The 59,879-nt window shown below is 38.2% G+C and overlaps 1 protein-coding gene and 1 pseudogene across 2 annotated transcripts; one reads left to right on the forward strand and one right to left on the reverse strand.

The window, feature by feature from the left end:
• The first annotated feature begins 22,808 nt into the window (after positions 1-22,808).
• LOC122842644 (VPS10 domain-containing receptor SorCS3-like) lies at positions 22,809-35,927 on the forward strand. Of its 2 annotated transcripts, none has more exons than XM_044136707.1 (6): positions 22,809-22,921; positions 23,605-23,739; positions 27,526-27,625; positions 29,886-29,994; positions 31,024-31,178; positions 34,064-35,927. In XM_044136707.1, the coding sequence occupies exons 1-6, from the start codon at positions 22,856-22,858 to the stop codon at positions 34,120-34,122; spliced, it is 624 nt and encodes a 207-aa protein (XP_043992642.1). In that variant the 5' UTR covers positions 22,809-22,855; the 3' UTR covers positions 34,123-35,927. The 2 variants fall into 2 exon arrangements, with proteins under 2 accessions (XP_043992642.1, XP_043992641.1); XM_044136706.1 differs by having other exon boundaries at positions 35,372-35,927.
• A 151-nt stretch (positions 35,928-36,078) lies between these two features.
• On the reverse strand, positions 36,079-58,449 carry LOC122842734 (annotated as a pseudogene).
• Positions 58,450-59,879: the final 1,430 nt, after the last annotated feature.

The following is a 59,879-nucleotide window of genomic DNA, read 5'->3' on the forward strand; positions in this document are numbered from 1 at the left end:
AAAAGTATTGTAAAACTGTTTCTGCTCGGGAACCGTAGAATACATATTCGAAACCGCTTGAAGCATATGAGAGGCTATTTGTCGCCTCACATAGTCCCGCCATTCATATCTCTACCTCACTCACAGTATTAACAGCGATGAGATAAAAAGTGTGTGCCAAGGTCTGAAATTTTTCAGAAATACATGGAAGTGAATCAGTGAGATCTGTCTGCTACCCTGGCGCATGACTTTGCTCTGAAGCACCTGGAGAGAAAACTGTAAGCTTAGATAATTTTTGAAAACATTTGACCGGAGCAGGCACGCGATCAATGTCATGACCAAGTTTGATACCAATCATGCAATATTTGTGAGCGTGAGGGCGAGTTAAAAATGATTTGGGGTCAAAATGTCACTCTGACTCTCACTCTAGCGGAGCTGCCTTCACACTCTGATTTTTCCAAAAATCAAAAACTTTGGGTCGCTTAGAAAGAAGTTGTGGACAAACCATAATACATATTGACGTGTCTTCACTTTAAAAGAGATCACGGACGATCTACAAAATGAAGTTTGAATGGCGTTCTACATGAAGTTATGACGACACAGAAAATCCTCAAAATAGGGTATTTTCAGGATTTCCCTTGATTGCATTTAGAGATTTCACCTGGTGAGCTCGTTAGTGATTTTGGGGTCGTTTTTGCTTTTTACGCCGCCATGGTAACTCCAAATCCCACCAAAAGTAATAGCACACCTCCCGGATCGAGCCAGACGCTTTGATACCACTTTTGTGGGTGGGCTCAAGAGCGCACGAGCCGCATTCCGGTGACGGAAGAATAATAAATAACTAGAAAATTCCTGAAGAAATTTAACTGGGGCCTGCCAAAGTGTGCCCGCCGGTTTGGACCCAGCGTCTGATGCTGACAATTTGCATCAATGCTAAGCTTAAAAACTTCCAAAGAACCATGTGGAGAATCACAAGAATGTTGACTAACATGGACATGCACGATTAAGCATGATAATCAGCTCACTAGCATGTTGTCTATACTTGACTTACACCATTAAGTATACTAAACATGGCTAATAAGTCAGAAAAATAGCTAATAGCTTATTTAAGCTAAAAGGCTAATGAAAGGCAGTTCCCTAACCTGAGAGAAGAATATAAAGCATTCTAATATTGTATCGCCTTACGGCGATGCATTAACCTGAGGGTCATATTGAGGCTTTTATTTTGAAATTTGCAGAAAGCTTCTTTATAAATGCCCACACTAATCCAGTGTGTAAGAGTGCTTTGGATAAACCAGTCACATAAAGCCAAAAAGAGCAAATACATGATGTAAAAATGGCCAAGGCTTTTATTTTGAAATTAGTGTAAGCATCATAAGGAAATGGTCAAACTAATCCCATGTGTAACAGTGAATGTGTTAAATCGTTTCTATAATGCTCAAAACACAAGTAGTTCTAAAGGCCAGCTCAGTCCTCCTCTGTAGTAACTGACAGTTCCACCATGTTGTAGTTCTAACCTTCAGTCTTTGTAGTTTTAAAGAGCAGCTCAACTGTCATGAGAGTGAAACACACAGGGAGAGATGGAATCCTAATAGTTTTAAGCAGTTACTTTTTCTGATCAAAGCAGGCCAAACATATCTTTACCTAAGTGTTGCCAATAGCATGTGGGGTATCATTAGAATGTTTTCTGTAATTGATTTACTCCATTCAGTATATTTAAAATGACTAATAAGTAAGTAAAATAGCTAATAGTTTATTTAAGGTAAAAATCTTATATCTTAATGATTCTGCCTTGCTGCAAGGCAGATCCCTAACCTGAGAGAAGAATATAAAGCATTCTAATTATTATTGTATCGCTTTACGGGCGATGCATTAACCTGAGGGCAATATGAAGGCTTTTATTTTGAAAAATAAACATAAGCTTCATATTAAATGCTCACACTAATCCAATGCCTAACAGTGTTTGGGTTAAATTCCTTATTTACTGGCCTAAACAGCCAGTAGTTCTAAATGGAAGCTCTGTTTTAACTGAGTGTTAGTTAGAACTACAGATATGGTGTTCTGATAGTCCTATTTATTATCATTAGGTCAAAGGTTAATGCCATTGCACTGGCTTGCTGCGCAAGCCAGTGCCATAACCTGAGAGGAAAAGATAATATAGGCAGAGATTTTTTCAGCGCCTTACGGCGCTGCACTCACCTGACAGAGATATTGGGGTTTTTATTGGGAAATTTCCATTAAGCTTTATTTAAAAATTACACATTAATCCTGTGTGTAACAATGGTTTGTTAAAATCAGTTATAAAATGCCCAAAACACAAGTAGTTCTAAAGGCCAGCTCATTCCAGAGTGTCCTCCCATGAATCAGCTGCTCTGGCCTCATGTGTTCCGTTGCTATGGTAATGGATCAGCTGCTAACTGTCAGTGTGTTTGAGACAGAAAGGGGGGGAAAAAATTCTATCTTTGTGAGACACCCAGCCAATTAATATGGAAAAAGCACTCCGAACAAACCTTTGCCATTCAGGAACCGTAATACATATTCAAAAACCGTTTGAAGCGTATAAGAGGGCTATTTGTCTTCTCCGATAGTACCGCAATTCATATTTTTACCTCATTCACAGTAATTGCAGTGATGAGACAAAAAATTGTGCAGAAACTTTTCAGAAATACATGGAAGTGAATCAGGGAGAGCGTCAGTTACCCTGTCCCATAATTTCACTCTGAAGCACCTTGACAGAAAACCGTAAATGCTAGAGAAATATCGAACACATTTTACCGGAGCAGGCACGCGTATCAATGTCATGACCGAGTTTGATACCAATCGGGCGATATTTGTGGGCGTGGCGATTTCAAAATCGCTTTGGGGTCAGAAATCTGCTTAAATTCTCACTCTAAAAAGCGTCAGTTGGTGTCAGTTATGCTCATGCGTTCGCAGTTGGAAATTTTGCTCGTTTTTCGCTTTTACTCGCCATCGTAAGTCCGATTCCTTATAAAAATAATAGCACACCTGCCGGGATCGCAAGACGCTTTTGATACCACTTTTGTGGTGGGCTGGGAGCGGTACGAGCCGCATTCCGGTTGGCGGAAGAATAATAAATAATATACTAGAAAATTCCTGAAGAAATTTAACTGGGGCCTGCCAAAGTGTGCCCGTCGGTTTGGACCCAGCGTTCTGATGCTAAGAATTTGCATCAATGCTAAGCTTAAAAACTTCCAAAGAACCATGTGGAGAATCACAAGAATGTTGACTAACATGGACATGCACAATTCAGCATGATAATCAGCTCACTTGCATGTTGTCTATACTTGACTTACACCATTAAGTATACTAAACATGGCTAATAAGTCAGAAAAATAGCTAATAGATTATTTAAGCTAAAAGGCTAATGCAAGGCAGTTCCCTAACCTGAGAGAAGAATATAAAGCATTCTAATATTATTGCATCGCCGGCGATGCATTAACCTGAGGGTCATATTGAGGCTTTTATTTTGAAATTTGCAGAAAGCTTCTTTATAAATGCCCACACTAATCCAGTGTGTAAGAGTGCTTTGGATAAACCAATCTCGTCAAGCAAAAATGAGCAAATATATGATGTAAAAATTGCCAAGGCTTTTATTTTGAAATTTTCAGTAAGCATCATAAGAAATGGTCAAACTAATCCCATGTGTAACAGTGAATGTGTTAAATCGTTTCTATAATGCTCAAAACACAAGTAGTTCTAAAGGCCAGCTCAGTCCTCCTCTGTAGTAACTGACAGTTCCACCATGTTGTAGTTCTAACCTTCAGTCTTTGTAGTTCTAAAGAGCAGCTCAACTGTCATGAGAATGAAACACAGGGAGAGATGGAATCCTAATAGTTTGAAGCAGTTAGTTTTTCTGATCAAAGCAGGCCAAACATATCTTTACCTAAGTGTTGCCAATAGCATGTGGGGTATCATTAGAATGTTTTCTGTAATTGACTTACTCAATTCAGTATATTTAAAATGACTAATAAATCAGTAAAATAGCTAATAGTTTATTTAAGGTAAAATTCTTATCTTAATGAACAGCCTTGCTGCGCAAGGCTGTTCCCTAACCTAAGAGAAGAATATAAAGCATTCTAATATTATTGCATCGCCTTACGGCGATGCATTAACCTGAGGGCAATATGAAGGCTTTTATTTTGAAAAATAAACATAAGCTTCATATTAAATGCTCACACTAATCCAATGCCTAACAGTGTTTGGGTTAAATTCCTTATTTACTGGCCTAAACAGCCAGTAGTTCTAAATGGAAGCTCTGTTTTAACTGAGTGTTAGTTAGAACTACAGATATGGTGTTCTGATAGTCCTATTTATTATCATTAGGTCAAAGGTTAATGCCATTGCACTGGCTTGCTGCGCAAGCCAGTGCCATAACCTGAGAGGAAAAGATAATATAGGCAGAGATTTTTGACCTGACAGAGATATTGGGGCTTTTATTGGGAAATTTCCATTAAGCTTTATTTAAAAATTACACATAATCCTGTGTGTAACAATGGTTTGTTAAAATCAGTTATAAAATGCCCAAAACACAAGTAGTTCTAAAGGCCAGCTCATTCCAGAGAGTCCTCCCATAAATCAGCTGCTCTGGCCTCATGTGTTCCGTTGCTATGGTAATGGATCAGCTGCTTACTGTCATCTGTGTGTGAGACAGAAAGAGGGAAAAAATTCTATCTTTGTGAGACACCCAGCCAATTAATATGGAAAAAGCACTAACAAACCTTTGCTGCTCAGGAACCGTAATACATATTCAAAAACCGTTTGAAGCGTATAAGAGGGCTATTTGTCTTCTCCGATAGTACCGCAATTCATATTTTTACCTCATTCACAGTAATTGCAGTGATGAGACAAAAAATTGTGCAGAAACTTTTCAGAAATACATGGAAGTGAATCAGGGAGAGCGTCAGTTACCCTGTCCCATGATTTCACTCTGAAGCACCTTGACAGAAAACCGTAAATGCTAGAGAAAAATCGAACACATTTTACCGAAGCAGGCACGCGTATCAATGTCATGACCGAGTTTGATACCAATCGGGCGATATTTGATGGACAGCGATTTCAAAATCGCTTTGGGGTCAAAAATCTGCTTAAATTCTCACTCTAAAAAAGCGGCAGTTGGTTTCAGTTATGCTCTGCGTTTCGGCAGTTGGAAATTTTGCTCGTTTTTCGCTTTTTACGTCGCCATCGTAAGTCCGATTCCTTATAAAAATAATAGCACACCTGCCGGGATCGGGCCGCACGTTTTGATACCACTTTTGTGGGTGGGCTCGCAGCGGTGCGAGCCGCATTCCGGTTGACGGAAGAATAATAAATAACTAGAAAATTCCTGAAGAAATTTAACTGGGGCCTGCCAAAGTGTGCCCGTCGGTTTGGACCCAGCGTTCTGATGCTAAGAATTTGCATCAATGCTAAAGAAAGCTGCAATGTAATCAATAGAATCACAAGAATGTTAAGTAAACTGGACATGCACCATTCAGTATGATAAAGTAAGTGTATTAGCTAAAATGAGCAAAAATGCTAATGTTAGCGTGAATGCTCTCAGTAGCATGTGGGACATTATTAGAATGTTCTCTGTAATTTACTTAATTCCTTCAGAATACTAAACATGGCAGATAAGTAAGAAAAATAGGTAATAGCTTATTTAAGCTAAAAGGCTATTGCACTATTCAGAGGGGCATATTGAGGCTTTTATTTTGAAATTTGCAGTAAGCTTCATATTAAATGCCCACACTAATCCAGTGTCTAAGAGTGCTTTGGATTAACCAATCACGTCAAGCAAAAATGAGCAAATATATGATGTAAAAATTGCCAAGGCTTTTATTTTGAAATTTTCAGTAAGCGTCATGAGAAATGGTCAAACTCATCCCATGTGTAACAGTGAATGTGTTAAATCGTTCTATAATGCTCAAAACACAAGTAGTTCTAAAGGCCAGCGCAGACCTCCTCTGTAGTAACTGACAGTTCCACCATGTTGTAGTTCTAACCTTCAGTCTTTGTAGTTCTAAAGAGCAGCTCAACTGTCATGAGAATGAAACACACAGGGAGAGATGGAATCCTAATAGTTTTAAGCAGTTAGTTTTTCTGATTAATAAGTAAGAAAAATAGCTAATAGTTTATTTAAGATAAGACTAATAAAGCATTCTAATATTATTGCATCGCCTGACGGCAATGCATTATTGTTCTGATAGTCCTATTTAATATCATTAGGTCAAAGGTTAATGCCATTGCACTGGCTTGCGCAAAGCCAGTGCCATAACCTGAGAGAAGAATATAAAGCATTCTAATATTATTGTATCGCCTTACGGCGATGCATTAACGAACAATATGAAGGCTTTTATTTTGAAAGAAAAATAAACATAAGCTTCATATTAAATGCCCACACTAATCCAACAGTGTTTGGGTTAAATCTCTTATTTACTGGCCTAAACAGCCAGTAGTTCTAAATGGAAGCTCTGTTTTAACTGAGTGTTAGTTAGAACTACAGATATGGTGTTCTGATAGTCCTATTTATTATCATTAGGTCAAAGGTTAATGCCATTGCACTGGCTTGCATAAGCCAGTGCCATCTTCGAGAGGAAAAGATAATATAGGCAGAGATATTGGGGCTTTTATTGGGAAATTTCCATTAAGCTTTATTTAAAATTGACACATTAATCCTTTTTGTAACAATGGTTTGTTAAAACCAGTTATAAAATGCCCAAAACACAAGTAGTTCTAAAGGCCAGCTCATTCCAGAGTGTCCTCCCATAAATCAGCTGCTCTGGCCTCATGTGTTCCGTTGCTATGGTAATGGATCAGCTGCTAACTGTCAGTGTGTTTGAGACAGAAAGGGGGGAAAAAAATTCTATCTTTGTGAGACACCCAGCCAATTAATATGGAAAAAGCACTCCGAACAAACCTTTGCCGTTCAGGAACCGTAATACATATTTGAAAACCGTTTGAAGCGTATAAGAGGGCTATTTGTCTTCTCCGATAGTACCGCAATTCATATTTTTACCTCATTCACAGTAATTGCAGTGATGAGACAAAAAATTGTGCAGAAACTTTTCAGAAATACATGGAAGTGAATCAGGGAGAGCGTCAGTTACCCTGTCCCATAATTTCACTCTGAAGCACCTTGACAGAAAACCGTAAATGCTAGAGAAATATCGAACACATTTTACCGGAGCAGGCATGCGTATCAATGTCATGACCGAGTTTGATACCAATCGGGCGATATTTGTGGGCGTGACGGCGATTTCAAAATCGCTTTGGGGTCAAAAATCTGCTTAAATTCTCACTCTAAAAAAGCGGCAGTTGGTGTCAGTTATGCTCTGCGTTTCGGCAGTTGGAAATTTTGCTCGTTTTTCGCTTTTTACGTCGCCATCGTAAGTCCGATTCCTTATAAAAATAATAGCACCCCTCCCGGGACCGAGCCGCACGTTTTGATACCACTTTTGTGGCTGGGCTCGCAGCGGTGCGAGCCGCATTAACGGTGACGGAAGAATAATAAATAATACGTAATAATAATAAAGAGGCGTTCTATTGGGTGTAGAACAATAGGTTCCTGCCCATGCAATGCATGGAGGCAGTGACTGACTTGCTTCGCAAGTCAGTCACTGCTCTCCTTATGCATTGCTATGGGGCAGGCCCCAATAATATATAAAGAGGCGTTCTATTGGGTGTAGAACAATAGGTGCCTGCCATGCAATGCATGGAGGCAGTGACTGACTTGCTTCGCAAGTCAGTCACTGCTCTCCTTATGCATTGCTATGGGGCAGGCCCCAACTAGAAAATTCCTGAAGAAATTTAACTGGGGCCTGCCAAAGTGTGCCCGTCGGTTTGGACCCAGCGTTCTGATGCTAAGAATTTGCATCAATGCTAAAGAAAGCTGCAATGTAATCAATAGAATCACAAGAATGTTAAGTAAACTGGACATGCACCATTCAGTATGATAAAGTAAGTGTATTAGCTAAAATGAGCAAAAATGCTAATGTTAGCGTGAATGCTCTCAGTAGCATGTGGGATATTATTAGAATGTTCTCTGTAATTTACTTAATTCCTTCAGAATACTAAACATGGCAGATAAGTAAGAAAAATAGGTAATAGCTTATTTAAGCTAAATGGCTAATGCTAATGAACTGCCTTGCTGCGCAAGGCAGCTCCCTAACCTGAGAGAACCAGATAATGCAGAATTATATCATTGCACCGCCTTTGGCGGTGCACTGTCCAAAGGGGCATTTTGAGGCTTTTATTTTGAAATTTGCAGTAAGCTTCATATTAAATGCCCACACTAATCCAATGTGTAACAGTGAATGTGTTAAATCGTTTCTATAATGCTCAAAACACAAGTAGTTCTAAAGGCCAGCTCAGTCCTCCTCTGTAGTAACTGACAGTTCCACCATGTTGTAGTTCTAACCTTCAGTCTTTGTAGTTCTAAAGAGCAGCTCAACTGTCATGAGAATGAAACACACAGGGAGAGATGGAATCCTAATAGTTTTAAGCAGTTAGTTTTTCTGATCAAAGCAGGCCAAACATATCTTTACCTAAGTGTTGCCAATAGCATGTGGGGTATCATTAGAATGTTTTCTGTAATTGACTTACTCAATTCAGTATATTTAAAATGACTAATAAGTAAGTAAAATAGCTAATAGTTTATTTAAGGTAAAAGTCTTATCTTAATGATCTGCCTTGCTGCGCAAGGCAGATCCCTAACCTGAGAGAAGAATATAAAGCATTCTAATATTATTGCATCGCCTTACGGCGATGCATTAACCTGAGGGCAATATGAAGGCTTTTATTTTGAAAAATAAACATAAGCTTCATATTAAATGCTCACACTAATCCAATGCCTAACAGTGTTTGGGTTAAATTCCTTATTTACTGGCCTAAACAGCCAGTAGTTCTAAATGGAAGCTCTGTTTTAACTGAGTGTTAGTTAGAACTACAGATATGGTGTTCTGATAGTCCTATTTATTATCATTAGGTCAAAGGTTAATGCCATTGCACTGGCTTGCTGCGCAAGCCAGTGCCATAACCTGAGAGGAAAAGATAATATAGGCAGAGCTGCACTCACCTGACAGAGATATTGGGGCTTTTATTGGGAAATTTCCATTAAGCTTTATTTAAAATTGACACATTAATCCTGTGTGTAACAATGGTTTGTAAAAATCTGTTATAAAATGCCCAAAACACAAGTAGTTCTAAAGGCCAGCTCATTCCAGAGTGTCCTCCCATAAATCAGCTGCTCTGGCCTCATGTGTTCCGTTGCTATGGTAATGGATCAGCTGCTTACTGTCATCTGTGTGTGAGACAGAAAGGGGGGAAAAAAATTCTATCTTTGTGAGACACCCAGCCAATTAATATGGAAAAAGCACTCCGAACAAACCTTTGCCGTTCAGGAACCGTAATACATATTCAAAAACCGTTTGAAGCGTATAAGAGGGCTATTTGTCTTCTCCGATAGTACCGCAATTCATATTTTTACCTCATTCACAGTAATTGCAGTGATGAGACAAAAAATTGTGCAGAAACTTTTCAGAAATACATGGAAGTGAATCAGGGAGAGCGTCAGTTACCCTGTCCCATAATTTCACTCTGAAGCACCTTGACAGAAAACCGTAAATGCTAGAGAAATATCGAACACATTTTACCGGAGCAGGCACGCGTATCAATGTCATGACCGAGTTTGATACCAATCGGGCGATATTTGTGGGCGTGACGGCGATTTAAAAATTGCTTTGGGGTCAGAAATCTGCTTAAATTCTCACTCTAAAAAAGCGTCAGTTGGTGTCAGTTATGCTCTGCGTTTCGGCAGTTGGAAATTTTGCTCGTTTTTCGCTTTTTACTTCGCCATCGTAAGTCCGATTCCTTATAAAAATAATAGCACACCTGCCGGGATCGGGCCGCACGTTTTGATACCACTTTTGTGGGTGGGCTCGCAGCGGTACGAGCCGCATTCCGGTTGGCGGAAGAATAATAAATAATATATAAAGAGGCGTTCTATTGGGTGTAGAACAATAGGTGCCTGCCATGCAATGCATGGAGGCAGTGACTGACTTGCTTCGCAAGTCAGTCACTGCTCTCCTTATGCATTGCTATGGGCAGGCCCCAACTAGAAAATTCCTGAAGAAATTTAACTGGGGCCTGCCAAAGTGTGCCCGTCGGTTTGGACCCAGCGTTCTGATGCTAAGAATTTGCATCAATGCTAAAGAAAGCTGCAATGTAATCAATAGAATCAATAGAATCACAAGAATGTTAAGTAAACTGGACATGCACCATTCAGTATGATAAAGTAAGTGTATTAGCTAAAATGAGCAAAAATGCTAATGTTAGCGTGAATGCTCTCAGTAGCATGTGGGATATTATTAGAATGTTCTCTGTAATTTACTTAATTCCTTCAGAATACTAAACATGGCAGATAAGTAAGAAAAATAGGTAATAGCTTATTTAAGCTAAATGGCTAATGCTAATGAACTGCCTTGCTATGCAAGGCAGCTCCCTAACCTGAGAGAACCAGATAATGCAGAATGATATCATTGTCCAGAGGGGCATATTGAGGCGTTTATTTTGAAATTTGCAGTAAGCTTCGTATTAAATGCCCACACTAATCCAGTGTCTAAGAGTTCTTTGGATAAACCAATCACGTCAAGCAAAAATGAGCAAATATATGATGTAAAAATTGCCAAGGCTTTTATTTTGAAATTTTCAGTAAGCGTCATAAGAAATGGTCAAACTCATCCCATGTGTAACAGTGATTGTGTTCAATCGGTTCTATAATGCTCAAAACACAAGTAGTTCTAAAGGCCAGCGCAGACCTCCTCTGTAGTAACTGACAGTTCCACCATGTTGTAGTTCTAACCTTCAGTCTTTGTAGTTCTAAAGAGCAGCTCAACTGTCATGAGAATGAAAAACACAGGGAGAGATGGAATCCTAATAGTTTTAAGCAGTTAGTTTTTCTGATTAATAAGTAAGAAAAATAGCTAATAGTTTATTTAAGATAAGACTAATAAAGCATTCTAATATTATTGCATCGCCTGACGGCGATGCATTATTGTTCTGATAGTCCTATTTAATATCATTAGGTCAAAGGTTAATGCCATTGCACTGGCTTGCTGCGCAAGCCAGTGCCATAACCTGAGAGAAGAATATAAAGCATTCTAATATTATTGCATCGCCTTACGGCGATGCATTAACCTGAGGGCAATATGAAGACTTTTATTTTGAAAAATAAACATAAGCTTCATATTAAATGCACACACTATGGCGTTTTGGTTGTCCTATTTAATATCATTAGGTCAAAGGTTAATGCCATTGCACTGTGCACAATGGTTTGTTAAAATCAGTTATAAAATGCCCAAAACACAAGTAGTTCTAAAGGCCAGCTCATTCCAGAGTGTTCTCCCATGAATCAGCTGCTCTGGCCTCATGTGTTCCGTTGCTATGGTAATGGATCAGCTGCTTACTGTCATATGTGTGTGAGACAGAAAGGGGGGAAAAAAATTCTATCTTTGTGAGACACCCAGCCAATTAATATGGAAAAAGCACTCCGAACAAACCTTTGCTGTTCAGGAACCGTAATACATATTTGAAAACCGTTTGAAGCGTATGAGAGGGCTATTTGTCTTCTCCGATAGTACCGCAATTCATATTTTTACCTCATTCACAGTAATTGCAGTGATGAGACAAAAAGTTGTGCAGAAACTTTTCAGAAATACATGGAAGTGAATCAGGGAGAGCGTCAGTTACCCTGTCCCATGATTTCGCTCTGAAGCACCTTGACAGAAAACCGTAAATGCTAGAGAAATATCGAACACATTTTACCGGAGCAGGCATGCGTATCAATGACATGACCAAGTTTGATACCAATCGGGCGATATTTGTGGGTGTGACAGCGATTTCAAAATCGCTTTGGGGTCAAAAATCTGCTTAAATTCTCACTCTACTGGAGCGTCAGTTGGTTTCAGTTATGCTCTGCGTTTCGGCAGTTGGAAATTTTGCTCGTTTTTCGCTTTTTACGTCGCCATCGTAAGTCCGATTCCTTATAAAAATAATAGCACCCCTCCCGGGACCGAGCCGCACGTTTTGATACCACTTTTGTGGCTGGGCTCGCAGCGGTGCGAGCCGCATTAACGGTAACGGAAGAAGAAATATATAACTAGAAAATTCCTGAAGAAATTTAACTGGGGCCTGCCAAAGTGTGCCCGTCGGTTTGGACCCAGCGTTCTGATGCTAAGAATTAGCATCAATGCTAAAGAAAGCTGCAATGTAATCAATACAATCACAAGAATGTTAAGTAAACTGGACATGCACCATTCAGTATGATAAAGTAAGTGTATTAGCTAAAATGAGCAAAAATGCTAATGTTAGCGTGAATGCTCTCAGTAGCATGTGGGATATTATTAGAATGTTCTCTGTAATTTACTTAATTCCTTCAGAATACTAAACATGGCAGATAAGTAAGAAAAATAGGTAATAGCTTATTTAAGCTAAAAGGCTATTGCACTATTCAGAGGGGCATATTGAGGCTTTTATTTTGAAATTTGCAGTAAGCTTCATATTAAATGCCCACACTAATCCAGTGTCTAAGAGTGCTTTGGATAAACCAATCACGTCAAGCAAAAATGAGCAAATATATGATGTAAAAATTGCCAAGGCTTTTATTTTGAAATTTTCAGTAAGCGTCATAAGAAATGGTCAAACTCATCCCATGTGTAACAGTGATTGTGTTGAATCGGTTCTATAATGCTCAAAACACAAGTAGTTCTAAAGGCCAGCGCAGACCTCCTCTGTAGTAACTGACAGTTCCACCATGTTGTAGTTCTAACCTTCAGTCTTTGTAGTTCTAAAGAGCAGCTCAACTGTCATGAGAATGAAAAACACAGGGAGAGATGGAATCCTAATAGTTTTAAGCAGTTAGTTTTTCTGATTAATAAGTAAGAAAAATAGCTAATAGTTTATTTAAGATAAGACTAATAAAGCATTCTAATATTATTGCATCGCCTGACGGCGATGCATTATTGTTCTGATAGTCCTATTTAATATCATTAGGTCAAAGGTTAATGCCATTGCACTGGCTTGCTGCGCAAGCCAGTGCCATAACCTGAGAGAAGAATATAAAGCATTCTAATATTATTGCATCGCCTTACGGCGATGCATTAACCTGAGGGCAATATGAAGGCTTTTATTTTGAAAAATAAACATAAGCTTCATATTAAATGCCCACACTAATCCAACAGTGTTTGGGTTAAATCTCTTATTTACTGGCCTAAACAGCCAGTAGTTCTAAATGGAAGCTCTGTTTTAACTGAGTGTTAGTTAGAACTACAGATATGGTGTTCTGATAGTCCTATTTAATATCATTAGGTCAAAGGTTAATGCCATTGCACTGGCTTGCACAGCAAGCCAGTGCCATAACCTGAGAGGAAAAGATAATATAGGCAGAGATTTTTGCAGCGCCTTACGGCGCTGCACTCACCTGACAGAGATATTGGGGCTTTTATTGGGAAATTTCCATTAAGCTTTATTTAAAAATTACACATAATCCTGTGTGTAACAATGGTTTGTTAAAATCTGTTATAAAATGCCCAAAACACAAGTAGTTATAAAGGCCAGCTCATTCCAGAGTGTCCTCCCATAAATCAGCTGCTCTGGCCTCATGTGTTCCGTTGCTATGGTAATGGATCAGCTGCTAACTGTCAGTGTGTTTGAGACAGAAAGAGGGGAAAAAAATTCTATCTTTGTGAGACACCCAGCCAATTAATATGGAAAAAGCACTCCGAACAAACCTTTGCCGTTCAGGAACCGTAATACATATTCAAAAACCGTTTGAAGCGTATAAGAGGGCTATTTGTCTTCTCCGATAGTACCGCAATTCATATTTTTACCTCATTCACAGTAATTGCAGTGATGAGACAAAAAATTGTGCAGAAACTTTTCAGAAATACATGGAAGTGAATCAGGGAGAGCGTCAGTTACCCTGTCCCATAATTTCACTCTGAAGCACCTTGACAGAAAACCGTAAATGCTAGAGAAATATCGAACACATTTTACCGGAGCAGGCATGCGTATCAATGTCATGACCGAGTTTGATACCAATCGGGCGATATTTGTGGGCGTGACAGCGATTTCAAAATCACTTTGGGGTCAAAAATCTGCTTAAATTCTCACTCTAAAAAAGCGGCAGTTGGTTTCAGTTATGCTCTGCGTTTCGGCAGTTGGAAATTTTGCTCGTTTTTCGCTTTTTACGTCGCCATCGTAAGTCCGATTCCTTATAAAAATAATAGCACACCTGCCGGGACCGGGCCGCACGTTTTGATACCACTTTTGTGGGTGGGCTCGCAGCGGTGCGAGCCGCATTCCGGTTGACGGAAGAAGAAGTTAAGAATAATAAAGAGACATTCTATTGGGTGTAGAACAATAGGTGCCTGCCATGCAATGCATGGAGGCAGTGACTGACTTGCTTCGCAAGTCAGTCACTGCTCTCCTTATGCATTGCTATGGGGCAGGCCCCAATAAAGAGGCGTTCTATTGGGTGTAGAACAATAGGTGCCTGCCATGCAATGCATGGAGGCAGTGACTGACTTGCTTCGCAAGTCAGTCACTGCTCTCCTTATGCATTGCTATGGGCAGGCCCCAACTAGAAAATTCCTGAAGAAATTTAACTGGGGCCTGCCAAAGTGTGCCCGTCGGTTTGGACCCAGCGTTCTGATGCTAAGAATTTGCATCAATGCTAAGCTTAAAAACTTCCAAAGAACCATGTGGAGAATCACAAGAATGTTGACTAACATGGACATGCACGATTAAGCATGATAATCAGCTCACTAGCATGTTGTTTATACTTGACTTACACCATTAAGTATACTAAACATGGGTAATAAGTCCAAAAAATAGCTAATAGCTTATTTAGGCTAAAAGGCTAATGCTAATGAACTGCCTTGCTGTGCAAGGCAGTTCCCTAACCTGAGAGAAACAGATAATGCAGAATCATATTTTTGCACCGCCTGCGGCGGTGCCCTGACCCTAAATCATATTAAGGCTTTTATTTTGAAATTTGCAGAAAAATTCATTATAAATGCCCACACTAATACAATGTGTAAGAGTGCTTTGGATAAACCAGTCACATAAAGCCAAAAAGAGCAAATACATGATGTAAAAATTGCCAAGGCTTTTATTTTGAAATTTGTGTTAAGCTTCATTGGAATGGTCAAACTAATCCCTTGTGTAACAGTGATTGTGTTGAATCGGTTCTATAATGCTCAAAACACAAGTAGTTCTAAAGGCCAGCTCAGTCCTCCTCTGTAACAGACAGTTCCACCATGTTGTAGTTCTAACCTTCAGTCTTTGTAGTTCTAAAGAACAGCTCAACTGTCATGACAATGAAACACACAGGGAGAGATGGAATCCTGATAGTTTGAAGCAGTTAGTTTTTCTGATCAAAGCAGGCCAAACATATCTTTACCTAAGTGTTGCCAATAGCATTTGGGGTATCATTAGGATGTTTTCTGTAATTGACTTACTCCATTCAGTATATTTAAAATGACTAATAATTAAGTAAAATAGCTAATAGTTTATTTAAGGTAAAAGTCTTATCTTAATGATCTGCCTTGCTGCGCAAGGCAGATCCCTAACCTGAGAGAAGAATATAAAGCATTCTAATATTATTGCATCGCCTTACGGCGATGCATTAACCTGAGGGCAATATGAAGGCTTTTATTTTGAAAAATAAACATAAGCTTCATATTAAATGCTCACACTAATCCAATGGCTAACAGTGTTTGGGTTAAATTCCTTATTTACTGGCCTAAACAGCCAGTAGTTCTAAATGGAAGCTCTGTTTTAACTGAGTGTTAGTTAGAACTACAGATATGGTGTTCTGATAGTCCTATTTATTATCATTAGGTCAAAGGTTAATGCCATTGCACTGGCTTGCTGCGCAAGCCAGTGCCATAACCTGAGAGGAAAAGATAATATAGGCAGAGATATTACGGCGCTGCACTCACCTGACAGAGATATTGGGGCTTTTATTGGGAAATTTCCATTAAGCTTTATTTAAAAATTACACATAATCCTGTGTGTAACAATGGTTTGTTAAAATCTGTTATAAAATGCCCAAAACACAAGTAGTTCTAAAGGCCAGCTCATTCCAGAGTGTCCTCCCATGAATCAGCTGCTCTGGCCCCATGTGTTCCGTTGCTATGGTAATGGATCAGCTGCCAACTGTCATGTCTGTGTGAGACAGAAAGGGGGGAAAAAAATTCTATCTTTGTGAGACACCCAGCCAATTAATATGGAAAAAGCACTCCGAACAAACCTTTGCCGTTCAGGAACCGTAATACATATTCGAAAACCGTTTGAAGCGTATAAGAGGGCTATTTGTCGTCTCCGATAGTACCGCAATTCATATTTTTACCTCATTCACAGTAATTGCAGTGATGAGACAAAAAATTGTGCAGAAACTTTTCAGAAATACATGGAAGTGAATCAGGGAGAGCGTCAGTTACCCTGTCCCATAATTTCACTCTGAAGCACCTTGACAGAAAACCGTAAACGCTAGAGAAATATCGAACACATTTTACCGGAGCAGGCACGCGTATCAATGTCATGACCGAGTTTGATACCAATCGGGCGATATTTGTGGGCGTGACGGCGATTTCAAAATCGCTTTGGGTTAAAAAATCTGCTTAAATTCTCACTCTACTGGAGCGGCAGTTGGTGTCAGTTATGCTCTGCGTTTCGGCAGTTGGAAATTTTGCTCGTTTTTCACTTTTTACGTCGCCATCGTAAGTCCGATTCCTTATAAAAATAATAGCTCCCTTCTCGGCATCGAGCCGCACGTTTTGATACCACTTTTGTGGGGGTGCTCGCAGCGGTACGAGCCGCATTAAAGGTGATGGAAGAAAAATAAATAAAGATATAAATAAAGAAATAAAGAGGCATTCTATTGGGTGTAGAACAATAGGTTCCTGCCCATGCAATGCATGGAGGCAGTGACTGACTTGCTTCGCAAGTCAGTCACTGCTCTCCTTATGCATTGCTATGGGGCAGGCCCCAATAAAGAGGCGTTCTATTGGGTGTAGAACAATAGGTGCCTGCCATGCAATGCATGGAGGCAGTGACTGACTTGCGAAGCAAGTCAGTCACTGCTCTCCTTATGCATTGCTATGGGCAGGCCCCAACTAGAAAATTCCTGAAGAAATTTAACTGGGGCCTGCCAAAGTGTGCCCGTCGGTTTGGACCCAGCGTTCTGATGCTAACAATTAGCATCAATGCTAAGCTTAAAAACTTCCAAAGAACCATGTGGAGAATCACAAGAATGTTGACTAACATGGACATGCACGATTCAGCATGATAATCAGCTCACTAGCATGTTGTCTATACTTGACTTACACCATTAAGTATACTAAACATGGCTAATAAGTCAAAAAAATAGCTAATAGCTTATTTAGGCTAAAAGGCTAATGCAAGGCAGTTCCCTAACCTGAGAGAAGAATATAAAGCATTCTAATATTATTGCATCGCCTTACGGCGATGCATTAACCTGAGGGTCATATTGAGGCTTTTATTTTGAAATTTGCAGAAAGCTTCTTTATAAATGCCCACACTAATCCAGTGTGTAAGAGTGCTTTGGATAAACCAGTCACATAAAGCCAAAAAGAGCAAATACATGATGTAAAAATGGCCAAGGCTTTTATTTTGAAATTAGTGTTAATCTTCATTTGGAAGTGCCAAACTCATCCCATGTGTAACAGTGAATGTGTTAAATCGTTTCTATAATGCTCAAAACACAAGTAGTTCTAAAGGCCAGCTCAGTCCTCCTCTGTAGTAACTGACAGTTCCACCATGTTGTAGTTCTAACCTTCAGTCTTTGTAGTTCTAAAGAGCAGCTCAACTGTCATGAGAATGAAACACAGGGAGAGATGGAATCCTAATAGTTTGAAGCAGTTAGTTTTTCTGATCAAAGCAGGCCAAACATATCTTTACCTAAGTGTTGCCAATAGCATGTGGGGTATCATTAGAATGTTTTCTGTAATTGATTTACTCAATTCAGTATATTTAAAATGACTAAGTAAGAAAAATAGCTAATAGCTTATTTAAGGTAAAATTCTTATCTTAATGAACAGCCTTGCTGCGCAAGGCTGTTCCCTAACCTGAGAGAAGTATATAAAGCATTCTAATATTATTGCATCGCCTTACGGCGATGCATTAACCTGAGGGAAATATGAAGGCTTTTATTTTGAAAAATAAACATAAGCTTCATATTAAATGCACACACTAATCCAATGCCTAACAGTGTTTGGGTTAAATCTCTTATTTACTGGCCTAAACAGCCAGTAGTTCTAAATGGAAGCTCTGTTTTAACTGAGTGTCAGTTAGAACTACAGATATGGTGTTCTGATAGTCCTATTTAATATCATTAGGTCAAAGGTTAATGCCATTGCACTGGCTTGCTGCGCAAGCCAGTGCCATAACCTGAGAGGAAAAGATAATATAGGCAGAGATTTTGCAGCGCCTTACGGCGCTGCACTCACCTGACAGAGATATTGGGGCTTTTATTGGGAAATTTCCATTAAGCTTTATTTAAAAATTACACATTAATCCTGTGTGTAACAATGGTTTGTTAAAATCAGTTATAACATGCCCAAAACACAAGTAGTTCTAAAGGCCAGCTCATTCCAGAGTGTCCTCCCATAAATCAGCTGCTCTGGCCTCATGTGTTCCGTTGCTATGGTAATGGATCAGCTGCTTACTGTCATATGTGTGTGAGACAGAAAGGGGGGAAAAAAATTCTATCTTTGTGAGACACCCAGCCAATTAATATGGAAAAAGCACTCCGAACAAACCTTTGCCGTTCAGGAACCGTAATACATATTCAAAAACCGTTTGAAGCGTATAAAAGGGAAATTTGTCTTCTCCGATAGTACCGCAATTCATATTTTTACCTCATTCACAGTAATTGCAGTGATGAGACAAAAAATTGTGCAGAAACTTTTCAGAAATACATTGAAGTGAATCTGGGAGAGCGTCAGTTACCCTGTCCCATGATTTCACTCTGAAGCACCTTGACAGAAAACCGTAAATGCTAGAGAAATATCGAACACATTTTACCGGAGCAGGCATGCGTATCAATGTCATGACCGAGTTTGATACCAATCGGGCGATATTTGTGGGCGTGACAGCGATTTCAAAATCGCTTTGGGTTCAGAAATCTGCTTAAATTCTCACTCTAAAAAAGTGGCAGTTGGTTTCAGTTATGCTCTGCGTTTCGGCAGTTGGAAATTTTGCTCGTTTTTCGCTTTTTACTTCGCCATCGTAAGTCCGATTCCTTATAAAAATAATAGCACACCTGCCGGGACCGGGCCGCACGTTTTGATACCACTTTTGTGGGTGGGCTCGCAGCGGTGCGAGCCGCATTCCGGTTGGCGGAAGAATAATAAATAATATACTAGAAAATTCCTGAAGAAATTTAACTGGGGCCTGCCAAAGTGTGCCCGTCGGTTTGGACCCAGCGTTGTGATGCTAAGAATTAGCATCAATGCTAAAGAAAGCTGCAATGTAATCAATAGAATCAATAGAATCACAATAATGTTAAGTAAACTGGACATGCACCATTCAGTATGATAAAGTAAGTGTATTAGCTAAAATGAGCAAATATGCTAATGTTAGCGTGAATGCTCTCTGTAGCATGGGGGATATTATTAGAATGTTCTCTGTAATTTACTTAATTCCTTCAGAATACTAAACATGGCAGATAAGTAAGAAAAATAGGTAATAGCTTATTTAAGCTAAAAGGCTAATGCTAATGAACTGCCTTGCTACGCAAGGCAGCTCCCTAACCTGAGAGAACCAGATAATGCAGAATGATATCATTGCATCGCCTATGGCGGTGCACTATTCAGAGGGGCATATTGAGGCTTTTATTTTGAAATTTGCAGTAAGCTTCATATTAAATGCCCACACTAATCCAGTGTCTAAGAGTGCTTTGGATAAACCAATCACGTCAAGCAAAAATGAGCAAATATATGATGTAAAATTTGCCAAGGCTTTTATTTTGAAATTTTCAGTAAGCATCATAAGAAATGGTCAAACTAATCCCATGTGTAACAGTGAATGTGTTAAATCGGTTCTATAATGCTCAAAACACAAGTAGTTCTAAAGGCCAGCTCAGTCCTCCTCTGTAGTAACTGACAGTTCCACCATGTTGTAGTTCTAACCTTCAGTCTTTGTAGTTCTAAAGAGCAGCTCAACTGTCATGAGAATGAAACACAGGGAGAGATGGAATCCTAATAGTTTGAAGCAGTTAGTTTTTCTGATCAAAGCAGGCCAAACACATCTTTACCTAAGTGTTGCCAATAGCATTTGGGGTATCATTAGAATGTTTTCTGTAATTGACTTACTCCATTCAGTATATTTAAAATGACTAATAAGTAAGTAAAATAGCTAATAGTTTATTTAAGGTAAAAATCTTATCTTAATGATCTGCCTTGCGCAGATCATTAAGATAAGATAAGATAAGATCATATTCTTCTAACCTGAGAGAAGAATATAAAGCATTCTAATATTATTGCATCGCCTTGCGGCGATGCATTAACCTGAGGGAAATAAGAAGGCTTTTATTTTGAAATATAAACATAAGCTTCATATTAAATGCCCACACTAATCCAATGGCTAACAGTGTTTGAGTTAAATCTCTTATTTACTGGCCTAAACAGCCAGTAGTTCTAAATGGAAGCTCTGTTTTAACTGAGTGTTAGTTAGAACTACAGATATGGTGTTCTCATAGTCCTATTTATTATCATTAGGTCAAAGGTTAATGCCATTGCACTGGCTTGCACAGCAAGCCAGTGCCATAACCTGAGAGGAAAAGATAATATAGGCAGAGATTTTTTCAGCGCCTTACGGCGCTGAACTCACCTGACAGAGATATTGGCGCTTTTATTGGGAAATTTCCATTAAGCTTTATTTAAAAATTACACACTAATCCTATGTGTAAGAATGGTTTGTTAAAATCAGTTATAAAATGCCCAAAACACAAGTAGTTCTAAAGGCCAGCTCATTCCAGAGTGTCCTCCCATAAATCAGCTGCTCTGGCCTCATGTGTTCCGTTGCTATGGTAATGGATCAGCTGCTAACTGTCATGTCTGTGTGAGACAGAAAGAGGGGAAAAAAATTCTATCTTTGTGAGACACCCAGCCAATTAATATGGAAAAAGCACTCCGAACAAACCTTTGCCGTTCAGGAACCGTAATACATATTCAAAAACCGTTTGAAGCGTATAAGAGGGCTATTTGTCTTCTCCGATAGTACATAATTCATATTTTTACCTCATTTACAGTAATTGCAGTGATGAGACAAAAAATTGTGCAGAAACTTTTCAGAAATACATGGAAGTGAATCAGGGAGAGCGTCAGTTACCCTGTCCCATGATTTCACTCTGAAGCACCTTGACAGAAAACCGTAAATGCTAGAGAAATATCGAACACATTTTACCGGAGCAGGCACGCGTATCAATGTCATGACCGAGTTTGATACCAATCGGGCGATATTTGTGGGCGTGACGGCGATTTCAAAATCGCTTTGGGTTCAGAAATCTGCTTAAATTCTCACTCTAAAAAAGTGGCAGTTGGTTTCAGTTATGCTCTGCGTTTCGGCAGTTGGAAATTTTGCTCGTTTTTCGCTTTTTACGTCGCCATCGTAAGTCCGATTCCTTATAAAAATAATAGCACACCTGCCGGGACCGGGCCGCACGTTTTGATACCACTTTTGTGGGTGGGCTCGCAGCGGTGCGAGCCGCATTCCGGTTGACGGAAGAAGAAGTTAAGAATAATAAAGAGGCGTTCTATTGGGTGTAGAACAATAGGTGCCTGCCATGCAATGCATGGAGGCAGTGACTGACTTGCTTCGCAAGTCAGTCACTGCTCTCCTTATGCATTGCTATGGGGCAGGCCCCAATAAAGAGGCGTTCTATTGGGTGTAGAACAATAGGTGCCTGCCATGCAATGCATGGAGGCAGTGACTGACTTGCTTCGCAAGTCAGTCACTGCTCTCCTTATGCATTGCTATGGGGCAGGCCCCAATAATACTTAAAGAGACATTCTATTGGGTGTAGAACAATAGGTGCCTGCCATGCAATGCATGGAGGCAGTGACTGACTTGCTTCGCAAGTCAGTCACTGCTCTCCTTATGCATTGCTATGGGCAGGCCCCAATAATAAAGAGACGTTCTATTGGGTGTAGAACAATAGGTGCCTGCCATGCAATGCATGGAGGCAGTGACTGACTTGCTTCGCAAGTCAGTCACTGCTCTCCTTATGCATTGCTATGGGCAGGCCCCAATAATAACAAGTATAACAATAAATAATCTAATATATAGAGAGATTTCATGAAAAGTTAAATCTATCCCATTTTGAAAACTTTTTTTTTTTTTTGGTATTTTATGGTATATTTACTTTAATTCAGAATCATTACAGATTCAAATGATATATTTTCCTCCAGGTTTAATTAGTTTTGAACTGTTTCCCAAGATAAAAACTCTTTCTTTGTTGAAGCTTATTGTGTTTTCAGTACAGTAAGTCTCTACAGAGCAACAGTTAATTTCCTTCCAGTCAATAGTGTGACTTCAGCATCCTTAATCATTGTAACACCTCGTTGTATTCGCTACCCATACCTAATAAAATAGAGTTTACATATTGATGTAAACTCTAAAAATCTCAAGAGTAGATTTTTAAAATAGAGGCAGGTCACTGAACCAAAAGAATCTTTCGGACGGAAAAATGTCCCTTTTTTCTTTTCATTGCTGACTCAGAGAGTTAAAGTTTTTTTCTTATATTTTAGATTATTTCAGGTCACATCCTTTGGTTTTTTCCTCTAATCTGGATGAGATGAACCCAGGGGTATCGGAGTGGAGAGAAGACATTGGCAGAGTTGTGAAGACCTGCATAGTTCAGGTAGGTCACAAAGACAATATTGTACTGCTCTCAGATGTTTCTACCTCAGAAGAGGGTCCATTCTCATTCTTGCATTGAAAGAATGTTAGTATTTGTCTAGTAACATGGCAAAAATACTTTAAATCTCAAATCTCAGTAGTAGCAATGCAATTGTTATGTTTACAACTGTAAAAGTTTTTAATTAAAACTCGTTTGTTGCAGTAGAAATAAAAAAAATAAAAAAACAAGTAAAATGAATCTAAGTGCAGTTAAGTTGTGACTGGTTTTCTCTTTAAGACATAGCAGAGCAGGTTATGTAAAAGACCTGGATACTCTGTTCTATATATATATCCAACAGTAGCCCTCAGTATGGAACATTCACTTTGACCTTCTGTCCTGTCAGATTTTACCACGCTCTACACCAGGAAGCTGACAGTAGACCTCTGGTTATGGCATAAATGCACTAACAGCCCCGGCCTTTACCAAAAACTGTCAGAATGAACATCTATGTTCCCACTTGATCCAGGGCTTAGATCCTGACAGTACTAAGGCAAATGATACATAAAGGAGAATGCAGAAAACCTTTTTCTCTGTAATACAGAGGACTCTCATAACTCCGGTAATGTCTTTGTGTCCGAAGCACAGACCTCCACTTCATTTGGAAGTTAGAGCTTACTGGCAATGTTTTGTTGATATTTTTAAAGGTCACAGGGATTAATGAGGACCAACTCCTGGTCAAGCTGTTTCCAGGTTTACCAACTACAGCCGAGGTCTTCATTGTACCAGAAAGGAGGTCAAGAGACAGAGGCATGAATGAAAAGTGGGCACACCTGGATCAGGTACTGTCTCAATAAATTATTCAGAAGCTTCTGGTAAATATCAGTATGATCCTCCAGGTACTCAAAAACAGACAGATAGCATTCCATTACCTTGCTAAGTATCTCAGGTAGGCTTGAACTCAATGTCACAAACTGATGGTGAGATATTATTAGTAACAACAAGTCCTTCAGTTCTTGTAACAAGAACTCAACCTCAGATCATCACATTATCTGTGATCACGTTTAACACTTGATATGAAGTTATTTTTCTCTAAAGAAAAACAAAAAAAAACAAAGTGCTGCAGTGTTTTACACTAGTTGTACCAGGAGACCTTCCAAAAAGTTTTTTTTTTGTTTCATTAGACTACATAATAATATCCAAAAAGTCATGGTGATCATTCAGAAGTCTTTTGGGAATTTTTCTTCAGCTGTCTTTTTTGCCTCAGAACTCTCTCATTCATGCTATATTTGCCCAGCTTCTCTTGTATTGTTGCATCATGATAACATACATTAAGAGAGGCAATTGAGGCCTGAGGTCCAGGTGTTACTCAAACTCACCCACCTTGTGGGTGAGTTTGAGTAATTTTAGTAGACTGGCCTCTCCTGGGAAAGTTCACCACTCGATTTGTGGAGAATGGCTCTCATTGTAGTTTGATGGAGTCCTAGTGCCTTAGAAATGTCCGTAATCTTTTTTGGACTAATTCATATCTATTTCGTTTCTACTCTTGAATTTCTTTAGAATATGATGTATTATTTCTAAGATCTTTTCAACTGCCTTATGTTTGTCAAGTTCTATTTAAGTACTTCTTTGGCTTCAGCCATCATGCCGCATAATTTCATAAGGCTGGCTGCTACTTTTTTGCACGTCAGGCAAAATTCATTTGAATAGCTTTTTTTCCCTTCAAATGAAAACAGCATTTGGAAACTGATTTTTGTATTTACTTGGGTTATATTTATCTGGATAAATTCCAGTTGTCCCTTAAATATTTAGATGCCTACATAGGGATACATAACCTGTTATAATGCATGTGCCACAGACATTTTAGTATCAGACGATATATTATGACATAAAATATATTTTTGAACTTTTTTATTATTATTATTATTATTATTGTGGATGAGTTAGAATTTGGAAGGCTCTATGCTACAAAATTAACATCAGCAAGTCATCAAAACTACAGTAGTTTGTTTTTGCATTTGCATTACCATTTTGCTGTCACTCAATTTTCACTAAAACATTCACCAAGAACTGTCAACATTCTCCACCTCGTCTCACACTGGGACATTCTTCTGGTTCTGTGAAACAGGACTTCTGGATCGGATTTGTTCTGCAGTATATAGACGACACTTGATCAGATGTGAGTTGAAAAGCAGGCCAGCACCCTTGGCGCATTGTTATGTTCTTTGTGACATTCTTGGAGCAGGCTTTTCAGTGTGGTGCCATGCTCTGTCCTGCGGTGGAAGAAGATTTTTGTCAGGGATTCCTGCCACAATAGCTTTTTCCTTTTACAACAGCGGGTCTTATGTGTCATAATAATATTAGCACAAAGCCAACTACAAATGTTTGCCAGAACAATGACAAGATGTTCATTTCATTTACATTTAGTTAGTTTTATTGCTGTGGCTAATGGCAGGTATGCAAGTAGCACTTCTCTCTGACCTTATCAGGAGCAAAAACTTACTTTCACAGATATAACTGTGAAACTCCGGTTCTAAACATATACAAGAAATAATAATAAGAATAGTAATAATAATATTGATAATATTTAATAATCTGATAAGAGGAATATGAAGAATACAGAGAATAGCAATACAAATCCTAATGTAACCCTAAATTGAATGCAGTTCAGCCTGCCTTTTAAAAAATTTATGTATTGTTGAAGCTGCTATACATCAATGATGAATGCACACATTTTCTCCGTTACATAATCACCATCTTTAGTGAATCTTGAGCTGCAACATCTGCTACCTTTAGCCACACATTCGTAAGGTTAACGTTGACAAATACAAACGCAGGCGTGATACTCATTGTGATTGATCACCTGAAGCAACTTAAAGTCCCCGCAGTTGTGTTTTTTTTATACCAGCGTGAGATAAATAGATGTCAAGGCATATCACGCCGCAGAAAAGAACAGCTGTAATAAGGACTGGACATTTTTTTGCAGTAATTGGGCTAAAACATGCAAACGGTCTCTGGTGTGGTCCATTAAGTGTTCACACAGAGAGCAAGAAGAATGTGTTTTCGACGAGCTCATTGTTTTCTGCAAGCAGGAACATCCATCTGATCTCAGAAAGCCACTGAGCTCGATTCTTATATCCCTAATGTTTCTGGGTTTATAATTAGTCATGCTGCACAAAATTAATTAATTCGGGTTTATTTTTTCAGACAGTTGTCGCAAAAATATATTTTGCTTGTGCATATTTTGCTCTAAAGTGACAAATAATTCACCGTTTAATCAATCTTACATGCATTCCCTTCCTGCCTGAAAGCTAAATACTTTAAGTTAACACTAGAGGGCAATGCCACCCTTTATATGAACACCTGCCTCTCAATTGACGCCCACAAAGCAGAACGTCTCATTAGACACCCTGATGTGTTTTTCAGCTTTAAATTTGCAGTAGCCTTTAAATTATATTATGGGAAAAGATTATTCAGAGCTATTGTTTGTGTTACCATGTTCTAATGGCAAAAGAAGACAATTTGAAATTGATTATTGTATTAATTGTTTATTTAAAGGTATGAAACATGTAACAAAAATAATAAAGCAGTATTTATTTTTTTTAAGTGCAGTGCAGGAAAGCTCATTTATTCATTGGGAGTGAACATGATTTTGCTGGCTCACAGTCAGTCTTGAACTAAGTTAATAGGTATTTAATTACATTGATGCATCATATAATTGGCACCATCGAGAAGGGAGACAAACTGGGGCAGGCTGCTGGGATTGGGAATTAAAGAGATGTATTTATCTAAAGCCTGTCTGATTACCTGGCAGAACCTCACAGACAATAGGGTAATAAATCTTCAGTTCACTGTTCTCTCATCTCCAGTGAACGACTTTCAGCGTGGAGACATTAAGTGAGCAGTGCCCACACACGCACACATGTGCGTGGCAAAGTGTATGCGTGGCGAGGGCTTATTAAAATGTGTAATAGATTTACTGACCCTGATATGCCACTAGAACAAAAAGTAATTATTCATGCTGTGTAGCGCAGTCTAATTTTAACCAGTGGAAAGATTTGAGAAAGAGTGAGATGGAATTAGTGAGGCATGGCTAAGGACTCAAATATGCAATGGGAAGGCATTTTGCTCCCTTGCTAAATGACTGTTTCATCAAGGTGTGAAAAGCTGAGGAACTTTTGGCACTTAAGCGAGAAGAAATTAAAACAGCTATTTTATGATATTAGTACATAGTTTGATTTCCTATAACACCGCCTCGTTGAACTTTTAAATGGGTAATTCTTATCCTCTTTAGAATACTTACGCTGATGAAGGTATGGAGGAAATATTCCCAGCGTGGGAGACGTAGCAGAAAGATTAATATTTCTTTAAATGTCACAGCTGCGCTCCAAGCAGGACGCCCTTTTGCCTGGAAGTCCTTAAAGCCTGTTGGGTTTCGGTGTGGCAGATTCGGTTTTGCATGTGTCATTTAAAGATTTGCCCCTCTTTAGAAGGAAACAGAAATTCCTATCCATAATTCATGCTGTTGGTGGAAATGACTGTGGGTGAAATATTGATGAATGTGGATTATTGGTGGACGGCTGCAGCTAACGGAGTCCTCTCTGCTCCTATTTCACTCCTCCTTGTAGTTCTCTCAGGTTCTGCTGAGTGCTCTAAACCAGGATCTCATCGAGTTTACAATCAAACCCGGGCTGCAGGTGAATGTGTATGCCACACGGCTGTCTCCAGGTAAGTGTGTCCCTGTCTTACCCGCCTAACCCACCTGCTCCCCTTTTTCATCATTTTTTTTTTTTCTACCAAACGAGCCAAGAGATTAGAGAGGTCTTAGGCAATAGTTATTGTAGCTTCCTCAAGGTCTTTTAAAGTGTGTGTTTGGACTGCCATTTCACTCATTTCAAGTCCAGTCCATTCACCTGACCATGACAGCATATTGTGCGGACCGCATTTGACTAAATGAAACGGACAAGTGGCAGTCAAAGAGCAAATCAAGCTTTAAACAAAAAGCTATTTTCTGCAGGTGAATTGAATTTGAAAGTCATGTCTTTGAGAAACGGGAAAGAAATGTAGTTAAGACAATGCTTTTGGTAGATCTGCTACTATATACCACATTTTTCGCCAGTAGTTCTTTTAAAAATAACTCTGGTAATCACATTGATGGCCGTAAAGCAATTATTAATGTGTTTAATGTTTTGTATTTTTATGGATTCAGTTAAATAATTGAAAAAAAATTATCTTTACTGAAAAAGGAGCCACTTCAAGGTGGATTTTTTTTTTTTTCTGAATAAACAGCAAACTACGAGCAAACTAGATGAGCTGTTATGACCTTTCTCTATTTCTGGAGCAACTAGCTACCTAGCTAAAGGGCTGGCAGCTTTCACTCTTCGAGAGTGAGACTGAAGGGGTTTTTTCTATTTCTCCCTCTCTCATTCTACTTAGATGAATCTCAATCCAATGAAGTGTGTTTGCAACCAAAAAAAATACTTGTGCTCTTCTCTCTGATGTCAGAAGCAATCTTTGCTTGCTGCCTTATGTGGTACTGCCTCAGTACCACACTGTGATTCTGTTGACCCGAGTCTGGTCTGGATGATACAGCTGCATAATTAAGTTTGATCTTATGATATGAATAAAAACATCATCTTCCTCTTTTTATTTTCTCTACATCAGTCCTCTGATGTTCAAAGTGTTGCATGGATCTTAGTTTCATTATATCCAAAAACATCAATTTGATTTTGTGTTATAGGGAAATATCTTGTTGCTTTCTCAAAACATCTCCAGGATTTCTTTTTTCTTTTTTTTTGCTTCAATCAGCACGTCACTTTGGTTGCATTTGAATATTCCAGTTAATTCCAGTTATAATATATTTAAGAACTGTCATTGGTTAACAGTGTTCAGATGACTACAGTGTTGCCAGACTGGATGGGTTTCCACCCAACTGAACAAGTTGGGTTGTAAAAAATATGCTTTGGGCAGGTTGTTAAAAATTTTTTTCAGCTTTTCACAGTATTTGGTTATTAGAAAGTATTAATAGTAAATTCTAACAAAATAGTTGTGTTAGAAAAGATGAAAAACAACTTGGACAATGCTTTGTTCTTCCCCTCATTTGATTAATCTATTTTGAAATGTCTAGAATCTGACATTATCATTAATAATCATTTGTTTATCAACTGTACAGTATCTGGCTATTTTTAACACGAGCTTCAACAGAGATTGAGATTTGGGATGTTTTTCTTTGTTTTTTAGATGGGAGGGTTTTACATTGGGTTTGTACTGAAAACTGCCTACCAGTTCTGGCAACCCTACCCTTATATCCAAGAGGCTTAAAGCATTAGCAAGAAAATAAAGATATTCTCTTTAAAAATAGCAAAAGTCACCCATATAACGTACAATGAACCACAAATGATTAACTATGCAGTTTGTTCAGCCGTTCAAGTTTCTTCATCTCACTTTTTCAAATACAAATCCCATCTGAATTAATATAGCTACAGCTAGCTGGCAGTTCAAGCAGACAGATGGTTCAAAGTACATTGATGTCTCAACCTAACAATATCAAACCAACAAGCTTAAAGCAAACAAAGCTGTACAAAGTAGTTAATAGTAACTGTAAGGCTTTACATTGGTCATCTGTAATGATGTTGTTGAGTTTTGTTCAGCTGAAGCAAACTGGCTGACAGTCTAGTATTTTAAAAGATAGATGGTAAGTGAGCTGAATTGATATGGTGCTTTTCCAGTCAAACATTCAAAGTGCTTTACATTAGTGTGCCATTGACCTGTTCACACCATCAAATTTACACACCCGCAGCAGGATAGGTGCCTTGCCCAGGGGCACATCAACATCTAACAAGAATGAAACCTACGGATGGATTAATAAAGGGATAAAGGGTTTTAACAATGTGCCATTTTAGGACCTAAGAATTGGCTTCAGAGTTCTTATCAATGTTCTATAATTAAAGTTCATATCACTAATCTTCTCACTCATTCTCTTTTAAAGCTCCTCTTGTGGACGGCAGTGACAGTGGGCACAGTGGCACTGCAGTCATCATGCTGGTGTCAGTGGTGCTGATGGGATTGGCTATCTTTGTGATATATAAATTTAAAAGGTACAGTATAGCAGGCGCAGTGCATACACTATGGAGTTCTTAGGAAGAGAGACGAATGCAAAATTCATTCCACTGGGTTTCAGAACAATAGGAAAAAAGCTGATCTACGATCAAATATTTGGCCTCGTTTCTGTTTGCGCAGCATTGTTCAGATTGTCCATTGACTATACCGACGCTCCTCAAGCTGAAAGCTCCTGAAACTTTCCACTTGTATTCACACTCCATTTATCTCCAAGTTATGGACATCCATGGCACAATAATAGCTAGAGGAATAAGACAATTCCCCTCTGTCTCAATCTGCCGAATATTACAGGGAATGACAGTCTAATCAATTCTCCCAGAGTGCTGAATGGGTGTCAGAGTCCTGCAGTTATCAATATTCATCTATCTGACAATGTGAGGGTTGACCTTTTGGAAATGCTAAACACAGCCATTCAAGGTGAGGCATACTCCGCACAATGGCAGGAAAGGTTGAGGAGATAAGTCCTGAGACAACATATATTATACAGTGTGGGACATACAGTAAATAGTATCCTCTGCTGCACGAAATCCCATGTCATTCATGGGGGATCAGTCTGTTTCCTCTAAAATATTGCTCATTATAAAGCGAAACATTATTTGACTTCAGCTTTCTGGATTGTAATTGCTACGTTAGGAAATCAACTTTGAATTTCTTGAGCTCCCCCCGAATGTCACAGCACCAGCTGCAGCACAAGCTCATGAGGGAGAAATCGGAAATTAGAAATGCAAGAAGTTAGTTTTAGGCAGAACTGGGGATGCATCAGAGGGGATGAAAAATTGATTGAAAACTGAGGTGAACAATATGAAAGAGAGAGAGCGTTGCCCAGTGGAATGCAAAACGCCCTAGTTTCCAGCTTTCAAACAATCCTCCGCCATCTTTAACTGTTAAAAATAGTGTGTGACACATTATGCCCAGTGAAAGCATTAGTGGAAGTAAAACTGATGGCAGATTTCCATTAATGCACCTCTACTTTACTCTAAACCTCTCCCACTCTGCACGACCTGCAGAAAGATCCCAGGCATGAACACGTACGCCACAGAGAAGCCTGACAAAGAACAAGAGGTCATCCCTGCGGTGACCTCCATAGCTGTCCCGAACCCTGAGGGGGATGAGCTGACCTCACTGGACCATGTGGATATACAACTGGACTCAAAAAGCAGAGGTATCAATGCTTCTATGTCCTATTTTTGGAAGTTTTTTTTTTTTTTTTTTTTTTTTTTCCACTCATGTTGTAGTGGCACATCCTTCACCAATTCCAGTGAGACTGCGATGTGGGTGTATTTGGAATTAAAATTGCATGAATGTCTGTTTGTAATGATGAGGGTAGATGGATATTCCTTTGGGGAAATGCTCTTTTTCTCACCAGGCATTAACTTTTTTTTTCTCTGTACTTTTCACATGCATCTTTTTTCATGCCAGTCTGAACTGATAGCTTGACACATTTAGTAGTGTGATTATTTTTATCTTGCAAACTGATTCATATATTAATTTTAAATATTAAGATATCTTATTTTCTGTTCATATTACATTTTCTGACTAATTGGATGATGGTAGCTTTGAGTTACTAATTATTATACTTCCATTTATAGAACCCCGTTAAAATTTCAATCTAGTTAATTGCGTGGTATGTAATTAATTAATCGAATCATACATTTAATTCATAATAATTTAAAAAAGGCCTTAAAACTCTTAAGATTTCCAGAAATCTTAATTTAAAGAATTATTGATTTTTTTGTAGCTTTACCTGTCTGATATTTTTGCACACTGAGGTTATGTTAAGACTTTTTGACAACAAACAAAGGCTTTTTTTCTAAAAGAAAATCAAAACAAAAATCCAACTGAAACAGCTAAACTTATGGCAGGTTTGAACTCAACATGACCAGATACTTAAATTGACGTAAAACGTACTTCTACATCGTATTAGGTGTGTGTGTCCTAATTTTTGTAACCGGCTTATTGCACTGTTTTATTTTAGTAACATTTCATCCACTATAACATATTTTTGTTTTCATGATAAATGCCACATTACATTTGTTAACTGGAAGAGATTTGTCAAGATCTTCACTTTTTAAGCCTCAAACACCTGTAACAGGAGGGTTTATTCTTTTGAGAACCACTGCACAAATAGTTGATTGTATAGCAACAAACTAAATGTGTATAATATTTTGTTACTTCTTTAGTTAGTTAGACCTTTTCTGTCACTAACTGCTGTTTTCCCAGCAGTTTGTGCAAATAGGGGATGGATTTATCCCCTATTTTCACAATGCATCAGTGAATCATCTGATAATTACCAACTGTAGATGAGATATAAAACTCATATATCACTTAGACTTATTACATTCACAGGTGTATATTTCAAGCATTTAATAACCAATTAAAAACAACTTCCTAATACCGAAAAGTTATATAGTAGCTTATCTGAAACTGTTGAAGGACAGTCAGCCAGAAAACTGTCGTATTCATTGTGCTAAGGCACTCTTGAATTTGAAACAACACAAGTGTTGTACCTGAGCGAAGGAGAAAACGGACTGGGCTGCTAAAGTTCTCTTTCATATAAAGTAGAGCAGAAAGAGGAAATTAAATTTTACATTTCATTTGGAAACCAATCTCCTGGACTCTGGGCCAAGATTGGAAAGGCACATGATCCAAGTTGCTCGAGGTCCATTATTATATTTCCACAGTCAATGATGATTTAAGGAGCAATGCCATCTGCTGGTGCAGGTCTGCTGTGTTCTCTAAAGTCCAAAGCTATACTCCCTCCTGCTGCCAAGCTTTGTGGAGATACCGCTTTCATTTTCCAGCACAACTTGGCACATGACCACACTGAAAAAGTAGCAGTACCTGGTTAATGACCATGCAGTGCTTGATTGGCCAGCAAACTCTTCTGACCTAAACCTATTTAAAAAAAATCTATGGAGTATTGTCAAGAAGTTGAGAAACACCAGAGTCAACAACGCAGATAACCTGAAGGACACTATTAAAGCAACCTGGGCTTCCTGAGCACCTCGACACCCAGAAATATTGTAGTGATTTCTGCTGAAGGAGCCCTGATTAAATCTTGTGTAAACATCCAGTAATGTACATGGACGCTCAGCAGGCCAACATTAAAGTTTATAAATTATTTTCTCTATGACTGGTCTTATGCCACACTCAAATTTTCCAACCAACAGAATTTGGGGTTTTATTAGTTATAAGTGATAATTGACAAAATAAACAATAAAGGTCACTCTTAGTTTAAAAAATATTTATAATGAATGAGTTTATTTAACTTAACTTAAAATCAAGTTAAAATTAACTTAATTAACTTAAAAGAATTAACTTCTTCATTATATGTATTAAAAGAAAGTGATCCACTTGTATGCAATAGAAATTGGGTTCCTTGGAATTAACTCTTTAGTCAAACTGTACTAAATAACTTTTTTTTCTTTTTTATAATCTTTGAGCGTCTCTGAATGAAGCCAAGCTTTATTGGCTGATTCTCAAAACCTTAGCACAACAAGCCAAAATCTGATACACAATATTGCAGTGTCTTATTTTTTTATAACCCTTTATAACAGTAGAGGAATGTGGCCACAAGCTGAAGCTCACTGTCGGCAATGAGGGATTCACTTAATTTAAGTGCTGATGCTTTGCTTTACGTCCCTCCGCTTCATCCCCCCTCCAGGTTGTCATGTGAGTTGGCAAGATGCAGCTTTTATTATGTGCTGTATATTTATGCTTTTGCCTTCCTTAGTTTGTCACACAGAGGTATTAGTATACACAGGCAAGTGAAGCACAATCAAGTGCCAGCTAAAGTGATGAGCACGTCCAGGTGAATTATTTGATCCAATAAAATAATTAGTGCATCAGGAATGCAGCGGAGTGGTGAAAGCATTTTCATCAAGCGATATCTATGAGGTTCCAGCTGATTTACCTCTTCCCTTCCCACACCTACAGTAAACAATCGGCCTATCCAAGATGAGTGTGTTTGCCTGCAAAAACACACTCTTATGCAAATACCGACATAAAATTTCTCCGCTGTCTCTTCCCTTTCTTCTGCCTCGCCAGGCTACCTGCCATCTCACACAGACATCAAGCTCTCTGATGAAGCGCCCCATGTGTTTTAATGTTGGAAGTCTATGACCGACTCGAAAGCAATACATCTTCTTTGGCAGTTACTTCCAGCAAGCTAGGAAGCTGCGGTCACAATGAATGGTCTCGAGTCTTTTGCTACCCATGCATGGATGGACCAGTTCACACTGTGCTGCCTAAATCCCTACGAGGAGACTGTACAGATTTATACTTGCCTCTTGAAAAGGAACAGTTTTTGACTGAAATACTTGTATTTTTGCAAGGACTTTGATCTTTTTATGTAAATACTGTACATCCATAATGGAAGAAGTGAAAGTTATTTGTCTCAGCTGGTTATAGCTGCAACTGCTCAAATATGAAAACATCAACAGTGGTATGACAGTAGAGTGTAATATATATAAATATATATATATATATATTTAGAACATTTTTCATTTTTTTCCTGATTATTGGACTTGTGTTTGTGAAGTTTTCTTATTTTTTATTTTTTTTGCACAGACTTATCAGAGTAAGACAGTGAGGGAACCAGATTCATTAAGCTCTCTGTAATCAGTAAATCTTATCACCAGATTCTCATCCAATGAAAACTCGCAATATCCAGGAGATGATGGAGGGCTCCCGAGCCCGGATCTGTGTATTCCATCAAGCCTGTCTCTCTGCAGCTCACAGTGTTATATATGTCATAGCGGAGAGAAAAACAAAAAAAACACACACAACAAAAGATTATAGCAGATAGGTACGCACAGAAGATGAGATTCTCTGAAATCCCTGTTGTTTAGGAGACACAAATAAGTCACTTTAGAAACAATGAAACATCTTGGATCTGAAACAAACTGAACTAAAATATTCAAATGATTTTACCCCTAAAAGAAATGCTTCATTCAATTCTCACATGGTCCCACCTATGAGACTACGTGGCCCTAGTGTAAATTTCCTCTTTGTTGGTTTGTGTATTTCTTGTACTTTCTGGTTTGTACTGAGAGCTATATGTAAATTTATTGAATCATTCCAAGTGTGGAATAATTACATGAACTAAGAAGAAGCAGCAAGAAAAGAACGAAAAAAGTTTCCTGTTTGTGTTTAATTAGTAATAAGATCAAGGTTTATTTGCTTTAAAAGATTTGTTGGCACACTTACAAACTTTTTCTTTGAACTGAGATTACTGTGAAGGTTGGTGGTGTCTTTCCAACATTTGCACTGCATTTTTTTTTTCCTTATGTTTATTTTTGTTTTGCTTAAAGCCCTTCTTATTTATTCTGGACTGATTCTCCACCATCTCCCAAGATTCCAGAAATGCAAAGGGGCCCGCAATGTGTTCTAGGTTTGCCCCCAAGGACTCGGCGGACAAAAGGCTGCAGATTTGTTCATCTCCTGCGCTGCGAGGGACACTGAGATAGAGAAGACGTATCTCCTGTCAACGCGGCTCAGCCCACGCACACGGCTTCGGTCAGCCGCTGTCTCTTTGGGATATGTACCGAGGTCCTTCTTCATCAAACTTTCTTTTTAAGTGTTGTCAGCATCATATGTCAGTAAGACAAATTGACTGGAGGCTTCTCCATACTTCTTCCTAGCAATCCCCTGATTGAGCCAGAAGCATAAATAAACTCAAGCCCTGAAGAACTCTTCGTGCAGCTGTTCAAAGATCTTTCTCTTTTTTTTTTTTTTGAAAATTATTAAGTGAAATTAATCATCTTTCAGTCCCGGTTATTAAGCTGTGAATACAATCGTGAACAGGTTTCTATGATGCTTTTGTTTCCCTTTGATCTGCTTAAAATATGTCTTACCTTGGAGAAAATGTATTTCAGTATTTTGTTTTTTTTTTTTCTTTTTTTTCCAGAGGCTAGACAACTCATACATTACAAGTGAAGTGATTATTCAGTGGGTTGTTAGTGTTTTTTGTTTGATCTTGCAGAGGTAACCATGGTTGCAGAATAAAGAGGAGACACAACAGCACTGCAGTGTGGCTGGTTGGTGAATTAAACAGAAACACTGTTTATGTTAGTGTTTAAAGTTATAAACGTCCACTGCTGTTAGTCACTGTTTATATGTCAGGGTCTATGGTGTATTTTTATTTTTTTATTTTGTCATGTTACAACTACAAATTTTAATGTTTGTAATGGGAATTTTATGAAATAGGCCAACACAAAGTAATCCATAATTTTGAAGAGGAAGAAAAACAAAATTTCTTACAAATAGGAATAACTTAAACGCATGGCATGCATTAAATTTAGCCACATTTCCTCTGATACCCCTAAAGCAAATCCAGAACAACTACTTGTTTTCAGAAGTCTCCAAATACAGACAGTAGATTCCATCTCTGTGTAAATTACAAAGCTATTGTATGTAGATGTTTTAGGGATGGTTCAGTTAGAAAACAATATCCTGACTTCTGAACACCTCATGGAGGACTGACCAGTCATCCAAAAACTGATGAAGAATGGCACAACTGCAATCTGACCAAAAACAAGACTGTCCACCTAAACTAAAAGACCAGGTGATGAGAGGATTAAGCAGCCAGTCGGGTGTCTACATCCTGCTGCACCGTGCTGCTTTTGGAGGATTTTTCTTGGTTCTCTTCAGTCACTCAACCATCGGTGCAGCTTCAAGATCAGAGACCATCTCCCAACTTCCTTAAATGCGGTGAGCTTGTTCAGGACATAGAGAGGCACTCCATGGCATGAACAACATGACCACGGGTTGAACCATGCTGGCTAACAGAGATGTATTTAAACATTTGCATGCGAGCTGTCTGACTAAACTCCATCTATGGTGAAATTCTAACCCTGCTGATTTCACAATTTTCAACATGAAACATGGTGGTAGCAGCGTCATGCTGTGTGAATGCTTTTTCCTTAGCAGAAAGAATCCAGTCTGAGTTAATGGAAAGATGAATGAGCTAATTAACACAGGGAAATTCTGCAAGGAAATCTGGAAGATGTGCGTAGAGAGAATATCTGGAGGTTCATCTTCTGGTGGGATGGCAAATCTGAACATACAACCAAAGTTACAATAGAATGATTTAAATCAAAGCATATTCATATGTTACAATGGCTGGGTTAAAAGCCAGACCTAAATCAAACAGGAAACTGTGGCAAGACTTAAAAAAATATGTTCACAAATACTCAGTGTAGCACTGTGTTTGCACTGTAACAACACATATCTACAGCAAATGTAGATATGCAATGTTGGTATTAGACATACACCCAAAATGTTGTAGCTCTCATTAATATCTTTCTGCAAATCATAACTAAGGAAAGCTGAATATAAGTGCTGGTGCATTTTTCAGGCTTTTATTTGTTAAAAAATATAAAACTATGCTCATCGTCTTCCCTCTGCTTCTGAATTCTACACTAGTTTGTGGTGGTCTAACACATAAAATCCTCATGAAATGTGTTGATGTTTGTGGCTGTAAAATGAGGAAAAGTTCAACAGGTGTGAACCTTTTTGCCAGGATCTCTGTTGCCTCTCTGTATGAAACACGCAGCTTTGACTCCACACTTTCCCTCTGTCGGATTGGACGTTTAGTGCCTTTTCTTTCAATAAGTGCTTAGCATGCCTAAAGTTTCGCTGCAGCCATTTTCTTGTTACAAAGGGGCAGAGTGGGAGGACAATGAACAGTGCAGAGTATCCTGGAGTGATTCTAATTGGCTGGTTCCTTCGCTCTCCCACTGTGCAACAAATTAATTACCCCCTCTCCCGGAGATCAACGCGTACCCGGTCAACAAAGAAGATTTTCCTACTCCGGATGGCACCTTGAATGAAAAATGTCCCACAACAATAACCCACAGCAATATTGTGTTAGCCACAGTGTGAAATTGATGAGCATGTTTCCTTTCATTGAGTGCTACATTACAGTGTCTGGCTGCAGCGAATCATCCATTAGTGATTGTCACCGTTCAATTTGATTGTGCACCGCAGAACATCCCAGGGCGGTTAGAGAGAAGCCTTGGTGTTAATTCAGACTGAGAGCACAGGCGAGAATAAGACTCTTGGGGCGTTGATGGCTGTTTGAGTGATGGAGATTGGTGTATGTGTGTGAGAGACGCGGTTGTTGAAGTGGCAAGCGAAATGCAAAGCAGAAGATGGGCCTGTGTGAAGTTTCCCGTCCTCCGTTCTGGCAGCTTGCGCGACATTTTAATGTGCAGCAGATCTCCTCTGTACTAGAAGAAAGAGGGGACGCAGTCGTAATGCTCGTAGCTCTTCTTTACCAAGTCATCCTTTTCTCATCGTTGTCCACAGCCTTGTAATTGTTCCCATTAAAACAGAAACCATCTGTGCCAGACTAACTGAGCGAAAGAGGTAAAATGGAGCCCAGTCTAAATGTCAGATGGGAATCTTCATGTGGCTGTTATCACACCTCTCCCCATTAAAGCTGACTTCAGAGCCTCTGTGAGATCATTAAGAGCAGTATGTTGAGGCTGATACACCGCCTGTTACAAGGCACCAGTTATCCAGATAAGACTGGGGCAAGGTTTGCAAGAACACAGCTTCTTGAACTATTTTTGTCAGAATTATGTCACGACATCACAGACATAGTCTAAGCAATGTATTTGCACACATACGCCTACTGAAGACACACTGCAGGAACATGCAGAATAGAAAAATAATAATAATAAAAAAAACATATAAAAATACATTTATTTTCAACAGTTTTGTAATGTTAATTTGTTCACCGTAAGAAATGTAACTTAAAACATGACAATGTCCTTTTAATTGACAAAAGGATACAATACTAGATATGTCATGCATAACCTTTGAGCAACTGCACAACTGGACCGTTAGACAACATTTTAATAATCTGTTTAATGTGTCAAGGAAGATTTAAAATCACCATAAACATATATACAGTACACACAAACACACCCCAACATAGTCTTTGTTCACAGCTAATTGGGGCATGCTGTTGTAGATAATAAAGTAAACAAAGTGATCATAGAGCTTGTAGAGCTGAAGCAGATGGAAACACAAGACTGTTTAGTGACTTTACGCTACTGTATCACTTTCTCCCCCCCCTCTATGTACAAGGTACAAACAATCCCAAATTTAATAAGGACAGACTTCCAACATCTGAGAAACAGTCTTTCAAAGCACCGTTATTATCTCACAGAGCAAAACTACAACTTGTTTCTGTCCTTTGAGCATTCACAAGAATCAGATTTGGACATTTGTACACATCTTGATGATATTTACAACAGAAAAATCTCTGTTACTAGAAAGATAGAAACACATTTATGCTCCAAAATTTCACGTAAAGTGGCCAGTGAATGGATCCCAATGTCTTCTAAAACATACTTTTAATATTTTCATATTTTACTTTAGCGACTGTCGACAACTTTAAAGGAGAATCATTTAGATATAATAAACTCAGACCAATATTTTAAAATCTGGACAATATTTTCAAGTCATTTATAAAACGTTTATAGTAACCATTATGGCAGTTTTAGGACCATCTGGACCGATTTAAGTAGATGGACACCTTCAGAGCAAATAATTGATACAATTGAGATACTGCAAACTACGTACCCTATCCACAGAAGTAAAAAAAATGACTGAACAATTGCAGCTATCAGCATGACACAAATGAAAAAAAATAAAAAATATATATATATATATGTATATTCTAACAAAGCAAACTAAGCACAATCAAAACACAACACACAGTACTTACTTATGTATTAGACGTTAGTACAATTAGGAAATTCCCTTGTCACAATTCTCTCCATATTTCTCCCAAATCCTCCTGTGAACATAAAACACACATGAGGAAAGTTCAGAACCAATAGATTGCTTTGATATCACAATTATTTTACAAATTGTCCTCTGGCTTTATCTACATGGCCCTCAGGTACCATTTTAAAGTTAATGATGACTTGATTTTAATATAAAATAAACATGTTTCTGAAAATGTAATATTAATATTAGATTTTCATAACATCCCATGCCTAATTACAACATAAGTAAGAAAAACATTTTTGTAGCCTTATTGCCGTTTGTTTTAAAAATAGTTTTCTTCATAGAATATCATGGGTCTCCCTTATAGAGGAGGTGAAAAATTCAGTCATCTGGAGGGGCTCAGAGTAAGCTGCTGCTCCACACCGAGAGGAGCCAGGTGAGGTGGCATCTGGTTAGGATGGCCCGTAGATGTCTCCTTGGTGAGGTATTTTGGGGATGTCCCACCAGGAGGAGACCCACAAGAAGACCCAGAAGATGCAGGAGGAACTAGGTTATCTGGCTGGCCTCGGAACGCCTCAGGATTTCCTGACCTCAGATAAGTGGAAGATGATGGATGGACGGATGGACAGCTCAATAAAGAAACATGGCCTATGTCTTAGACTTAAGAACACAAAAGAAGACCCTTTTATTGAAAGCAGGCCTAATTAATATGTAGACTTTAAAAGAGGCACAGGGGCTGGGCGTCCATATTTTCTTGAAAGGCCCAGTGGTGCGACAGTGGGTGAGATTTACTAAATTGAAAAGTGGCGTTCTCCCTCCTCAGCCACCAACAAACAGTGTTATCTGTTGAAAACACTTTCTGCCCTAAGAGTATGAAACAAGTCTTGGCTTAAAGGAGAAGAGCAGCAAAGACTGTGAGATGCAGCATGCCCCACAGTACGCTGCCACAACAGACGTCTCAAGAGAGAGGGATCAACAGCTGGGCCATTCAGATGTTTGTGCGGATGTGTGGAGTGTGTCAGGTAAGCAAATGTGTGTTTTAACATGGCTCAGAGATTAAACCAGATGTTTACATGTACTGCGTGAAAAACTCTGGCTAACATTGCATCAACAAAAATATTTTCTGTCACAAGTTAATTAAACGGGGAGTATCATGCATTTTCCAGGCACATTGTGCCATTTTATAGCACAATCAAGTAACTGACTTACCTTCAATTGTCATAAAAATGCTACATGTATCATATACATGCAACATATATATATATATATATATATATATATACGTGTAAAATAAATTTGACTTTGTGCGTTGAAAATCATCACAATGCTTCACATTGCATTGTGAAGCAATGTGTGCCTTTTAATCAAATCAAATCAAATTAAACTTTATTTGTATAGCACATTTCAGCAGCATGGCATTTCAAAGTGCTTTACATCAACTCAAACACAAAAACACAATGCAACATAGAATCAACAATAAAAACACAACATCAAGTCAGATTCTCTCAATAAATTTGCAATTGATTACGTTTCAAATGCAACTCTAAACAAGTGGGTTTTTAGTTGAGATTTAAAGGAAGTCAGTGTTTCAGCTGTTTTACAGTTTTCTGGAAGTTTGTTCCAGATTTTTGGTGCATAGATGCTAAATGCCACTACTCCTCGTTTGGTTCTGGTTCTGGGGGTGCAGAGCAGACCAGAACCATTTTTTTATGTAGAAAATATGAGCATTTTGTAGGTTTTCAAATGTCTTTCAGAAGAATAAATTATGGGGGGCCATCACACAAATGGCCTCACTAAAGCTTAAATAAAAATATTGCAATTTAAATGTAAAATTTAATGTCTCATAACACTAATAACCACATGTAATCTAACAAATTATGAATAGTTTTGTGTCCATGAGGGAGAAGACACAAAAGGAATCCTTCACCTTTGCTATTACTCTGATAAGCGGCAGAACAAAAGCTGTATATCATTTGTTTATGGCTACACATAGTCAGTGTTATACTGCCCACGTAAGTGAGTTCAAATCTAATGAGACACGTAAATTTTACTGATGATGTCATTTATATAGTCGGTGCAATAATTTCTCTGATGACTTTTTATGCTTCATCTTAGTCATTTCAAATAATTTCTGACCAATTTATGTAATTATAAATGTATTAGGCTGTTGTTGATTACACAAGTTAATTGCTGCAGAAGCGGCAATAATTCATTTTTGTTGCAGCTTGCAGTTACTGCGCAATGCCATAATTCATTTAGAGTTATGTTCCCACAAGCATGATGAATGTAAGCCTAATGTTTACTCTGCTTTGGCTTCAGTCTCTAACAGCTTCTGGGTTGGAAATGCTCTTTAGCTACTACATTGTTTAACTTTTTTTTTTTTTTTCCTATGAGTTTTTAACTTTAACAAGAGCACTAAGAATAACTAAAATATATGAAGTGAAGTCAGTTTTGGAGCAGTTTTGAAGAATATATTTTAGCTGTTTTAGAAAATTTCTAAAAACATTTCATTTGAACAGGAACTAATCCTGATTTGAAAATTGTTTACTTCCTTCCTTATATTCAGAGAAGACATTTAACAGTTTAAAAATAAAACAAGTTTCCAGGTTTAGTATGTATGTTGGCTTAAATACCTGTAGCTCACTCCTAAACCAGTTTAGTTCTTCAGTGGGTTTGGTTTTGCCTTCTCTCCATTTGGTGTTATTGCCATTGGGTGTGTTCTAAAATCTTTTTGACAGGATATTGAGTTTTTTACCTCTCTCTCCGCTGGCCCACTCACAACCAAACGAGGAATGATTAATACATTCCAGACTCCTTGCAAAACACTAATATATCCAATTTAATACATACTAACTTCAGTATCATCACCTAACTATGATGTGTGTCAATATAGTTGGGCACCTTGATATGCAAACAGGCAAAACAAAAACTTATTGAGGTGCATCTGATAGTTTTTTTTTTCTTTTTGCCTCATTGTTTTTCTTTTTGGCCCTTGCTACCCTGCAGGTCATGTCGCCGTTGGCAGAAAGCCTTTTCACATAGATCAAAATCCACCACAAGGTAGAGAAAATGTATTGGGCTATTTCTTTTAAGGACGAAGGTTTATGAGGTGTCGTTTTGGTCATTTTGCCTCAGCACAAATCAAATAATTCCTATACACATAAAAAAAAAGAAAAAAAAAAGAAAACTTAAAATATGCTGCTTTTTATTCAATCTGCGCTGACAAGACATTCCAATTATAGCTTGAAAAGTAATTTGGACTATAATGACATATGTTATAATGTTATATATTTTCTCCCACTTAGAAAATATATAACATATAAATTATTTAAGCTGTGTTCTTAAAAACCATACTGCGGTTGGTCATTTAAAATGATGAAATTGCTATCTGAGGTTGCTTACTCCATTTATTATAGATATGAGTGTGATTAAGATGTATCATGCAGCGTCCAGCTGCCAACAAACCATCAGATGATTTCACTCTGGTGGAGACTTTAAGGGTAGTGGTGAATTTATTATATTTTTACTCTTTACTCATTTTCATTTGGTTGAAACTATTCCAACATCTCCCTCACGTCGCATCTTCTACATATTTAAGCTCATTAGGAGTTTCGAAACTGAAATGACAAACAAAAATGCGATTTTGGTAAATCTCTCTAGAGATAAAGTCTAAAGTATTTAAAAGTAGAACCTTGATTACATTTTGCTGACAGTGCTATCTATGAGATGACTAACTTGAATATTTAGATGTAAATGTAAAATACCTGCAGAAATGCTAATGGCATGTGTGAATGAGCACGCTCTACTTTTATAAGGACTCATGCTAATACCAGGCCTTAAAAAAGCTACAAACACACTGAATCCCAAATTGTTGTCCTGCTAAAATGTGATATTCAAATAAATCTAACTTGATTTGACTTAAATATAAAACCACTTATTTTTCTTCCCCTCTGGAGACTTCAAAATGTCAAACTTTGTAATTTATGCACAAGATTACAAAATGTTTTACATCAACTATTGCTTGACAAAATATATCACTATATATTTATATAGTACAGTATGTTTTTATGAACAAATTCAGAATAAAGACAACTAAATCCAACCTGATGAAAATAAATGACACCTCTAAACAAATTTGATCTGGCAATTCCAAAACCTGAAGGTCCAATGCTCTACTGCTCTTTGGCAAATAAACACTTTTGTTAGTGACCCTAAAATGAGTTAATTTGTCTTAGATCAGCAAGAACTAGAAAAGGTGGAAACAGCTGAGAAATGAAGAACAGCCCAAAGTGCTGAGTGATCACAAAAAAAGGCCTGCAGCCCACATGTCTGTGTCAGAAGGACTGCAACGCTACTTTTGTCAAGCAGTCCACACTCAGCGTGTAGGGACTGAGTAGTTTCCATCTCGAAGGCTTCAGAGAAGATGTCACGCGAAGCAATCAAAAAGTTAACTTGTCACAGTGATATCTGGGTTTCTTTGCAGATGCTGTGGCTGTGCTCTTGGGGGGCAATTTGCAAAAATATGACATACCGCGGTGATAAAGATGTTCCAGCTCCTCGGACGTGTGCTGCACTTCAATACAGGGCACGCTGGAATCACTCTAACAGGAGCCATTTAAGTGAGACTGATACAATGCAGCTGCTTCAGGCTTCACCAAATGCTGTTAACATGCATTCAAATGCAAAGTGGTGTATTTTGGGGGCAATAAAATGCTAATCAGTACCAGTCTCTTGCAGTGACAGTCATCCTTTAAATCCTGCTTTAATGGATTAATGGATCACAGTAGTTCACAGATATTATTAGTCTGTACTTAATTTTGCCTGAACAAAAACGACGGAGTAACAACCGTCACACCCTAGATTCTAAAATGTAGTCTTTGAAACTCATTTAAGATAGATCAGAATGAGCTTTGTTATTTACACTCTAGTGTTTCAGAATATTACTTTGGAAACGACTCATCAGCAGCTATATCTCTTCTAAGATGATTTACTAGATCTTCAAAATATTGGCATTTTGTAATTTTTTGAAATATTCCATACAGAACTTTTGTCCTTCTGGCAATGTAAAGTGCTTTATAATTAAAGCTGGATTGGAATGGTACTACTTCCCCACCTATATACTATGTTATATTATATTATGTGTTTATTTCACGACATTCATCATTTGAATAGATTTTAAACTGAAGCAAAAGCTGATCTCGGTATTTCTTCCAATATTAAGTACAGTGTGCTGCACAAAACTGCAAATAGTGAAGGTTTGAAACTGATTACCTCTGCTTCTGCCTTCCAGCTCTTTCTCCATGAGTTCTTTCTGAGACGGAAACTCGCTTAGCTTGACCTTGGACATGGCATCGTTTTGACCTACTGTGCTTATCACCTCTGGATCCTTCTCATGGGGGTCTTCAGTCTCCACATGGATCCAAGGAATTTTCCTGAAAGAGACAGTACACCAGCAAAGATTTTTTTTTATTTTTAAAGCCATTTCATTTAAAAGATTAGCTTCTAGAATAGAGTAGAGCGTAGTTTTGGAGGACAAACCTCTTGAATTTGTAGATAAAAAATGCGGCTATACCAACAAAGACCACGCTGATCAGCATTAGCATTGCGGGCCCACTGTGAATTGAGTCTGAATCCACCAGTGGTGCTGAAACACAAGCATATTCAAATTCGTCACATGAAATTGTAAATATCGACACAGTCGGGAACCAAAAAACCTATACTGCATATAATTAATTTCAAAAGACATTTCTGATGGAAAAAAGTCTTTGTAGCCACAGAACCACAGCTTTGTCAAAGACATGTGAAGTGAATGCCATATTCAGAGGTTGAAGGTTCATCTGCATCTGTAGGCTCTGGTAAAAGTATGACAAAACGTACGCAACTTGGCCCAGCAGCTGAACTCAATTATTCTGAATGTGAGAATATAAAATTGCACAATATGTCTTTTTTAAGTTTTTTTTTTGTTTGTTTTATTGACTTTTTATGACCATTGTTAGTACAAAATGTTTTCTGAACAAATTTGAAAATGACAACTTTCAGTTTTTGCTCTAAGAGGTAATTTACCATGGTAGATAATTACAAGCAGACTGAACTTGGACTTGCAACAGAGCACTTTTAAAATTCGTCCATAGCGTACCGACACTTTACAGCCCCAAGTCACGGTGCTTTGACAAAAGTTTTTCTTACAAATCTGTGCAATTTTGGTCATAAACATGAATTTAACTATTGTGAGCCAAAAGCCAGAGTTAAAAAGTACAAATAATATATAATGTTCAAACATTTTCCCTTTCACTTATGGTTGTTTGTCTTCCAGAGGGATTGCTTTTATTACTCAATCCCATGTAACCACCATAGCTGCAGTTTAAAGAATTGGACTTTGTTGCTTTGTTGTTATCCTCTGGGGGTTAATTTTAAGGTTAAAAGAAACCTTCAGGACAACCCTGGTCTCTCCCTGGGGACTGTCATGGTGCAGCAGCTTATGCATGCTGAGGTGCAATATTCAAAGCATTTCTCCTCACCACCCATCTTTCTCTCCCACTGATAGAAGACGATGAAGTGTTTGACCTTTCAGGATCATTTTAAAGGCAACCCAGACCTTTGTGTGCCGACACAAATGAAGACAGATCCATCGGTGGATGAAAAGGGTAAAGCCACGCAGGGTTGATCGACACATTTGTGCAATACGTTAATGACCCGATGACCCTGCAGATTTCCTTGGCGCATACCTAATGCCCTCCTTGTCAATCACCTCATCGATTGACTGATTTCAAACAGCTACTGTACCACGACTTCAGGTTAAAAAAAAAAAGACAAAAAACAACCTGACACTCTGAACAATGTTTAAGTCCTGTGATAAACTGTACTTGAAGTTTTAAATCTAGATAAAACCTTGGGTCAATATAGATATCTAGATATAGATATCTATCTATATATATATATATATAGATAGATATCTATATCTAGATATCTATATATATATAGATAGATAGATATCTGTTGGCAAAAACAATAGAAAGTGACCTAACAGTGACTTACCCAAGGTTTGCTGAGTCATGGATACGACAATGTGAATATTTGCTTTTAGCTCGAAATGGACCAGGCCTTGGTTCAGGGCAGTGGCAAAAATACCTGATATCTGTTTTGGAAAGATAACACAGAGGATGTTATCAGACACAATCCAGATCTGTCATTGCAATCATTTGACACTTAAAATAATAATGATACTAAAAGAGTAAAAAACGTAGAAATGCAATGCTTAAATAACAATCTGGAGAGGATATTCTTTATTAGACTAGATTTGCTTAATTTTTTAATGGCTCTCTTGTGCAGCCCTGGGTAAGCTAATATGCTACATCAGACAAGACATTTCCAGGGTACAGTTCTATCCATACCAAAAATGATAAGGACGTTTCAGTCCCTCAGACACCTACCAAAACTCTCGACTAACTGGCTAAATGTGGCATAAAGGAGAGTCTGGCAATGCATGAAAATGGGACATGTTAATGGCTATTCTCCTTTCAGTTTCCAGGCACAATGCAGAACAGAAATGTCCAGGGAGGAGCTTCTTTTTCAAATGGGTGAAAAAAAAAAACTTTTTTGAGCACAGACTGCTCCAGAAGTGTCACCATGAGAAAAAGAGAACTTGCCAGACAAAGCTAATTAAGAGTCTGTTATGATGTTATGGTGTTAGAACGTAGGTTTTCATTTAGTAGCTATTTTGATCATTTCCTTGTTGTTTATTTAATTTGATTTTACCTCTTTGTGTTTTAATTTCCAGGTTCATTATTTATTGCGCATTTAGATTTAGATGTTTGTTTACAGTACTGTTTGTGTTAGTCTCAGGATTTTCCCTTTAGTCTATTTTCTCCTTTTCTCCTGCTCTACCTGTTTTTTATTAGATTTCCTGTTTCAAGAACTTTTTTGTTTTCTTATCTGTTTTTTTTTTTTTTAAGAATTATGATCATCTTGTGCCATTTTCCCAGCCAGTAAGAGTTCTTAGAGTTCTTTTTTTTTTTTCAGCAGTCCACATTTGTCTCCCATCTAAATCAGAACACCTGTCCTCAATCAACAATTACTGTCCCAGTTTTTAAACACCAGGAGTTTCTTTTGCTCCATTTCAGATCATTTTGTTGCCACACTGTTCCTACTGTGTCCTATTGGAATCTTTCTAGCTCACCATTGCCCAACATTTTAAGAGTTCAAACAACAAACTGTTATTGTTGTTGAAGTTTTTGTTTAAAATGAAAGCTTGTTGAATCTTAATTTCATGATTGTTGCCTACCTGGATTTGGGTCAAAGTAAGACCTCTTTTCCTATGTTCAAGTGAATAACAAGCACAATTTTTTTTTTTTTTTTTTTTTTTTTTTTTTCTAGAATGTGCCCAACAAAATTAAATCACAGACACAAGCAGCTAAAATGAGCTTCCTCTGAAAGCAATCATAGAGGGGGAGGTTGAAGTAAAGCTGCTGCCCTAATGTTTAAGACAACATGCTGATATGTAGGAACAAATTACACTGGAGGTGATATGTTTGCAATTAATGTTGATGGTTTGCTATTTTTATTACCAGAAACGTTCACATAAAAAAATTTCCACAAGTCGCGTCTCTTACTGTATCCAAAGCCTCCTCGCTTCTTTTCTTGTGCTCACTTGACATTTGCTCATCAGACAGAATAAAAAGCTCCGCTGTGGTCGGAAGTCCAGGGTACAGAGACACCATCAGCTGACTCTCAGAAACCCCGGACACCTGCTGAGACACGAATGACAGGTTTAACTCCATTAAGGAGCTTAATTTAAGTTCGAGACCAAAATATAGCAATATCCCGTGCTTCTCCACAGCAAGAATGGCTGACATCGCCTCTAATTCACACTAGTTATTCACACTAGTGACCTGTCATCACAGATCACCTCAAAAAAAAGGCTTGTGGAGGACAGAACTTCATGGCTGTGTTGTTATTATTGCACAGGGGTTTAAAATAGTAATGACCCTGAAAGTAATGGGGTTCCAATGTTGGTTTCAGGAAGGATCTGTTGGGACTTGATGTACCTGTGACAGAGCTGTCCGCACCACACGGCCTATGTCCTCCCTCCACTCGGGGATGTCAGGATTGTGTTCGTCAAGAGCTGGTGAAAACGACAACAGCAGTGACCTGAAGAACTCTGGAAAAAAGGGGTGAAGTAGTATGTATTAGAACATGAACGCTACTTCTAGTTTAGTTTTTGATTAATCTGATGTGCAGATTTGTCTATTTTCATTTGGGAACATATGCCTTGAAGTTAATTGCTCTTCCAGATTTTATGTTCGCATAGCGTGACATTTTATTCATTAGGTGGGTCTACACTGACGTAGATTAGGCACAGCTCGCGATGCTGGCCATGAGGCATCACTTTCCCTCCCCCCCAACAGTAACATTTTGCATATTCATGTACCTATGAAGTGCTTTGAAGTCTGTCTTTTCCACTCACCTTTAACAGTTATAACTTTTGAGTCTTCCAAGACGCTGCTTCCACAAGCAACCTGGACCGTGACCTTGTTTTCTCCCTCTCTGAGAAACATGTGCGAGATGCTTCCTTCCAGAGTTATAATGGGCTGAATTTCAAAAGAAGAAGAACAACAAAAAACAACAGAATTTCTCAAGAAAATACTGAATAAATACTACATGTATGCAGCCCTTGACTCGCCGTATAATGAATGGTTGTTTCAGTGAATATAATCAACGGGATAAAAAAAGTCTGATCCATTTGAGCTCAATCTTCCAAGAAAAAGGGGGTGGGGGGCACAAGCCCAAGATTTACATTATTTGTGGAAAAGCTCTGTAGGTTTGTGGTTTTAAATTAATACGGTGGTGTAAGGACAGCAGAAGAGGAGTGGGAGAGTGGAAACAATGACAGTGAGCTGGACAAAGACGAATGCTGGAAACAGTAGTAGGAGGAGGTGATGCTCCCTCACCTCGGAGCTGTTTTCAAACCACCAAAAGAAGGTCAGAGTTCTTGTGTGGCTTGGCCAAACTACTGCCGTGAGATTAGCTGCTTTCTCCCTGTTGGCCACAATAGGAGCGGAGAGATACACGATCCACTGGACCTGAGGCGGTAGCAAAACACATGCAGATATCCATTAGATTAATTGAAGTAGTAAACACTGAGTACTGAATTCATCACAGATGATGTACACTGCAGCTCAAAGTGTGTGCTTTTGCACGTTCCCCAAGCCTGATATGCATAAAAGTATTAGGAGTATGACTGACATGATATTTGCCAGTGTCAAAATGTGACTATCTAGAAAAGCGAGGAGGCTTCATGCTGTATGCACTGCTGCAGGGATGAGTAATGACGTTACTTATCCACGTACTGGTGATGTGCAAAAAAAGTGCGCTGCTGTCAGATCCCAGGTTGTTTTCTGCAGTAGCTATCACGCGTAAATCCCAGTCTTTCTGTAGATGTGCTTGATGCCGTCGTCGGTCCGGCTCAAGTTGGAGTATGTGATCTTGATTCCGTCCCCGAAGTCTAGCTGGATGCTGGTGCTCGGAGACTCTCCCTGCGGATAGACAGGATGACATGGCATCTGTCATCACAGCTTAGGTCAGGACACTTCTGTTAGGCCAAGTACAACTGGAGATAGCCCGGCCCGTTGCTTAAGTGCCGAGGCCTGGATGTCCATTAAGCAGTGCCACTGAAATCATGTAGGCGTCTATGGATAAAAGGTGACATAAATCCATCTGAGAAAACAAGATGAAAAGCAAAAGTCAGAAAGTTCACCCAGTGCCCAAAAAGTAAAGAAACGTTTCTGAAGTGCCGTCATTTTATGAAATCCTTTAAATTAGATATGTTACAATATACTTATTTGAAGTCACTGACACAGTTTAACTTAATTTAGGGGAAAATAGCAATAGCAGAGGAATGCTTGGATGCAATACTTGGTGATCTAAAATATTTTGGGTATGATTCAATCAAACTCTTCTTGCCAATAACACATTAGGTCACTTAGGCGGATCTATAGTTTCTTTTTGGGAGCCAACAATTGATGCATAGTTGTGCTCAGCATCTCTAGCTAAAGTAATTATGTTTGGATAGAAATTCTATATTTACAAATCAAATAATTTACCATCAGGTGTATTATGGCAATAGGAAACCTACGGTAATGTCATGTAGGCATCTGGTTCTGTGTAACTGTATCAGCAATTAAAACAGGTGTCCTCAAAATAATAGCATTGTGGAGATTGATCGGTGTGGTCAATCATCTGGTTGTTTTATCTTGTTTTTACAGCGACTTTGAGTGTTTTGAAAGCTAGTTTGAATAAAATGTGTTATTATGATTATTATTATTATTATTATTATTATTATTAAAAACAAATGCCAAATAGCTGACATTTATTTAGGGACAAAATCAGTGAATGTTCATGTGAAACTCTGAGTTGAACAGGTTCTTCCAGAGTGTTCAGGAGAAAAGAATATAAACAAAAATGTTTATTGAAGAGGGGACCAGATACAAAGACAAATTATTTAAAAATAGAAACCAATGTTAGAAAAATGTCTAAGAATACAGAAAACAACCATTGGCCCATTTACTTGAGTAATGTGGAAATTATTTGAAATGTGGGTTTGTTTAATTTGTTTAATTGGCCCAATTTGTTTAATTGGCCCATTTACTTGAGTAATGTGGAAATTATTTGAAATGTGGGTTTGTTTAATTTCACAGATCCATTGGATCTGTGATCCATTGGATCACAGATCCAATGGATCTGTGATCCATTGGAAAGGATCACAGAAAAGCAAATAATAACAAAGAACAAGTCAATAATCGCTCAAGAGGGAAATTAACCTAATGTTAGTTGTGAGAACTGTAATAATAAGAAAATGTCAATGAGAAGCTCTTTGCAAGAATCCTAGCAGGAATACCCTTTGTCAGTCGATTTGGTCTAAAGAGGGGTTTTCTTGCAAACATATCAGCCTATGTTTGAGCTGAAGAGGTTACAATTTGCCAAAAAAAAAAAAAAAACCCCTCAATGACTGGCCAAAAAATAAATGGCACAATGACTTCTGGACAAGCTTTTCTTGTTAGGTCTACGAGCCTTAATTTCTGAATTAACCTCAAACACTGAATTCAAGCCACAATGGTCTCACCTGGTCATTTCTGAACTATTCATCAATTTGAATCCATCAAAAGTCATCTTCTCTTATGCCAAAGAAAAAAATGCTTTTGAAAAGTTTTTTTATTTATTTTTATTTTTATTTTTTTTTTTAAGAAGAGACCGATTGAAAACAAACCAGTAGCTGAGCAGCATCTCAGACTGAAAAGATGCAAGAGATGGAGAGGTCACATCAATTTCAAGACCGTAGTCCAATTAAAAACTTGTGGGATGTTGTCAAACATCCTGTTTTTGAGAAAAAGCAAGAACAGAGAATCAGTGGAGAGTAGTCTGATCATTCTGGGCTAAAATACCAATCATGTAAACAAAAAATACACAGATTGTGAGCTTCTGTTTTTAAAGGCACTGGATTTACTTTGAACACATCTCCAGATTTTACTGACAGAAATGCTAATGCTCGTAGAGAGGAATGGGGAAGTTAGAATCGACAAGAAAGAAGAGAATGACGAGAATTTTAGTTAATTGCAATTATCGTAATTACTGTAATCACAGTAATCAACAATATGGTGAAATGGTAAATTACCCATACTTGTAAAGCCCTTTATCAAGTCCAGAGGAGCTCAAAGTTCTTCACACTACATTTAGTCATTCATCCATTCACATTCACACACAGCCCTCTGACCATCGCCAGCAGGCAAGGCACGTCTTGTCCAAGGGTCCAAGGACACAACAACTCAGACGGACAGCAAATATTACAGGACGAATTCTTACCACCATCGTAATTCAGATTAAATTATTTGCCATTTATAAAATGTTTAATATTATTAAAAAAACAATTTTGAATATTAACTTTGGTATTGTTTACTCTAACCCTATAGAAGTCTAAAATACAATCTTTATTTTCCACAATTTGGTAAATCAGCCTCAGAAAGTTCATTTGTGGAGCTCACCAGAAAAAAAAACACTAACTCCATGTCAACTGTTTTCAGGCTACCCTTGAAAGAAGAGGTAGTACCAATCAAATCTGCTAACAGCTCAGATCTAAGGATAATCCAGGGCAATGACGCGGTTGGTGATGCCCTGACTTTTCTTCAGCCGTTATAATTGTGCTGTGTGTGCGTGTGTATGTACGTGAATCTGTTAAGACCAATTCTGATATAAACAATGACAATGGAATTTAACAATGATAATAGTTTATATATTTATATATATATGTGTGTGTGTGTGTGTACTCAATATTTCAATATGTCAAATTGTCCTTGAGCAAAACACTGAAATCACACATTGTCTCAAATGTGCTCAGTGTGAGGGGAATGACTGCTGCTCAAGTCAGTAGGTTAATGGGCAATAACTTGCACAAATACTTTGTAGAACTTGATGAAAGGAAAATAAATTGGTGTGGATCATGGCATGCATATGGTATTTCAAGTATGATCTCAAGTGCAGAAGGTGTGATGTGAAGAGCAGCACATGTGACCTTACAATATAGGTGTACAAATGTAAAGAATCTAGAGCTACTGCTTATTGCCATGGATGGTGAAATGTTTTATTGTAAATAAATATGGTCATGATTCAAAATGAAAACCTCATTGTGAGATTTTGAAGTTACACAGGCCTATAGTACAGTGCAACACTTGGGCATTAGTAAACTGAAACACTAAGATTGAATTTTTTCTGCAAAATGGAAAAAATTGCTGTTTTTGCACAATTTGCTGGTGGTGACACGAGATTTTTATGAACACATTTGGTAAAAAAAAACAAAAAAAAAAAACATGTTTTTGGTGTATGTGTGGAGATAATTTTGACTAGCATAGAAAGACTGCTGAGTCAGGAGTCACAGCTTCTTAAGTATGTAAAACAATTCTGCCACATGAGCACCACAGATTACACACCTGCACTTAAAATGTCTCAGAGATGAAATGATAGCCTTACGCTATGCTATCTAAATCCCTGACTCACATCAGGATGCTACATGCTTGAAACCAAAAGTGAAACGTTAGGGGTTTGCTGCTGTAGACTAATTGTATGACCACTTGGGGAGACTCATTAATATTATTCTCAGATGATAAAACACATATTATTCAGCAGAACTCTATACATGTGGCCTCAATATTCAGGGTCCATCAAAAGTGACAGAAAAGGCATGGCAGGACTTAATGTTCAACATGCCTAGTAATGAGTGCTAATGTTTTTGTTTTGTTTCTGCACATTTACCTCATTTTGTCTTCATTGCTTTTCTATCGAACTAAGACCTAAAAAAAACACTCTGAACTCTAAAATAAAAATCTCTCCTTCAAAGAGTTGAAGTTATTCACATTCCATAACTTTTCCTTTCAGTCAATTTATTTGGTACCAGGCATATAGTGCAAGTCATGCATACACTTCCTGAATAGCCCCATTTTGTTCCTCTCAACATAAATACATGGCATTCTGTTGCACTTAAGACAAGGTGTATAGTATCCCTACTACACAACAATTGACACTACATGTTTATTTAAACACGAATTATGTAAAATTGTGACTCACATTATCAAGGTGGATCATGAAAGTAACATTGCTTCCAATGGCAGCACTGAGCTCTCCGTGGCTGGTGGACAAATGCAGGCCCTGGGGTGGTTTGGGTTGACATGCAACCCTCTTTGGCAAGTACACATTTCTTCCTTCCTCCTTACAGTTATTGGACAAAACCTTACGATACCTTTCAAGCATAAAGTGGAAAAGAAGCAAGCATCATATAATAACAACTAGTACTTATGGTCTAAAATGAAGAGATGCATCATCTGACACTGATGTGCACACTGCACTTTTCACACATACTAGAGGTGCCACAGCCACACACTATTGGTTTTATTTTTCACCTCTGTAGTAAAACAATGGCAATCTTTCAACAACATAGAGATTTAGCTTGAATTGTTCCAAGTATACATAAAACTGTCGCTTAAAAAGTGTGCAATTGATTGCTTTGTTTATTTATCTCAAAGAAAAATGATACGCAAGATGCAATACTTTGTTTATTTTAGCTCCCTTGAGTTTTTCTTTTCACCCAACCTGGTGGTTAACTATGATTTTCTGTTTTCATTCCATACAGCTTGTAAAACAAGATGGGATTGAATAAAAATGTTTGTTGAGGGACTTCACATTGGGGCCCACTTACCCGGTGCTGTTAAGGAAGCTTTGGCTGGAACTGCAGCTTTTAGCCACACCATTTGGATTAAACCAAAAAGCAGGAGAGCACTTCCCATCCGCCTGGCGCTCCCACCCATAGTCACTGCCAAAATAAAACAAAAACAAAACAAAAAAAAAATTGAAAACATATGACTTCATTAAATGATAAACACTGCTACTCAAACTAATCTACAAGCTTTTGTACTGAGGCAAATTTCTGCGGTTAGAGCTTCATGAAATATTTTAAGACCTTAACTAGAGACATGATTGTCAGACAAGCAAGATCAAAGAGAATTTCAGATGGACGGATAAAAAATATTTAAAATTCATTTAAGGATTCATTATTAATTGAATTATAATAAGTTATTTGACATTATGCAAATTAGAAAAGCATGATGAAAGTTCTAAACTCTAAATGTTTCAAGCTGCAATTAGAGTCACAGAGCAGTAAATGTGTAACATACTATGTGGTATGAAAGTAGGAAGTTTTTCAGGCTGACACCTTTGTTTTTCTCTTCCAAATTTTAACAGGCAACCTAATTACAAACAATAAAATACGCTTGATGATGAGTTGATTGGAAAACACATTAAAACAATTGCAGTCTGCAGTCCTCTCTGGACAAAATAAGAGCAATACAAATAAAACAGTCATCACCATTCGAAATCATAGGAGTTGCAGGGACACGGCTCTGAGGAGTAGATCCTGGAATAATCTTGAGCCAACATGCAACGGTTGCCAGGCCGCCGCTTCATATACTTCTGCTTCTCACCCATCACACACTGCTCTTCCTTTTTCACATAAAGAAAATTGTGTTTGGGTTGTTTTAGAGCGTGAATTCAACAGCAGACATTTTTTCAAGGAACATGCGTGAATAGGCATGCAAGGATATTTTTGTTACCTTGTTGTGCAGGGACCATGTCTGATAGTCACCATCCATGCATCTCCTGCTAAAAAGACCTTTGTAGTCAATCTTGATCAGCTGCCACTCTGAACGGTGGCTGAAGTGTCCGAAAAAGCTGCAAGAAGATTAAAGGAAATTCCTGATTTCCAACAGAACCCATGCTGAGATGCAAAAATACACTTTTCGAACTCTGTGGGTCTGACATGTAGATCTGAATTCTGTAGTAAAACAGACCCCTTCAATACTTAAAGTTGATGAAAACACACACATTTAAGATAAGTATATTAAATCACATGAGATCAATGAAATTAATTAGTAAAAGGAAATGTGGGCTCAAAGCTGCAGAAGGTAACAAAATAATAATAATAATATATTTTACATTTACAAAAAAAAATTGTTTATGCATCTAGTTTAATTTGAGTCAGGTAATCTGTGAAAAAAATCAATCTCCTGTGGTCCTACAGCCATCTGCAATAATACACTGGTAAATAAACTTGTTCAGAAACAACCAATCAAAGCCCAGAGGAGGGTCTTAGCACTGTCACCCTCCCTCTTGCTCTAGGTTGCACTTCTAGGATGGCAATGAAGACGGATGAACAGTTTTCAGTTGAAAAGCATACCTAAAGATGCGGCCCCATCTTGGAAGAGTGGTGAAAAACTAACATTGTGGTTTTCACTTTGAGCACACCATCCTCAAACATATTCTATGAGGGCAAAATGTCCAACTTCAGTCTCATCGGACCAGAGAAGAAGCCAAATGAATTATATGGTGTGCTCCTCTGTCCTCACGATGCTGTTCATAAACACCAAAACAGCTGCTTTTATAACAAGATTTAATTACACAGTGACTGCCTCCATCTATTTGTAAGGTGAGTTTTGGATGTAGTTGGTTGTATGGATTTTCTTTAGGGTTGGTAGAGTAGAGCCGACTGTGAAAATTTTATTGCTGTGATATTTTTTTCACAGCAATAAAAAGTGGATCTAAAGTGTATTTTGTTGAAGTGCAATAGTCTGCTGTCACCTTCGTCGTTCACATAAAGAGCGTGGCAAACTCAGACAATCGTACAACATTGAACCATGAGAGTCTTAATCGCTGAATTAGCTCCAAATCCCTGAGACCCAACACTGATAATGCATACCCACCCAACAACACAGAGCACAAGTTTAACATGGCAGGGCAGGAAGCCTCCGATACAAACGGTAGACAAGTGCTGTTACTGTGAGGGCAGAACGATGCTGGAAACATTTTAATGTGGAACACCTGTGGAAAAAACTCTGCTTAAACCCGCAGAAGAGCTCAATCTTAAACCCTAACACCTGTTAGTCTTTGCTTACGTGATAATGTGATTGTCAGACTCGGGCTCCATTAAAACTCCATCCACATACAGAGGCACCAAGGAGAAACTGTGGCGATCCCATTTCTTCCCTTCATCAAGACTGATCCTGCATAACAAAGACAATATCTGTCAGTGCATTAAAACCCCTGTGCTCCCGTTTAACTCTCTAAATATGAAAAATGTGTTATTTATTCCATGTAGACGTTATCAAATAGGGTACGTACACCAGCTATACAATGGGAAACAAGTAAAAGTGAAATATGATAAAAAATGTTAGGTCATTTTGCTTTTGCCATGTTTGAAAAATGGATCCCAATAGCTTCTCTTCACTTTGAAAAATTAACTTGACAGCCGGCTGAACAAAGGAACAAATGTCCCTCAGCCCAGGTAAATGTTTGAAGGTGACAAAACATCAGAAAGAAAGGTAAGACTCAGATTCCAACATCAGAAATAGATTTAGGGGGGGTTTCAAATCACCTTTCTTTGAGCTTAATCACTTTTGACAGCATTGTAGTGTGCAGGGACATCAAAGTAGATAGTGTTACAAAGCTCCCACAATGAGGGACTTATGAGGGCATTCGGAGTCTCATATTTCCATCCTGCTCCACTTCTCATTTACATAAAAGCACTCAAACCTTCATATCCAACCAAGAGTACAAAGCTGTAACACACTCTCCTCTGCTGGAAATGACAGCTCTGAAGCCACAGTGGCGATACAATAATCACATAAAGTTGGCCCATCAGCATTTCAAAACATTAAGTGTAATCATATGCTGTACCACCACCCCCAACCCCAGAGCCTCTGAATCCCCCACCCAGTTCAAAATTATATTCAGGTAATTTTCCACTACACCCTCAAACCTACACTTCCTACCTCTGGTATGCCGCTTGTAACAACATGCGATACTTACCATAGATGTCTAATAGGCATTGCCGCATGAAGAACTGCAAGCAATGCTCCTCCGTTGTCAAGAAACCAAATATTGTACTCTTCGTCAAAAATCTGAATTCAGTAGAAAAAAAAAAGACATTGCATGCTTTTATTTTTCATTTGATGTAAAAACGTCATCTGTTTAGCATAAAATCTATAAATGCTGCTTACCTGTCTCCAGCTGTTCCCTGCGTCTGATGTTATAAACATCCCAAGGTTGGTAGAGGACAATTCATTTCCAATGTTTCCTGAGTACAGAAAATACAACATGTACACTATGCTTTGCAGCCACAAAATTTATAATTTTTTATTGGGCTGGGGAGGGGTTCTGTGAAGGACAGACACTACAAAGTAGTGCATGAGTTGAGAAGTGGAAAAAAAACTATGCATTGTTTTCGGATTTTTCTATGTAAAAATCTAAAAATTGTGGCATTCGTATGTAAACGTTTCCTTCTAACCGGTTACCCCACAAAAACCCAGTGCCACTAATTCCCTTCCCTTAATTAGTAAATGGAGTCCGTTTGTGTGTAATTCAATTCTAAGCATGAGTAGAAAGTGCTCTGAGCAGATGAAAATAAAACGAGACCTTTTGGCCAAGACTAAAATTATATATGTAGAAAAAACTAATACTCTCGACATACCATCCCCACCATTAATCATGGTGGTGGCAGCATGCTGTGGATATGCTTTTCTTCAGCATAACAGGGAATTTTGTCAGAGATGATGGGAAGATTAGATTACGTTAAACACAGGGCAATCCTGGAAGAAAAACTATCAAACAAAAAAAGACCGGAGACTGCCCGAGTCTCAGGTCTTCCTGCAGGATAACAATACTAAAGTACACCCAGAATTATGATTCAGAAGTTTAGACCCAAGCATGCTGGTATATTAGAACGACTTATTCATGGATACTCTTCAGCCAATCTGACTGAGGTTAAGCTACTTTACAAATAACAATTAGTAAAGATTCCAGTCTCTAGACGTGCAAATCAGGGGTGCATCGATTGCAATTTTCTAGCCGATCACCGATTAACAGTCTATTAAAAATCCTGACCTGCCGATTCCGATTTTGGCAGAAACAATTTTCTTTGTGTCTAAAATGTTGCCAAATGTAGCAAGAAAGTTGATGAGCTGCCAACAGTGAAATGATTATTGTTAACTGCAAACATATAGACCTAATCTGGTGGGCCGGTCTGCTAGTCAACACTCTATCACTGCTGAGAGGGATTTGACTAGAAGAAGATAACAATTGATTTAAATACATTTACTGAGGTCGATAAGATCAATGGTTAAGACCGGCTTCACATGTAAAAATCAGCCAATCACTGATCTTCCAAAATTAGGGAAATGGGCACTGATAAATCGGAGCATCCCTAGTTGCAAATGCAGCAAAGGAATGTTGGACAAAATCTGAGAACTAAATACATATTGATTATTTACATAAGATTTTTTCAGCGCTACAATTATGCACAGATTTCTATTGTTAACAAAAGAAAACAACAAAATATATCCAATATGCTGGTTATAATATGATAAAATACAAAAAAAAAATGAAAAGAGGACTGATGTTTTCCCAAGGTACTGCATTAACAGAAGGGAGACCCAATGTCATATTTTCTCTACACACACACACAATCAGCTGATAAAATCATTTCTTTCCAAAGCTGTTTGTGTGTCCTCATTTTCCAGTCTCAGTTTGG

Source organism: Gambusia affinis, linkage group LG13 (assembly GCF_019740435.1).
Source record: "Gambusia affinis linkage group LG13, SWU_Gaff_1.0, whole genome shotgun sequence".
NCBI classification, from domain to species: Eukaryota; Metazoa; Chordata; class Actinopteri; order Cyprinodontiformes; family Poeciliidae; genus Gambusia; species Gambusia affinis.

Bases quoted from the DNA above. Each gene is read 5' to 3' on its own strand.
- LOC122842644 (XM_044136706.1), top strand. From the start codon at position 22,856: ATGAACCCAGGGGTATCGGAGTGGAGAGAAGACATTGGCAGAGTTGTG. The intron at 23,740-27,525 runs GTACTGTCTCAA...TCCTCCTTGTAG, and splicing joins AGTGGGCACACCTGGATCAG to TTCTCTCAGGTTCTGCTGAG. The intron at 29,995-31,023 runs GTACAGTATAGC...CACGACCTGCAG, and splicing joins GTGATATATAAATTTAAAAG to AAAGATCCCAGGCATGAACA.